Source organism: Pelodiscus sinensis, chromosome 5 (genome assembly GCF_052426305.1).
Source record: "Pelodiscus sinensis isolate ZL-2025 chromosome 5, ASM5242630v1, whole genome shotgun sequence".
In the NCBI taxonomy this organism is placed as follows: domain Eukaryota; kingdom Metazoa; phylum Chordata; order Testudines; family Trionychidae; genus Pelodiscus; species Pelodiscus sinensis.
In genome coordinates, this window is record NC_143056.1 from 76,646,683 (window position 1) to 76,718,771 (window position 72,089).

General features: G+C 39.6%; 1 pseudogene; it reads left to right on the forward strand.

Moving 5' to 3' along the window:
* The first annotated feature begins 24,725 nt into the window (after nt 1–24,725).
* LOC142829314 (uncharacterized) lies at nt 24,726–44,197 on the forward strand (annotated as a pseudogene).
* Nucleotides 44,198–72,089: the final 27,892 nt, after the last annotated feature.

A 72,089-nucleotide genomic window follows, 5' to 3' on the forward strand; every position in this document is an offset into this window, starting at 1 on the left:
GTTTCAGACCTGTTTTCCAAAATGAGCTCTATCAGATGACCATCCAGTATGAAAGCATCAGATTTTTCAGAGTTTCTAATAAACCATTGGGCCAGTGAGCAAGAAACAAAAGTATTACAATGAAACTTACAACTAAATGTAAATTTATAAAATGTTAAAATACTTATAAAGATTAAAAAGGACATATGCCATTAAAATGTATATGATTACTATGTTGTGTCTTCCTTGAGTGCTTTGTTTAGCACCTCAGTCATCTAGCCTTGTAGATTGTTCAGCAGACTTCTTGCTTCTGATGTACATTAAAAAATACTGTTGGCTTTTGTGTTATTTGCTAGTTGCTCGTCAAATACTTTTGTAGCCTATCTAATTACATTTTTATACTTTACTTGTCAGAACTATGCCATTTTCTATTCTCCTGAGTATCATTTGACTTCCAATTTTTAACAAAGTCCTTTTTGTCTCCTATCTGGAACAGAATCTGGGGAATTATATGGAAAGATCTTCTTAAGAAATGTCCCATGGATTATTCCATCCCCATATTTATGTATCATATAGAATTTGAGCTCATATTTTGCTTTTTCCTAAAAAGACTAGTGCAATTAAGTGGCAGCCATGAATCTAGGTAAAATATAACAGAACTTGCTTTGAATTAGATGTTTCTCAATTGTTACTTGAATATGCTTATCCCACATAAAATTCTGGAGGAATCAAATTCTTAGGGAGTGGGAAAGAGCTAACTTGTTAAATATATTGATCATTTATCCTTCATTTATTCAACATTTGACTAACTACAATTACTCTAATTCTTTAATAATTTATCAAAATGCCCTCTCATGAACAGTATCAACAAAACACATGTAATACTTTTTTTTCAATCCCAATGGTGTTTGTGCTAATAGAATAAAGTCATCTGCAATTACCAAGACAGACAAAGGGTGATTTATGATTTTAGGGGGAAAATACTGATCCCTTATTAATATTAAAAGTTAAAAAGAAAAGGGGCTAAAAGACAGCTCTGGTGGATCCCTTTTGTAATTGGGATGGAATCAGTTAATTCCCCATCCAGGCTTATCCAGACTTTAGCTATTGTTTGTCTGTGAAGAGTTCTTAAAAAATATCTTAAGATCTATTACAGCAATCTCCAATTTGCCCCATGGACAGACCTTATCAATAGAATCAAAGAATGATTTTAGGTCAACAAAAGCTGCATAAAGTTGTCCCCCCTTTGGAGGCATATATTTTTGGATCAGATAAGAGAGACTAAAACAATTACCTAAAGTGGAACAGCCATTTCAGAAACCATCCTGCTTATCTGCAAATAAATTACCTTTTTTTCTGCTCAACCTTCTAATCTTCCAAGAAAATATTGAAGGTAAAATTTTAAAGCAACATCCAACAACTTGGGTGGTAATTCTCTGTGTCTTTGCTATTCCCATTTTTATAAAGATCTAAAATCTCATTTTTTAAACTCTTTCAAAGGATGATTCTCTTTAATTTTAGATTTAACCAATTCCCCTTAATTTCCTGACATAGAAAGCTTCATAATTAACAGTTAAATATGGTTCAACAGTGATCAACTGCTATAATGGCACCTGGAGGAAAACATCAACCTGGAAGGGTTGATGGTCACTATCAGATTTAACAGTCACAGAAAATTTAGAAAAACAACTTAACATAATTACTACAATACAGTCAATCATTCTCCCCCTTCTAGGATGGGTATAGATGTCATGACTGCCCCTACCATTTAGATGTCCGAGCCTAAATTTGTCCACAATCACCAAAAAAATCTAACACCTGGACTTTATTACTTCATCTTTAGAATTTCATGGGGCAAGAGAAAACAACCCTCATTAAATGCACTATTTGATAAAGTTAGCAATTCCAGGTTTATTATTAAATGCCTAGGACTACCTGACAGATAACAGTATAAAGTGCAGGTAACCCCCTGTTTATTCTGTAGTTACCTAGGGGGCTTTACCAGCAACCCCTCATTTTCTATCCAGCACATTTATTGTAAGTACCTTTACATACCAGGGGGCTTTTACCAATTCTTCTCTCTTTCCATCCAGGCCCCTTCAGAAAATCCAATGGCAGGACCTTACCATCAACTACCCCCTTGAAGGAATGGGTAAGGTGGGCTATAAGAAAGAGGGGAGGGTTGGCTTCCAGATGTTATAATCATAGGAACCCCAAAGCTCACACCATTCTGATCCTTTAACCAAACACCTCCTTTTTACATCTTTTACCAGGCCATTTATCTGGACACCAGATATCTTTCCTCTGGAGTACCTGCACTGGACACCTACCACAGAAACCACAAGCTTGGCTTCCTCCTCCCAAAACCCAGTCAGGTTCCCAGACATCTTCTAATGACCTTTCGTATAGCAGCCCAAAACCACATCATAGCCCAAGTTTGACAGGGGAACCACCATTCTCCCAAATGAAGTTGATCACTCCCTGCACCATGCTGGATTGCCAATGCCTACAACACCTGCCCTTCCTGTTGGGCCCCTTGCTTTCAATTTAGGGTTGGGCATTAAAATCACATATAACAACTAAATTGTTGCGGGATAATTTCCAGTCAGTGGTCTCAAGATGAGATCCTAACTCTGCCCATATATAGATTCCGTATAATATGGAGATCCAGATGGAAGCAAACAATCATCCAAAACAAGTGAAATATTCTTGTCCAGCAAGGTGATACTGTAAGCTTGAATGCAGGGAGCTAGTAAATTAACTATTGCACTTCATTTAACTGAAATAAAAAGGGCTAGACTACTAAATGGTCTGCTGTTGATTTAGGAATAGACTTGAGTATTATGCCTATTATGTTAGAGCTGAGTGACCTATGTCACTCACAGTCAGCAAATAATTCATTCAAAATCTCACCCTTTTTGCAGTCTACAAATTGTTAGTGAAATTACCTGATTAATATTTCATGTGACTGTTTCAGCCTTTAGACTAATAATGAGCTGAATTTGTATGTATTCTCTGCTTGTGCTTACTTCTCTGTGTACAGTAATTTTAATAAAAAAGGGGAGAGCATGATCAATATAATGAGCCTTTGATTTTGTCTCTCCATGAGCTCCATAAAAAAGAAATTTACACAACACTCCCACAAAAGTGATATTATTAAACCTCTTTTTCAGACAGGTAAAAGTGATTCCATCATCTAAACTGATTTGGTTTTATATGATTCCCTTTAACAAATATGGGGATATATAAGGCCCATGAACAGGTCCTCATAATGGCCCTGATTCAGGAACAGATCTTATTCAGGAAAGTACTTAAGCATATGTCTAAATCCATTTAAAAATCAACCGAGCCCCAAAGAACGAAATGTAATAGCCTAGCACAAATGAACTTGGAAAAATGCATTCAAAGCCCAATCCTGAATGTCTTACTTATGTAAAACTCCCTTGGATGTTATTTTTTTCCAAAAGATTTTTGGACAGGAAAATAAAACGTAGTATCAAGCTCTTGGATGGAGGAAGGGTATTTTGTTTTTTTATGGAATTACCCTTATTAGCCAAGATGTGAGTATCAACAGAAAAAAACATGAAAGACGCAAGAAATTAAGGAAAATATACTGGAAATTAAATATTTTTCTACAATGCATTTAAATATGAAATCTCTTTTTTCCTTTTGTATGCAACAAGAAACAGCTCTTATATCTTTGAAAATAAAAGCATGTACCACATACATTTGCTCTTTTTTATTTGCTTGTTTGTATTATTTTTAATCTTGTCTTCTGAAAAAACCTCTCATAACTCTAATTAGTCACAGCTGTATGGTGGTGTTATTGGTTAAGTAGATAATACTCTTCCGAATGAGACAGTAGGAACCAATACTCCAGCAAAGCATTAGGATGTATTGTACAACTGGAAATATGGACTTCTGTTTATATAATTATATATAATGCAGAAATACTGATGATTTGTGACCAGTAAAGATTCCTTGGAGCTTTTCATAAAAGCAATGGCATTTATGACGCAATAATATTCTGCCACCCTAAATTCCCTGTGCAATTTCTGTTGGAGACAGTGTTTTTCTTTACTTCATGTACAGAAGTCTTGTAGCTATGCACTGGTAAACAACTGTGTTTAATCCCCAAAGTAAGAAAACATCCCTATATTTTGTTCTGTATATGTAGAGTGCCTAGCATAATTGATAACTTGTTGTAGCCAGACAGGAACCCTCCCTTGTAACATCCATTTTTGCTTGCCTGGAGCATACAGGGCACACAGAGCAGAAGGCCCAGGCTGTGTGACCGTGAATGGCTGTAAACAGAGATACGCTAATTGCTGACCAAGAGGCTGCCAAGGAGTGCCCTTGACTCAAACCCATATTGATACGAACACACATCCATCCGTGGGGGGAGGAATCTCTCGCCCAGTAAAAAATGTCTAGTGCTCACAATTTAGTTCTCTCTCTTGCAAGTGTAAATTAACTTGAAACTTGCATGTAAGAACTGGCGCCACAAAACGGACCAGTACAATTCGGCATCTTAGATAAGAAAGAGAATACGGGCCCCCAGGGGTATAAAGATAGGTCCAGCAGCGCATTTTCTCTGAGTGTCAATCTACCATCTATCTGCTGGTCGGGTTAGGTGTTTGATCTCCCGAGGTTCCAGAGGGGACGCCCACCTCGTATTCGTCTTTCCTAGGAATTGAGAGACCGGCCCTGGCCTGACACGCTGGAGTCGAGAGGCACAGAAAGGGGTAAAAATTGTACCTGGATGTGGTCCCCTGCTTAAGTATATATATACATAGACTTAGAGCTCTTTAAAGATTAAGCTGTCACTTGGTACCATTATTTCTATTTTCTATCTTTACCTTTTTCCTGTGATCATTTTTAAGACATATATATATATATATATGTGTGTATATATATATATATATATATATATATATTTGCTAGCATTTAAGAAATAGAGCAATAGCCATCGTAACCATATGCTTTTATAAGTCTTTTAATAAACCTGTAACTGTTTAAGCTTTAACCTGACTCCTCCAGTTGCTGTAACAGAACCAAGCACAATTTAAAAGAACTTCAGCCGGTCATAAAGGGACAGACATAGGGAGAGCTTGGGCGTTTGGATCTGTGTCACTCCCAGGTGACAAGATCCGTTGGGGCACCTTTCCAGCCTTTCCCAGGCTGCCCTCTGCGAAAGAACTTTGTGTTCTAGCAGTTAAAATCTAAGGTGTAATAAGCTCTTCCTATATAACGGGGCGTCTGTTGGCCTTCTGGCCACCCTCTGCGATGGGACCCCAGTCCTAGCAGTAAAGACATGGACGTTAAACCTTTTCTCAGAAGCATACACACACACACTGCCTTGACCGTCGGCTGTCACTTGTCTAGTTATAGGACTCCTAGCTGCTACATATATAATATAATATAATATAATATAATATAATATAATATAATATAATATAATATAATATAATATAATATGAGAAGGACTTGAACCAAAACCTTAGATCTGGCTTCAGATTTATGTTTGGATCCAAGTTCACTATTCTAATCTGTGGCTAGACTGGACCAAATCTTAACAAAGAATCCTGATGTCTGGAAAAGTTTAAGTTTGGATCCAGTGTTTAATACCTTTTGTTTCATAGTGTTCAGAATTGAAGCATTGTCTCAGTCCATTATGAAGATAGAAAATCTGGATTCAGAATTTCTGCTTCAGATGATACATAGTGGGTTTTTATTCATTTATGAAGTGCGGTTTTAAGGTAACAGCATTATGTTTACAACAGAAAACTGCTATGGAATACTGAAATCATGCTGATGTGATACTTGTATCTGCCTCTGGAACTCAGTCTCATTTCTGTGTACAATGCTGATTTCTGCATGGTAACTCAGACATTGGGATTTGTGACCCCAACACGATTGAAAAAGAAACATTTTCAGTACATATGCAGATAAACCCACTTGGATGTTTGTTTAGATGTATGTTCTTTAGTGGATAATGCAGGATGATCACATTAGCCACATAAATTGTGCTGTGGATACAATTTCATGTGCACAATTTATATGCTGTTTTTTTATAAATATCCCAATGCTAGTCTGTCTTGGGGAAGCTGCCAGAAGAGCTATGGATTACCCAGGCAAGTGGTGAGAGAATAACTAATTATGTCTAATGTCAATCATACACATTGGGCCCACTTGAAATATATATTCTCTGGAGGTTTGGCAGCTATTCACATTGCCCCCTGCAACAGAATGTAGTCAGAGTAATCCATCTGCCTTTTAGAAACACTAGTGCCATTAAATGCATGCAGTGCCAAAGAGTGGTATAGTATACAATAAACAAAACTATGCGTTCTTACAAAATATGGAGGAATGTGCCCTCTAGTGAGTCAAAGTCACGTGCAGTCTAGGAGTCCTGCTCTATTTATTGCTACTGTGAAACATCCATAGAGGAACATTTGGAGGTGAGCATTTCTGACATTTTCAGCAAGTCAGCAGACTCAGCTCATTTCCTCCAGGTGCAGACCTATCCATGTCAATTCATGCTTTTATCATCCTCAGGCTGCACTCCTGCAATCGGCTGCACTTGGAGGTAGATCTCAAAGGAAGCTGTATTTGGTTCATCATGGAAGCAATACAGAGTAGCTTAGGAAAGCAATTAAGAAATAGAGCACATATTAACAGAGAAATAGAGATAGATACTTAACTGATGAGATACTTAACCATTGAACTAGGATCATTGCTGTGGCCTCTCCCATTGGGTTCAGTGCATTTCTGAAACACTGAAAACTAGAGAACCTGTGCTGCCAGTAGCCCAGTCACAGGAGTTATAAGGTGTGGATTGGTGTGCTGTGGCATTAACTATGCAATGTAAACCCCTCTGTTCACTGGCTGTTTCCCTACCCCTCTTGTGGGCTCTCAATGAATTGATCTTATGGTATACATGTAGGCTGTGTCTACACTGGCACCCTTTTCCGTAGAAAGGATGCTAATGAGACACTTCAGAATTGCAAATGCCGCGGGGGATTTAATATCCCCCGTGGTATTTGCATGAACATGGCTGCCGCTTTTTTCCGGCTCGGGGCTTTGCCGGAGAAAAGCACCAGTCTAGATGGGATCTTGCAGAAAATAAGCCCTTTTCCGGAAGATCCCTTATTTCTACTTGAAATATTCCTTGAAAGTAGTAATAAGGGATCTTCCGGAAAAGGGCTTATTTTCTGCAAGATCCTGTCTAGACTGGCGCTTTTCTCCGGCAAAGCCCCGAGCCGGAAAAAAGCGGCAGCCATGTTCATGCAAATGCCGCGGAGGATATTTAAATCCCCTGCGGAATTTGCAATTCCGAAGTGTCTCATTAGCATCCCTTTTACGGAAAAGGGTGCCAGTGTAGACACAGTCGTAAGGTTTAAGACTGGATTGAGACTTTAGATTCAGCCCAATGTACTAGGTAGCATGTAGCTTCCAAGAAGAGCTCAGAAAAGAATTCTAACTTAGAGACATCATTCCAGGCACAATTTCTTTGAAGCGCCTGTTTTCTAGAGAGAGAAGGATGGGCCACCTCACTCCATTACCTGATATAGATAACTCCTTCCCATCATGCTACCATCTTTACTACTGAACATGAGGTGGATGCTAAACATAACGCCATCGCTGCATACTCTTGTCTCCTACTTGTCTGTGCACTTGAGGAGGGTAAAAAGCATATGAAATATCCCTGATTTCTCACATGCATCTGGACCCAGCTCAGCAAATCCGTATGGCCACTTAGCAACAGGTGAGAGTGTTTACTTTTTTATGAAACTGTGTAGGACCAGGACACAAAGTTTCTCTTAATAATTTTTTTGAGGCTGCGTATTAAAAACAGTTAAAGGAATTAAAAATCTGCCAGCACAACATATTCTTAATTTGCTATGAGGCTCTGATAATCAAGATGATGGCTTAATTGGCACACTTCTTTTTCTGATAGAGTACATGCCACATTAGAGAGTAAGTATGCTGTGGATAACTGTGCATCCAATGTTACAGAGCAATAGGACAAAGGTTCACTTAGAAATCAGATCATCAAGAAAAAGGAAATGAGTAATTTCAATAATTTTTAAATAGTGATTATCAGAAGAGCTGAGATGTTTGAAATGCAGAATGCACAGGGCCAAGACAATCAAAATCCAGGAAGAAAAATGTTTCATAACAGACTTGGGGGGAAAGAAAATACAACAGAGTACAGATTGTTTATGAGGCAAGTGATTTATTGACTGATATAATGTTATGCAATCTATTCCAAATCACTGATGTGCCTAGGTTTGGAAGGGTGTGATTTCTGTCCAAGGCTATATCTATACTGCAATCCTCTTGCGGAAAAGCAAATGCAAATTTAGTGCTCATTTGCATATGCAGCACTCTCATTTGCATTTCCTCTTCCTTTCCCCTTTGCACAAGAGGTTTTTGCACAAGAGGTTTTTGCACAAAAAAGTGCTGTGTAGATGGCGCCATTTTGCATTAAAAAAACCTTTTGCACAAGAGCCGTTTTTCCTCTAGAACCACCATAATCGGAGTTTGAGAAAGACCCCCCAACTAAGTGGCATTTCAGCCTGGTGCACAGGGTCACAGCACCACTCAGGGCACCACACCCAGGGTGTCTCGATTACATCCCTCTTTCGACAGAGGGATGTAAATTAGACACTTCAAAATTGCAAATGAAGCTGGGATTTGAATTTCCCATGCTTCATTTGCATAATCGCATTATGGTGCTCTTTCGAAAAAGCACTTTTTCAAAAGTGAAACACAGTCTAGACGTGGTTCTTTTGAAAATAGAAGCCTTTTTCAAAAGATGCCGTAAACCTCATTTTTTGAGGAGTACAGGATCTTTCAAAAAAGGGTTTTATTTTTGAATGATCCCCATCTAAACTGCCGTTTTTCTATCGAAAAGCCCCGTTTCAAAAAAAAAGTGGCTGCCATTATGCAAATGAAGAATGGGAAATTCAAATCCCCATTTCATTTGCAATTTCAAAGTGTCTGATTTACATCCCTCTGTTGAAAGAGGGATGTAGTCTAGACACACCCCCAGAGTGGGGAGCCAGTCCCAAGACAAAAACCACAGCTGAGACATGAGTGTGTAATCCACACACCTAGTGGGTGTGGTTCACTGTTATATGTACTGGCACTTAGCTTAGTGGCACTTAGGTTGTAGAGCTCACTCTTTCTTATCCCTTGCCGTAAGTGGTCTAAGAGCCAGCTTGCTTTACAGCTCAAGTGGAAGCAGCTCCTACCCAAGCTCCTGAAGTCTCAGGTTTGAATCTGCCTGCAGGCAGTTATAAGTGCAGGGTGACCTCACATTCCAATTACACACACACTTACACCTGCTGACCCTCCTCTTAGAGCTTTTGCACCATAAGTCATTTTTGGAAGGGTGGAGGTGGGGGAGAGGTTCAGTTTTGAGATTGTCCAGGGCCCCTATTTTTCCATAGTCTCTTTGCAGTTCCAAGTGGCAGAGAGCCAAAAGTCTGTAGAGGCAGCAGTTCTCATTTTGCTTTGCTGTTTAAAATGTATTGTATAGATAGCTTAAATGGAAACTAATGGAAGTCTCTCAGAGATATTGGTCAGCCTAGCTTTCTAACAGGGTAAAAGGAATTTCTAATTATGGATGTGAACTTTTCTACTGCACTAACTCTCAAATTAAAGAAAGTGTTTAATTAATTATATTCTATAATCTCTGTCATTCCAAAAGATTTCAGAGCACTTTACAAATTGTGTAGATTGAAGTAGGAGAAGCCATCATGGCTATATATGCTCTAAGGGCAACATAGCTATATCTTTGACAGTGCTTTAGATTATGCTTCCCTCAGCACAACCCTCCAACCACAAGCTAGTTTATAGGAGTGTCGGGAATTGGCTACTTTCTTACTCCACCCAATTATGTTCTCACTGAGTACTGAGATCTTCAGGCAATTCTAATACATTTAACTCGTAACCTATGACCTTTCCATTGCTTCCTCTGCATTCGCTGTTTGCAGTAATTACAATGATGCTATAAGCAGTGTGTGACTAACATTAATATTCTGCTTATTACTGTGAAATGTGCATGAGGGACAAGTAGGGGAGCATAAATAATTGGGTTATCCAACTTGCTATGTTAAGGATTTATTGTAATAGAATGAGGTTTATTTGAATAGGGTTATGCTGTTTAATAATTAAATGTGGTGCAATTATATGGTTTCTTTGGAAGGCTATAGTTGAGTCTGTTCTACTGTATTGACAGTCACTTAAATCCCAGAGAGAAAATTAGTTTCTAAGGGAAATAATCTGTTCTTGATTATTCATAATGCAAATTGTATGTGTAGTAAATCAGTTGTGTCATTTTTTGTAAGGGCTAATAACCAATCAATTGATGGGCATTGATATCTACAGGTTTGAGTCATTCACTAATCAGAGAGGCCTCAAATAAGTCCATTGGAATGGCCATATTAGACAATCAGTAAAAGCACCTAACAGAAAGGAATAGTTACCAAAACCTGTGGAACTGGGCCCTGCAGTCATGGCAGTGATTTCAGTCCTGTCTGGCTCTGATTGTCCACTCCAGCCTGGTACAATTATACTTCAGGTTACTTGCAGTTTCAGATTTTGTTAGTTCCTGTTTTTCTTATGTGGTCATATAATTATTTTAGTATATTTCCAACTATTTTCACACATTTGTTTATTATTTTTACTGTTAATGCATAATATGTATATATTTCTCTGCCTATTATGCTTTGTACGTTGCTTATTAAATCAAAAGAGCACTGTATCTTTCTCCTGATACTGTCTTCAAGCTGGTATTGTTTTCCATTCCTTAGCGTAATTGCAAAACATTGTGATATTTTGTTTCTTAGGTTAGCTAAAAAGCCTAGCAATATAACACCACCCCTCAGGACAACATATCAACAACACACATTCCACCATTATGCTCAAGGAGCAAAAAGCAGTTACATGACAGCTTCTAGAGGAAAAAGGGGTTTCTTGTAGCCTTCACACTAACTTGCACCCATTCAGAGATAGCCCTAATTTAGCTACAGATTTCTTCACTAAGCCCTGAAATGCATCCAGTAGCCAGTGGAACATGACAGCTGTTTAAGATCACCAATTAAGTATAGGTCTGTGAAAACTCAGAAATTTGCCTCTCTCACCACAGAAGTGGATCCAGGAAAACATATATCACACACCTTGTATCAACTATAATCAAGACTGTTGGAGAGAAAATGAAGGCAGATATTGCTTTCAGTTGAAACTTCAGTGAGAATTTACACTGAAATTTTGTCACACTCTCTAATGTCTCTTTCTTTCTTGTGAAGGGTGCCATTTTTCTCATGTTTTGTCATGACTTTTTAAGAGGGAGTTGGTGCTTTGGGATTGAAGGTTCTGTGCTTTGATTTATTACATGTGCAATGAAGATGAGCGAATGAAGCAAATAACCATATCATCCCATAACAAAAATAAATTAACTACCCCCTCACTTTTTCACCTACATCACAACCCCCAACCCCAAAACAATTAGGCTATGTCTACACTGCAGCACTATTTCGGGATACCAGAGGCATCCTGAAATAGCTATTCCATGTCTTTTGAGCACGACTATTATTTTAGAATATAACGGGTTCACTATTCCGATGTCCCTGTAAACCTCATTCCAGGAGGAGTAAGGGTGGTTTCCGAATAGTGATTTATTTCAAAATAAGTTCTGGGTAGACAGCGCCAAATTTCAAATTTCAAAATAAGATTGAAATAAGTTATGCAATTTGTGTAGCTCAAATTGCACAACTTATTTTGACCTATGGTGCAGTGTAGATGCACCCCTGCAAAAAAGCTCTGAAGTTTTACTAATTTTCATAAATTTCTTGATATACAACTGTTGAATCATCTTGAGACAATGCACAAATGTTATCTTCTTTCTGTGTTAATATTAAAATACATACTATATATAAAATATAAAATAATTTGAAGTTATTGGAGGTTTGATTAGGATACTTTCTGCAAAAAAGTATCAAAATACAGTGGTTATCACTAAAATGTAAGCATTTGCCAATAATTGCCACACTGATAGGTCAACATTTTTTTGCTTAGAATAGGAATTATATTTGGAGTTTCTCTGGAACCAGTTGTCAAATGTTGATTTTGAAATGGCTGCTGATTCTCCAGGATCTGCCAAAGTAGACAGGAAATCTCACACAGAGAATTTTTCTGAGGCTATTTCAGCACTGCCGTTTGCAAGAGGGACAAGAAAGATAATAACATAGAAAATAAGAAAAACAACATTTTTTTTCAAAGCTTCTAAAAAGTATTGCTGGGTATTATCTTATATTTTGGGTAGCATTTCAATGTAGAAGGGAAGCAAGCCATGTTGCCAGTTCTAAAAAAATCACTTATTTTTCAGCAGTCTGTTCTGAAGATATTTTTTTCCTTAGAATTTGCCCTTGTGATTTTTTCTGTTTTTCTATTTCTTTCTTTATGAGAGCTTACTATCTCCCTCTTCTTGTTCCTTTATATATTTTGTCTTATTTATAGGTACATATTAGTGCCAAGTTCTGAATAATCCAATATTTTATTTTAATAAGTAACAACAATTGCTCATGTAAATCACTTTGCATATTTGAAGTGCAATATCAACACTAACAAACACTACTTAAAGAAATTAGAAATTGAAGAGACACAGTCAGGTTGATTGCATATTCTTCAGTAAGGTACCATTTTAACTTATTTAGAAAATGTTATCTCTTTCTGACAATCAGTCTCGGTAAGACAATATGGTATATAATGAGAATCCATTGAATGCTTAACCTTGTTTCATGGACACAGAATGTACTCTTTCAGCACATCTATTCCTTTAAGAGACATTTACTGAGGACATTATGAAACATACTTGGATTTGGTAGACAAGAAAATGTGTGTTTATTTAGCAATTCTATTTTTTTCAACGAGTCAACTGTTAATTGAGTTTTATTTTAGCCCAATGAAAACTAATTCTCTGAATGAGGATAATAGCTGGGAAAGTATTAAAAGGACTTTTTGTAAGATTTTGTAAAGAGAAGGATTTATTTGCCTTGGTGAATTAACAGTTTTTATACTACTTTTTGGGTTGTTGAAAGGTGGAAATAAACAAACCTGGAGATAAAGGCTTCGTTTTACCCACAGAACCAATACAACACAATAAATGACAGTGATTGCTCCTACACTCTCCAACCAATGTTCCTTAAACCTATATTCTGGAGTTTTCATCCTCAGGGTGGGAAGATCTATTCAGTCCTTTATTTGTTTTTTTGAAGATCACTAACAAGGATGCCAGTTAGTATCAATTTTAATGTAGAGACTCGTCTACCAAAAATTAGACGTTACTCAGATAACACAGTGAGAGATGTTCTATAAAGTCCTATAAAGTCCTTAGGATGTCTACCTGTCTGTCTTTCACACAAATTTTTTTGATTCTTTTGCTCAGCGGGAAATGTTTTTCAAGAGCAGGACTGAAGCTATAAAAAGGGGGGACAAACACCCCAAGATGCCCTCGCTTTCTCTTTCCTTGCTCATCTCATTCACAGTACCTGCAGCAACAAAATAAGACTATGTTGAAATCTGGGAGAAGGGATTCTGACCAGAGAAGTTTGGTCAGTAAGGGTATGTCTACACAGCAGTGTTATTTCAGAATAACTGACATTATTCCAAAATAATATAGTCTGCATCTACACTACAAGCAGTTATTTCAACATAATGTTAAAAGAATATCAAGCTGGAGCACTTTTTACTCCAATTCTTGTAACCCTCATTTTACAAGGAGTAAGAGAAGTTGGAGGAAGAGTGCTTTTTCTTGGACTACCTGCTTTGTAGACAGTGTCAAAACCTGAAATAAGCTATTTTGACTTAAGCTACACAATTAATGTAGATCAGATTACGTAGCTTATTTTGGATTTAGCTCTGCTGTGCAAATGTGCTCTTTGACTGTTAAAAGTATGTGGTGTGAAAACTTAAACTATGATAAATTCAAAGCTAAGTTAGACACCGGTAACATTTTCGCTTTGCTTTTCTTGTAACTATTTCTGACTTTTTTGCCTCAAAATCTAACTTTATTTTTCATCTAATCTAGGGTGTTTAAGTTGAAGTGTCTGGGTAACTCCATTTGGATTGCCAAATTGGGTGGATATTATTTCTTTTAGAGAAATAGCAGACCTAACATATCTCATTGTCCAGTAGAAGTCAGGACAGAACAGGGCATACATTTCTTGGGTGAAATCTAAGTATGGGGGTCTGTCAGGGTCACCTTTCAGTGAAACAAAGATTGGTGAGAGCCAAAGTGTAATACAAGTGTGACTGGCAGGCTGCAGTTGTACACAAACACTCTGGATGTGGCTTGCATACTAAAAAGCTGTTTGTGAGCAGAACAGGGTAGGAGTTCAGCAAGGCATAGTAAAGCACCCAATGCTGTAGGTCACAAGAGGTACTGCTGCTCATTAGTCTGGGTTAAACCATTGTATATTACAGGGGCAATCAGCAGGACTCCTTGAGCAATACTCCAGATAAAATGAACATCAATAAGCATCTGGCTTTATCTTTACTCTGGCATGGATTCCTTATTGTAATGGAATCACACCTGCTCCCATCTTCTGATGCCCCAGGAATTGCTCAATCCCATATTCTTTTAACATCCAGGCTGTACTTCATGCTACACTCTTTCAACCACAATTGTACACTGCATCATCACAGTTTTTAGACATCTACTTCTTTCAGCCTTTCTTTAATAGGGTACTAGAAGGAGAAGAGAGCTTCCTTTCTAAGAAATTTTCAGTTTACATTTTCCTACCCCGTCCGACTCCTCCTATAACACTACCTTTCTGGCTTTTGTTAGATTGGTCAGCTGAGGGCTAATTAATTCCTTGTGTCTCAGCCTTCCTTTCTGATTAGCTAGTTATTCAATCAGACATCACTGGGGGAACTAATTGAGGCTACAATACTGACCCACCTGTCAGCTCTTTCTTTGTCACACTTCCGCCCACTTTAGTGCTGGTCTACCAAATTTCAATTGAGGGGGGAGAGTCTTCTTGCTGACAGATTCTTTAGCTGTTCCAGATGATTTCAGGTTAGATACAAAGCCAGCACACATGCAAGCATGGCTGCCATTTCTAAACCCTAAATTCTCAGCAACACCACTTGTCATTCTAGCAGACATAGCTAAGTATAAAATAAAGGGTTTCATCTAAAAGAGGCAGTACATGGATTAACACTTTCCATTTCCCACTCAGATAAATAGCCAGGTGGGTGAATTTGCTTGCTGATACTTGTTATAAGTCCAGACCATTATTATACTATTTAAATGGTAACATACTTCTTCCAGCCCTGGTAGGCTAGAACAGCAGTCTTTAGCTGTAGCTCAGACCAGATTGTTTGTCAAAGGTGAAGACTTCAAAAAAAGAAAAAATGGTATTTTTAGAAATCAGGTCGGTGGATAAATTTAGAGGGGGCAAAAAAAAAAAAGTCTTATCCCTGTTAGTTCACTTCAGATGTTTTCCTCCAGCTGTCTACAAAAATCTTTAAAACTTTAATAGAAATGCAACACTTCAATAAATAAATAAAATGAGAAAGTGAAATATCAAAGGAAAGGAAGAGTGAGATCTTTTGCTTCAGGGGATTTTACACTTTAGCCCTTTTCATTGTGAAAAGACATTTTCTAATGTTTTGTACCAGAGGCTAAATTGCATTTCTTACATACTCATAGATTTTAATACTACAAGGAAACAATGATAATGAACTTCACTTAATTGAGAGGAGATTTCCAGATATGACTAAGTGCTTCACTGAAAAAAACAATGCTTTATTTTATTCATTGAGGGATAGATTAATATTTTGATCCAGATTCTGAGCTGGTCTCAATTAATATTGCTCCATTTACCATGGCAGCTGAGTTTCTGGCATAGAAATGTACTGCTGAGTATTGTGGGGGTGCATATGTGCACCATGTCATGGTTTCTTGTGAAGAAATTGTGCCTCAGATGCAAGCATTACAATTGTTCCGGGCTACTCCAGCAACATAGAACAGTTTCTCCCTCTCACTGGTAGGCCCACTGGCAGATCCACCAGCTCAGACAAACTTATTGAGAGAAGCTGAAACTGTTTCAATAGCATTAGAACTCATTGTTAGCAGATCGCTGGATCTGTTGCATGGAGAGAAGTAGTAAAGCAGGTGGCTGTGTATCCAAATAGAACTCTTCATAGCACACCGATGTTGTAAGCTTTTCCATGCAGTTGGAGCCCTGTGTTGTGTGTGACTATATTCACTTCATTGGGGTTGTGGAGAGGAGTGTTTTCACAAACCGTCACCTCCCAGGATTTCCAATAAGTCCAGCTATTGGACTAAATAAGTCCACCAATTATTTTATTTATTGAAATAATTATTTATATATCTGTGTAGTAACTTAGCTTAATTAGTGCAAAACCAGAATGGAGGAGGGCTAAACCTGATTCTCTGTCCCCTTTTCTTGATATATGGAGGAGACCATCTATGAAAAACAATCTATAAGTATTTGCAGCTGCCAGACTAATTGCTAAAAAACCTCAAAAGGGCAACCTGCTTTGGCTTTCTTTGTAACCAGCAATTGATTCCATTTGTTCAACTATGAAATACCTTTCATTGACATGCATTTATAATTTTGGGATATAAAAGTGGATCTATGGGTCTACATCAAGCAAATTGAGGAGACATTGAGAAGATCCTCAGCTGCAGATTGAAAGCTGGCCACTGGAAATCTGTGACTAAATCACCAGACCCAGGCAGGTTCCCCTGCTTGCCTGCACGCTGCTCAAATGCAGCTGCCTGGCCCTGTTTCTCTTTCAAAACTGTAATCCTGGAGGGGAGGGAGAAAAGCTTCAGGCCTGCCCCCACCTACAGCACAATCCCATTGGCTGGCTTTGGGCACAATCCCAATGGATCCCCCACCCCTCTGGCTCAGTTATTCACATAAGCACATGGCTGGGGCTGGCAGGCTGAGAAACATTTCAAGCTCTGCAAGCCTTTACCTCCACAGGCGGGTAAGCTGGTTTGGTTGCTGGCTGGTAAGTCTCCTGACCAAAGCTTGCCTCTGGCACCTCAACCCCTCACTTCCCCAACCCTCTGTCCCCCTCCTGCACCCATACTCCCTCGTAGATCTGGCACCCCAATCTCCTGCCCCAGATCACAATCCCCTACTATCCTAAATCACATTTCAAAATCCTGCACCCTAGTCCCCTGTCCTGTCACAACTGCCTCCTTCACCTAGACTCCCTCCAAAACTCCATTCTGCCTTTTGTGCCCCAATCTCTTACCCTAAGTGCTGTTCTGCACCCAACCTCCATGCCAGACCCCGCATCTCCTCCATTCATACCATGAAAGAGTGTGGCCCTCAACCACTTTCCAAAATATTGGAGTCCCCCCTCCCCCCTTCTCAAAAATTATTGACCACTCCTGCTCTATAATCTACTGTATGCATTGTCTGCAGTTTCATATCTCCCAGATAATAGGTGTAAAAACCTGAAGGTAGTTACTGTTATGGATAGGTCCTATATTACATCGTAGCAATAGCTACATTGCAGGATTATGTCTATACTGCTAAGTAAGTTTGTGGATGTACTGTTCATATAGGAATACTTGTGCTAGCCCTCATGGAGCACTCTAAACACAGTAATATAGTCACAGTAACTCATGCAGTGGTGACATGTCTATCTGCTCTGAGTATATACCCAATGAGTTCCTGCAGGTTTCTATTCAAGTTGGCTAAGAGAATCACACCCCTAACTCCACACCCAGGACAATTGTCCAGCCACTCGCAGGGTGGGACTTGAACCCACAACCCTACCTTCCCTAGGCAAATGTCCTATCTTCACAGCCTTGCCCAGGAAAATGCCTAATCCACTAGACTACTCCAGAGGCTCCCAAGGGTCCCTTGTCCAGCTTCATCCCTGTGGCAGCAGGTGTTGGTTTCCCAGCTGCTGCCTGGGTGGGCAGTGGGAGGTCTGGCCCTCAGGTCACACGAGAGCCCACCCCACTGCCACACCTTTAGAGGGTCCCTTATGCTGCCTTCTGAATGTGAGAGTGAGGACCAACCCTGGTGTGGTTCATGTGATTCTGTTGATTCAGGCAAAGTTAATGGCAAGTTACAGAATCCAATGTTGACAGAAGCTTTAAACCTTTATTTTGCCAAAAACCTCTTTCAAGTGGCATACAAAAGACTTTTGAGCTTGATTTGAATTGTTCATTGTGCTCTGATGAAAAATGAATTGATACTGAAAGAATACTGTAATATAAGTGTAAAAATGATCCCCTTTGTTTTTTCACCAGAGCATCTCAATGCACTCTGTATCACAAAACATACAGGCTATGTCTAGACTGTAGGCTTCTTTCAGAAGAAGCTTTTCTGGAAAAGATCTTCTGAAAAAGAGTGTCCACACTGCCAAAGAACATTGAAAAAGCGATCTGATTTTTTGAAAGATAGTGTCCACATTGAATGGATGCTATCTCATATTTAAGCTGTGATTACTATGGGCGGAGTGGCCACCAGGGCACCTGTGCTTTTTTCCTCTTTCCTTTTCTTTCTTCTCTCTTCCCTGTCCACACACGTCCAAAAGAGCTCTTTCAGAAAAAGGCCTCTTCCTCATAGAAAGAGTTTTATCAATGTCAGAAAAAAAACCTCTGTTCTTTCGATTTACTTTCGAAAGAAGACGATTGTAGTTTGGACGTAATTGAAGTTTTTTTGGAAAAATAGCTGTTTTTCTGAAAAAATCTCTATAGAGTAGACATACCTAAAGAATCACCTTAGCAATGTTAATGCAAAGCTACTTCCCAAATGCATGTACTGTGTGATGATCACATATGCTGTCCTATTGATATTAAAGCATGAGAGTTCTCTGTTAATGTTCTCCCTCAGATGCAAATGGAATGAAACTGCGGTACATAGTATGCTGTTTGATTGCTGGAGATAGAAATGAAAGACATAGGGGGCATTCAAGTATGTTATTGACTGAGTTGTAGACAATGTAAAGGTGAAAAGGAAAGCAGAAGTCTTCACTTTAACTTATTTACACCATTTTAAAGTATATATGATGTAATCTGTGCCACAACCTTAATTGTCATTAAATGCCATTTTCTTTGCTAATACCCAGGGGACGGAGGAGCAACTAAAACTATTTAGCCTCTTGCCTTCAGTTTACCCCTAACCTTACCTCAATGTTTTATGTCATCAATATCCTTATAACGTCTGAGGAAATTAATTAACAATTTGGGCCCAGGAGAACTGGGAGTACAAGTTACTTTTAAAAATAATATATTCAGAGAGTCTATTTTGACATGGCCTAAAATTAACAATTGTGAAATGGGTGGATATGGGTAGATTGGGATTTAGTTGTTCATTTGCAATTCTACATAAAAATAAAATGTGTGGGCAGGCAAATATTTGCTTAGACAAAATTAGAAGAATTAAATAGTTGAATAATTATTTACAATAGATAAGGGAAGTGCTATAGGGCCAACATTATCTTGTCATCTTTTTTCCCCCTTACAAAGGGTTTATGGTACATGATTAAAAAAAGAGAGTGGGAAGGAGAGAATATACAAAAATAAAAAACAAAAACAAAACAAAATAAAACAAAAACAAAAAAACCTTTCCAATACACACAATGTAGGGAGTAAGACTCCTTTTCTTGATTTTGCAAATGAACTTACTTGCTAAAGATCTAGATTTGATATATATTTAATAAACAATTTTAAATCTCTTCAAGAGGTTAAAGAGATTTACAGACTCTAACCAAAAGGATCTGTGGTTTTCTTGCATTGATTAAAAAAACCAATCACTTTAGGCTCTCTCAGTACAGGCATATTTGAAATAACTTTCAAATGACTGTAATCATAAGGCTGTTTGCCTAGTCAGTACACTGATATATTTATAGACATTCTGCTAAAGACAACTAATCAATAGGGACCAAATCCTGGGTTTCTTACTTGGACAAAGCTTTCATTGGCCATTTGCTCTAAATTGGTTTTCTGACAGATAGCTGGCCTCAGGACCAAACAATAACGTGAGTTATATGGCATCAACAGTTGCCTATCATTCCTGGAGATATAAAGAAAAGACATATTGCTGTTCATGTTCCATCAGATAATGAAGTAATCTAGAAATAGAAAACAATAGCCAGTAGGATTAAGATATATGCTGCTGAATAAAAGTTCAAGGTTTGAAATTTGTATTTAAGTTCTCTCTTTCAAAGCTTGCAGATACTGGAAATGCTGCCAAGTAGGTGATCAAAATAGTGTATTGTTTTCAATTTGCAAAACTGTTTATGGTGACTTCTTTCCAAAATGTGGTGCCATTATGTGTCTACACCTTCCCCACACAGAAGCAGAGTGAGTCATCATGGTCTCAGAAAATCAAGTCTGAAGGTTAGTTTTTAAAAGTTTTCCCTGGAGGGTATATGAGGAGATGGCTTTCACTGTTACTATGCCAAATACTGTCTTGTGTGTTGTTTAGGTCTCACTGCCTGCTGTTTGTTATTCAGTAGATTTTTAGAAATTAAAAGCACTTGTACTCAATAGTGATGTATAAACCCATGAACCTGTTTAATTATATGAGCACTGACTAAGCCTCTGAAGTCCCTTTCTTTCCTTTATAGTCCATTCCATGGGATCTTCACAGCTTAGAGGGATCGGTTCCTCCCACTGATTGGAAAGGGTTATTTATGTCTGAGTGGGGAAAAAAAACACAGTGGGGGTTACTCCATTTGTGAAAACTCCTTTTCACTCCCAGCTGGATTTGTTAAAGAGCAATAAGGAAAAAAAGTGTCAGTTTTGGTCTGAAGAAATTCTCATCACACTTGACAGGGGCATCAGCCTCCAAGGAGTTAGACTTGCATCTTCTCACAGCACTGGCTGATACAGTGACTTTAACCCAACTTCAATGGAAGCTCAGCTCTCTCTGCAAACAGAGAGCCACAGTGATATGGTATATATGAATAGTACAACAATGGAGAGATTTCATAAAGGGAAACACTAGACCTTGAATGAGGCCTCAGGTCACAATACAGAGATAGTTTGCAATGCTGTGGTTAATATGCTGTCAACGTGCCTGAACTTACTCCCTGTAATGTCAACATTCTAACAGAATGATTTTGATATTTTTGTATCAGAATGACTTTTCCCTTAAAAATCATTCTGTAAAAAATAATTTTAAATGAAAATAATTTTATTTATTTTTATTTCAATTGCCCACAGATGTCTGTTGCTTTTTTAAAATAACGTATCACAGAACATTCAGAATTCTTTGCTTTTCATCTGATTTGAACTTAAAAAAAATTGCAGAAAATTCCCCACAAAAAGGAAATTCTAATTCCCAGAACTATGTAGGTCTCAGCAGAACCACCAGAGCAAGAGAAATGTCTGAACAGAGATGAGAACTGATATACATATTCGAATGTATGGATTTTTTTAAAAAATGAAGAGAAATGGTGCTGAAAAAGAGAAAATAATTCATAAAATAAGAAATGTCTGCAAATCTGGAATGTTGAAACAAAGTTTAGAGTGGCAAGGTAGTGGGCAGTGGGTTGATGAGTTGCCCAGAGGTGAGTCAAAACTTCATTTATTACATGATTCTGTAATTCATTGCTTTAGCTTTTCAATTTATTTTGTAGGACTCAATATGTGATATAGATAGATCTAGGTATATTCACTCTTTGTATCCTAATTATTTAATTCACTTTATCCTTTTATTTTCTTTTGTTGTTTAATTTAGTATTTTTCCTATGGTGTCATTTCATCTGGCAAATTGTCTTTATATTGAATCCTTTGGCAAGGGCAACAGGTTGCAATGCATGGAATAAGCGGCAGATAAAGAACCTCTTGCTTGATCTTTAATGAGATAAAGTTTCCGTTTCATTACATTAAAGATGAGTGGTAGCACAGATAATGAACTGACTCTGTTAATGCTCTTAACTCATGAATAACATTTGTTTCAGCTTTTACTAATTCCTCTTTTAATCCTCTCTCTTCATTACACAACTTTGAATAAACTTTGCATGTCTCTTTACCAAGTCTATTAATAATGTCTTTATATATTTCCTTCTTGTCAGAGAATTCTCCCTCTTTCATTTCTAGAAGTAATTACAGACTCATTACAGCCATTGCCCTCTCTCTGCTTTCCTTCACCAGCCATTTGCTGAATTTCATTAGTATTAATAAACACCGGACCCAGCTTAAGAGTTTCTGTTACCCTGAGTGAGACTAACATATTACACTCCAGAGGGGGTTAGGGAGGGTGCCTATCTATAGCAAGATTTTTATTAACAAAATGAATGGTATAATTCACTTTTTAACAAGATGCTGTTAAAAGCCTATTCTGCAAATGTTGCATTAGCAACAGATATAAGATCATGGAAATGTGCAGAAGTATTGCTCTTCCTCTTTGTGCTTAGCATCTCTAAAAATGAGACTTTGACCAAACAACTCCCATGGAATTTCAGTGAGCATTGTGGATAATCATCACTCTTAAAATCAAATCAAAATATTGTTGCTATCAGTATTAGAGGGTTGTGATTATTTTACATTTAACAAACAAGAAGTGAGACACCAGTGAGTTTATAGAATCACAGAATAATGGAATACTAGAACTGGAAGGGACCTCCTTCGCAGCAGGACCAAGCACCATCTAGATCATCCCTGATAGATGTCAATCTAACCTGCTCAAGTTCCTTTGAGTCACTGTTCACCAATGTGTTCAAGGTTGACTTTTGTACCAGTCATAAGAGGTACTTACTCTCATGCTCTGAGACTGTTTCATTAAGTAACAAAGCTTGAGAAGCTAAATCTCTTTTGGTCTGGAAATGTGAAAAGAGTATTTATCATATGCTTGGAATAAAAGCAAGAATAGCTTCTATTGATTAATTTCTGGCCAAAACTAAGAAGTCTTGGGGGAAGCAAAAATATATATCTTCTTTCCATTTTTTTCCTTTCCCAAATCTCTCACAAGTCTGGACTTTAATTTGAGGTTTGGGAGAAGCTTTGAGTAAGTTCATATTGCATCTTAAATGCATCAACCATTCCTAGGGAACTTTTAATTTGGTTTATTTTCCTCCAGCTATCCATTAATTCTTGTTTACTTCCTTTACCACTAGTAATAATGTACACAGAAAAAATACATAATTTAACTACATTTGTGTAGGGATTATTTCTCAAAGAATATTCCCAAAATACATAACTGCACTTTTCATACTGTAGTGTTTTATTAATCAAAATGTCAATTTCTACAGTATGAAGATGGCTATAGAGGGATTGTTAATTTTAAATTGGGCATAATAAATGATGATACAAATATACCTGTTCTTGTGGTGAGGGCTTTCTTTCTTACATACTAATTTAGCATTATAGGATGAATTCCCATAAAATTAATAAAAAATGAACACAAAAATATGAGCTCTGCACATGCCTGTCTAAATTGAGTGATGAGTGAACTGAGGCAAAACACAGTTGCATTCTAGACCAGCTGATCAGTGAAGAATCTTTGAAGGTATGTGAGGAGGACCTACTGAAATCAATGGGAAAATTGCCCTATATATCAGTAGGAAGAGGATTGCACCCTGAATGAGACAGACTTCTTTATGATGTAGAAAAGCATTCACTGGCCTCTTAGTTAGGTGAAATTTGTCGCTCTCTCTCCCTTTCTAACCATGATTTTACTTCAGAAAATTTGTACAGTGAGATGCTACTTTGTGTGTGTGTGGGAGGCAGATGACACTTTCTTGGCATTGAGAAATAAATGAAGAATGAATTTAGAATGAAGTAGAATGAATGCAGAAACAAATTTGACAGGTTAAAAACAAGACATGTTTTATAGTTATGCTTTCATCCGGCCCATATGCTGCAGCTTTCAGTCAATTTGACACTGACAAAAATCCACAAAAGACTCCTATCTGAAACAGATTAGCAGGATTGGCAATAAAATGAAAAGATTTCACCTGTATCTGCATTCAGATTAGCAGTGATCTATCTACCAATTTAGCAAACATATGTGGTGCCGATCCCCACTGCATACAGGCAAAGATTACGGATCTCAAATAGGCAAATATTGAAATAATGGCTTTTCTCTTGAAACCTTTCTGTTAATCTCTTTAAGATTGAAGGGTTTTGAAGGGTTTTCTCCCTTTCTCTTTTCTTCTCCTGACCCTATACCCATCCTTCTCATTTTACATCAGGATTTGAAATTGTATGAGGGCTCACTGTAGTTTCTACTGGTAGGCTGACCAGGCATTAAGGATGAAATAACAAGAATCCTGTAGGTCCGTGATTCCCACAAATTTAAACCTGGGTCCTTCTAATATTCTGTGTCATTGGTGAGCACAATTGCTTAGTGGGCCATGATGGATGAAAAGAATCTCTAAAGTAGCCTGATCCCAAGACATTAAAAGATAAAGCCCAGGCCTTGAACTGGAGCCATAGTCAAATAGGGAGCCAGTGGTGGTTGTGAGCACTGTGTGATGCACCCTCAGTGACAAGACTGTTCAAAAGGCAGGCTGCTGAGTTGAGTAATAGTTAAAGTTGTGCATTGGCCTTTACTGAAAGTCCTAGTTAGAAAAAGTTACAATAGTTCAGACTTGAGGTGTTGCTAGGTCCTACCTAAAAGGAATACATGGCCTACTTGTTCTCCAAAGGTGGAAAAGGGAGTTCTTACTGCTGCTGCACCTTCATTTGCAATGAACCAATGGAAATCTAGAAATACCCAGAGGCCATGCACTACTCTGATTATCAAACAGAAGATATCTTCCCTTTGTACCAGGTACAATCAAAGTGTTAGCCAGTTCCTATAAATGTTTTCCTCTTCTAGTTGGCAACATTTTGCCTTCTGTTATAGGATAGAGCCAGATGATTTTCACATGTGGAAGACACTCCATCTGTGAAACGCATTGGTTAAGTACATCTTGTCTCCTCATATGTTGGAAGGGAGATGGAAAAAGACTGATATTTGTGGCACTCCACAAGAGCTCATGTTAGGAGGAAGAACAGCTTCCCACCAATACTTTTTGGAATCTGTGTGTCAGGAACAAAAAGGAATCATTGAGAACTTATAGACACCTGATGGCTGTTTGGTGATCTGAGTGAAATGAATTGGTGATCTCATTAGTGAACTTCCACACCACAAAATCCCTGACAACTGTCACTGATTTGAGATCTCTGCAGAGAAACCAAGGAATGAATGAACACATACTAAAAGCTATTGTCTCAGCCTTCATGATGCCCCTTCAGGTCCAATCTGAACTACAGTGATGGGGATTGATGTAAATGGATGTGGGGAACAGTGTCCTCTGCTCCTACATGCATTGCAGCTACTCTGTGAATAAATCAAGAACTTCAGACGTCAAACCCACACCTGTCACCAGTATAAAAACTCATGCAAAGAGGGAATGAATACATTAAAGAAGTTAAAATATGTATATTCTTGACCTAAATTGATGCCAAGAAAAACTTCTTTATTCAAATATTCATGGACTTGGCTGCTACAGGTGAACTTTCCTTTCAGGCTTTAACCTTAATTCAAATTAGAGTATCAAGCTGCAAACATCACCTCTGGAATTCCTGCATCCCTAATGCTAGGGATATTATTATTATTATCAACTATATATTTGAGAGAGAGAGCGTGTGTGTGTGTGTGTGTGTGTGTGTGTGTCTGTTTCTTCAAGAACGCTTCCTAAATGGTAAAATTGGTATATAGTTTCCGCTTATAACTTAAAGCAAGGTCAGGGTTTGGTTGTGCCAGGAAAATGGGATGTGCCTGGAAAGGCATTACTTCTCATAAAACCAGGCAGCTGAAAGCAGCTGGCTAGGGGCAGGCCCCCTTTCCACTCAGGACTGCCCTCAGCCCCAAATCTTAGGGAGGGTGGAGAGTCTGAAACTCCTTGCCCCGACTTGTACAGCAATGTATAAAATCATACGGAAAAGAGACAGAATCACCGGGCAGGTGAAAGATGATAGCTATGGGTGCACTCCCCGTCACCATCCAGGAGTGCCGCAGCCCTGACCCTCCCACCCACCCAGGCATCTTTAGGGGCAGGGGGAATCTGAAACTCCCTCCCCCCCATTAGTACAGGAATATTGCTGGCTGTTCCCCTTCATGGAGTGAGGAGAAACTACACTCTTTGCTACATTCCTCACTCTGGCTGGGGGGGGGGGGGGGGGGGACCCAAGGAGCAGGTGAACCTGGATCCGCCCCAGCCAGGGGACATGCACCTCTCCCCAGGCTGTGACTGCTGGAGCTGCAGTAACCCTGGAGAGGCACTTCTTACCAGACCCCAAGCTGCTGCTGTGAGAGAGGGCTGGGGTAGTCCTCTCTCTCTGGGGCAGCCACTGTTCTGAACTCCTCGTCCTCAGCCTCACCCCAGAGCAATGATTTCAATGAAGAAAAACAAAATTGAATTGAGTTAAGGATCCAAGCAACGCTGGGTAAATCTTCTAGTTATTATTATAAGCAGAAGGCCATTTGTAAAACTGATCCAAAATCCGTCTTTGAAAAAACTCAGCATTTAGGGAGCCCACATCTGCCATTTTGGTGTGGGCCCATCTGTGTTTCACACCTAAAATTATAAGCAAAGCTCAAGTGTTGTTAAGACATGTACATAAACAAGAATTCTTTATGACGGATCCCTATAACCATACAATCTGTGCCATACTGTGTGGAGAAATTAATCTTCTTATATTCTGGAAATCATATAGCAATGTTTGTAAAGATTAGAAGCATTTCTCAGTGTAAACTTGAACATTTCTGCCAAAACAGTGACTTTTATTTTATTTTATTTTATTTTCCATTTAATTTATTTTAGTAATTTTTTTAATGAGAATTCCATCAAGTGTATTTTTTCTTCATTCCTATAAACTCTTGCCATTTACTATTTTTTAACAAAAAGGGGCAATAGTCAATTTGGTTTCCAATAACATTGTCTTGTAGTTTTCAAACTTTAAGCATTGATTTAGCTATGCCAAAACAGAGTACAGTACTACTCCAAATTTCTGTTTTATCTCTTTTCTTCATGGGTTATTGAGAAACAATCCTAATCTAGGTTCATCCTTTGCTTCTGACTCATGTTGGTTTAATCTCTTTCAACATTCTCTCAGTCATGTCAGTTCTGAGGCCTGTACTTGATTTGGTGATTCTGTCTCTTCTCAGATTGGTTTTATGAGACACAATCCTATTCAGGGCACATCCCGTTTCCCTGGCACAAACAAACCTCTGTGGTACTTTCAGGTATGATAAGAGGAATTTCATGGTCCCAGCTCTTACCCTTTAGGAGGAGTTCTTGATCAAACAGACAAACTCTCTAAAATATATAGTTGATTAGATTTGTCTCAAACCAAGAAAAATCCATTTGCCTAACCGACATGATTTACAAATGAGAGATATCAGAGAGAGAGAGAGAGAAAGAGGCAATAGTCTTGACTCAATATGGCCAGAATATTTGAGTGCCCCCACATGAGCTGGAATCACATGCTAAGCTTCAGGTTTTTAGGTGGCCTAAGATAGCAACCAATTTGTGGTGCCACAGGCTTTACATCACTACTGACTGTCATAGAAGTCTGGAATTGTTTTTTTCCTCCTGGCATGGGCCTATCCATGCCCTTGAATCTGGAACACTTTCAATGTTTCCTTCCATTTTTTGATTGATAAATATAGTTTTAAAAACAAATATTATACGTATGTGCTAATTATGGAAATACAATTACCCTCAGAGAGTGATAATTGGGGTGGGGATCAAGCAATAAAGATAAGATGACAGGACGGGAGGCCCCAAATAACAAAGGATTGAATAAAATGTGAATGAACAAAAAAATCCACCTTCAGGGACATAACAAAAGGGAAATGAAGGAAAGATGATATACAGAGTTATTTGAATATTATCCAGTGTTTCTTATGAGTTACAGAATACTCTTTGATTTATCTTAGCTATGGTGTATATCATAACTATTAAAAAAATTACAGGAAATGTACTTTGACAGATGCCATTTTATTCCTGTTATAAATGAATTATCATTTGGAATGTTTTTGTTTATAAATATTTTAAGGAGTTTGATGGGGTCTTGGAAAGAACAACAGCACAAATCCTTAGAATCAAAATCAATTTCAGGGCATTCCCCTGTATCAGTGAACGTTGCTTCAACCCAGGGAGTGATCTTCTCTCTGGGAGAATACTCACCATAACTACTAGCTGGTGGAGGAGGCAGCTTTAAATTGGGCTGTCTGTAGGAGCATCACTGACAGACCCCTCTGGTATTTCTGTTGCCATATTTACCACCTATTAGTGTCCAATACCTCCACTTTGTTAATTTTTTATTTTTTTCGATACTACTACCCATTCTATAAACCCTCTGCTGGTAGGGAGGATATCACAGGCAATGTGTGTTTCCCACTGTTACAATTCAGTGTACTTTGTACCCTATCGTTATCATGGCATACAATGACTTTTTGACTACATAGAACCTTGGGTGAATGAAGCCCTTGCTCGTATTTAAGGGAATCATTGATCCTGCTTGAATGAAAATAATCCCCAGTTCGCCTGTCTGAATAAATCTTTTGTATTGGAAGAACTATGTGATGGTTTTCTAACCTCTCCTTTCAGTGTGCCAGCTGAAATCTCTCTACCACACAAATAGATCACTTGCTTCTATTCCATAAACTGAGAAGTATTTTTAGATAACCTATGATATTCACTAATTCTAGGTTCCATAATGATGTTTTGATTTTTCTTCTTGTAACCTTTAGTTAAAGCTTGACTGGCGAATTCTGCGGGTATGTCTACACTACCACCCTAGTTTGAACTAGAGTGGTAATGTAGGCAACCGGAGTTGCAAATGAAGCCCGGGATTTGAATTTCCCGGGCTTCATTTGCATATTGCCGGGCGCCGCCATTTTTAAATGTCTGCAACTGCGGACTCCGTGCCCTGTGGCTACACGCGGCACGGACTAGGTGGTTCGGATTAGGCTTCCTATTCCAAACTACCGTTACTCCTCGTGGAACAAGGAGTAACGGTAGTTCGGAATAGGAAGCCTAATCCGAACTACCTAGTCCGTGCCGCGTGTAGCTGCGGGGCACGGAGTCCGCACTAGCGGACATTTAAAAATGGCGGCGCCCGGCAATATGCAAATGAAGCCCGGGAAATTCAAATCCCGGGCTTCATTTGCAACTCCGGTTGCCTACATTACCACCCTAGTTCGTACTAGGGTGGTAGTGTAGACATACCCTGCTTCTTTTTTCATCTTGCCAGCATACACAGAAATTCTAATTTGTAATCAAAGCAGAAAAGTGGCTGACCTATCCCAGACATCCTTTCTGGCCTTTTCAGTCTCATTTTTCTATGATCAGTGATAAGCAATTACCAACAAGGGAGGGAAGGAAGGAAGGAAAAAAAAAAAACATAAAGAGCCCCCTCCCAAAATCTTACCTTATTTAAACACAAACTCAGTGGAACACTACTTTATTGGTGCATCAACCCTATCATCCTCAATTAGTTTCAAAGTCCTGAATTCTCATTTTGTAAGAACATCCTTCAAATGTGAAAAAAGAGAAGTGGCCTTACCTGACTCCCTTCAGTGCAGAACATTTAATAAATTAACCAATTATTGCAGATACATTTTTTCGGTATTAGCAGCAAAACACATTTTCTACATATTTAATAGATAATGGGCCAGGATATGTAAAGCTGATGCAAGGTGATTTAATTTACTTCAGGTCATGTCTACACATAGGGGTTTTGTACCAATTTAACTATTTTTAAGTGGTATGATTTTTTTCTATCACTAACCAAAATAGATACATTGCTGTAAAAAACAATGTTTACCTTTTGAACTGTGGATGCAATTATACTGGCAGAAGGATACAACTCCCCTTATTCTCATAGGGTATGTCTACACTAGCCACCCTAGTTCGGACTAGGGTGGCTAATGTAGTCATTCAAACTTGCAAATGAAGCCCGGGATTTCACTATCCTGGGCTTCATTTGCATGCTCCCGGGCGCCGCCATTTTTAAATGCCCCATAGTTCAAACTACCTGCCCGCGACTACGTAGTTTGAACTAAAGCTCCTAATTTGAACTACTGTTACTCCTCCTACAATGAGGAGTAACGGTAGTTTGAATTAGGAGCTTTAGTTCGAATTACCTAGCCCGTGCCGCGTGTAGCTGTGGGCAGATAGTTTGAACTACGGGGCATTTAAAAAAGGTGGCGCCCGAGAACATGCAAATGAAGCCCGGGATATTGAAATCCTGGGCTTCATTTGCAAGTTTGAATGACTACATTAGCCACCCTAGTCCGAGACATACCCATAGGGAACAACGTCATCATAGTTAAATGTGTACAATTTTTGTGTGTTGACAAAGCCAGAATTTTAGGATTGAAGTGTTGAAGTTGAGGGTGTTTTTAATTCAGAACTACAGCTTCATTGCAACTCCAACAGAGAAGGCTTTTGAAGGGAATATACTCAGTCAGAAATATATCCCTTTGCTACATTGGTTACTCTACTTCCCAGTAAGCACCAAACATATTGAAATTTACCTTGGCCCAGTAGAGAAATAAAGCCAATCATTTCCATCACCGGGACCTTCTGAAAGAGTGCTGACAGAGGCCTCTCGCTGAATAACCAGGAATGGACTCTGAACTGAATTTAGGCTGATGATTACTGTGACATCATGTTCTTTATAGTACTTCCTGTCCCAAGTGATTGCTATAAGCATCTAAGAAACAAAAGACTGGACAAAGGAGAAGTTTGTCTGGTTTGTGGACAGATTATCTAAAGGGAAGTGCAGCTGGCTTTGAAGAATTTCTGCAATCTGCCTAAATTAACATTTAGGGTAAGAATTTCTGCCTGTAACCAGTTTCTTTATTATACAAAGCTTAGATTTCAAGCTTGTTTTATTTGCTAGGTAATCTTCTTTGATCTGTTTGCTATCCCTTATAATCCCTTAAAACCTACCTTTTGCAGTTAATAAACTTGTTTTGTTTGGTCCCAAACCAGTGTGTAAGTGTGGAAATCATAATGTGGGGTGGAAAGCTGTGTATATCTCTTTCCACATTGAGAGAGGGAGGGAATTTCATGATCTTATGCAGTATAGATATCTGTGAAGTGCAAGATGGTATAATTCTGAGTTTACCCTATAGAGGTGGCATGTTCATTTGAATACCAGGCAGTTGCTTAGCAAAGCCTTCCCATGCAGAGCTGATTTCAGCTTCTGTGTGCATTTCTACAGCTGGGTATGTCCCTACCTGTACATGTACTGGTAAAGTGCAGTCTGATGCCTGGGGGGAAGCTTGGCAGGCTATATATCAGTACATGGTGGAAGGAATCCATGCTGGTAGGTCAGGTGGGATCAATCCTAAGTGATACCTTTAGGGGACGATATCACAATTACATTTTTCAATTATAAGCGTAGGCAGTAGTAATAGTACTTAGCAGTAATGAGGGAACTGACTGTTACATTTATGTCCTATCACTCCAAACTCAAATTTGTGAGATTGGAATTGTTTACTGCAGTTGAAACGAGGAGCCATTTTGATTTCAAAGAAATGGTGGTGAGCACTGTTTTTGCATTCCTCAGCTGAATCTAGTGTAATTGAAATCCTCTGCTGTAACAAGCTGACCAGAGCACAAGCCATGAAATATCACTTTAGATAATCAATAGTCACAAGTAAAATATTAGCCATTTCCCCTACCTTGAGTCACGACAGACCTGATCTTGCAAATGTATTTAATGTAAATCCACTAGGTTCTGGTATCTATCCATGCATAGTCACTTGCTGAACCAACAGCTAAGTCCATTCTGAAGCTTTATCATCTCCAGCTAAGATGTGGAAGAAAAAAAAATATTTTGTATAAACTGATATAGATCTCATAGAAAACATAGTGAGATTTAACAGATTCAGAACCCACTCACTTTCATTGCAGAAAGTTACTAAGTAATGGCTATCATTGGATTCTACAAGAGGTGACAACTCTTTTCTTTATAACAGTTAAACTCTAGTCACATGATCCTTTATAGCCACTATACTTAGGTTTTGATGAACAGCTCACACTAAATATAGTATGAAAAGAAATCAAATGAGAAATCCTACTCTTCCTGTTCCCATGTCTAGCTGTGATATGTCATCATATCCTACAATGCATTTATGAGTAAACATTACATTAAATGCTAGGAAATGGAATGCTGCTGCTTTATTAATTATTCAAAATATTTATCCACTAGAAAGGAGCTCCTGAAATGTAATGTTTTATTTACAAGAGTCTCCTGACAAGCACAGTAAATTGGAAACTACTGTACCAAGCAGCGCAAGAACAATTCGTCTCACACTCTCTCTCTTGTCATTTTTAAAACATCAGCGCAATAAATAAACTACATACAAGGGTTGGCTTAATGGATAACATTTTTACATGTTTCAAATGGAATAAAATCAGTTAATAATGCCAGCACGCTCTGTGATTCCATCAAAATCTCACAAGCTCTGCTAAGCCAACAGTTGCATTGAGTTTCTCCAAAGGAAAACAAATGGTGCTCCTGGAAGTGGAATTGATGATGGGTCAATAGCTGGTATTGTTCTCAATTAGTCAGTACTGCAGGAAGATGGCTGAGAAAGAACTGATTCCATCTATGATCTTTCCCTACATGTAGCCCTCTGATCTGTGTCCCACGTTCCTTTTTATTTCTGTTACCTTCTGCAGTTCAGAGTGTGGACATAATGCCTGCTATCTGAGCTCATTCATCACCCACTGAACTTACAGTATATTTCCTTCGTGAAACAAATCAGGAAGGAACTGAATTTTCATGGAACTTTTGGAAATGGGTCTATTTTCTTAAGTTTAGTTCTGGATGTATTTAGCTCCTTTTTTTTAAGGGTAGCAATTGGGCCCTTACCAAGCCCAAATGATAAAATATATTGATAAGATCTCACCATATAGTATGAAGGTGTATGAAGGAACAATTTTCAGCCTATGGATTGTACGTGAATGGTTTTCGCTGACTGAGCATTGTTCATTATTAACATTTTCTGATATCACACAAGTCACATATATGGTCTCTGTTTTCTGTCTGGGTGAATCAAGGCTTACAAACAGGATGCATGAATAAAATACACTAATTTCCAGTCTGAATTTTTACATCAATTTTAAAATTTGTGACATTTTCAAGATTCACAAACATTTTTGGCAAATGCCAGGTGGTTGCCTGAATACTAGTTGAGAATAACACACAATGAAACCCATGAATCAGAGGGAATAAAATTTGGTCCTTATAGATTAACACATTTTAAAATATTTTAAAACAAAGTCACATTACATGATAGTTTTTTAGATATTATGCAAGTATATTTGATATTGATTTGTAAATGAAAACTAACATGTTATCTTTCACTTCTTCACAATATGAGTTGTTCTACAGAAAACAGATAAAAAAAGCTTAGAAGGGCTTTCTGTAAGATAATTCTCATGTCAATAACAAGCTATAGCTTTAACTTAAGAGGAGAGACAAATAATGAAGGAATTAATAGGGAAACTTATCTACATGAACAGTGATTACAGGAAGTGCTTAATTAGATATGACAATGATTTAGAATTCAGGAGCTCAGTTCTACCCTGGATATGTGATTGATTTACTCTGTGGCTTGGGGCAAGGCACTTTGTCTCTTTGTGCCTCAGTTTTCCCCATCAGTTTTTAGTCAGTGAGGGAGTTCTCTGTTTTCAGTCAAAGTTTAAACTCTTTATTTTTTAATGCCAAAGGAAATTGAACACCGGATTTAGAATCAGAGAATCCCTGAGTTCTAATCCTCATTCTGGCATGGAAATACTATGTGATCTTAGACAAATCACTGTATCTTTTGTCTCAGTATTCACACCTGTAAAACAAGGATAATAATACCTACTTACTTACAGCACTAGGGATACTATAAGGTTTACTTATTGTCTGAACAATGCTTTGAGCATATAAGTACTGAGTGTTGTTAATATTAATATGCTCACTTTAAAGATATCCTCAAAGAAAGATTGAGGCTTAATGATCAACTTTTTAGCATCCATTCACATCGTTGGTTTAGACAACATGATGAAGGAAATAAATACATTCAACTCTGTTCTCAATCAATATTTTCCTGATAATTTCTGCTAGCATAGAAAGGGCATAATTATAGATTATGAAAAGAAACTATATTTCTGTGTTTGTGACCACTACTAACTTGTAAAAGCAGATAAACATTGCTGGACTTCATCACCTAGATTTCATCAAATAATGTGCTGATGCCTTAAACTCCTGGAGGCTTTTCTCCATTTGGTACTCAAATCCTGGCCACCCTGATTTTTAAAATTGAATTGCATGACTGTGGTACAACAACAACAGACAGCAGCAGAGAAACTGTCTTTCTTAAAGGATTTATAGATTTCACAAAATGCTGCCTGGAATGCCACCTCTGCCCACATCACTGATTCATGAGTTCATCTCCAGTAAGACAGCAGCAGAATTACTTTGCTATAGAGAAGTGATAACATCTTGGGGGAGAAAAGGGTCACGCTGTCACTTGGTGAATATCATACAACATAAAACTCAAATACTATAACACTGTAAAAACTCATCAAGTATCTCACAAAATGAGGGCCTTGTTGCTGGGATTCTGTCAGGCAGCAATTTTTACTTTGATTACCTAAAGTCACTTCATCTGTCTCTTGGCATTAACTTCTCTCCCCCCTGTCCCCCCCAAAAAGGTTATTGTCAATCTTTCTTCAGCATTTGTCGGTATGTGCTGTATGTGTTTTTTTTTATAATAAAAATACATGTTGTCTCTTTATTTTACATGCCAAATATTCCAGGGTTGTTCTCTTTCTCTCTCTCTCACCGCACACACACACAGAGCGAGAGAGAGAGAGAGAGGGAGAGAGAGTTAGCCAGTCTCTAAAATAATTGTAGTGACCTTTGGATGCATTTCAAATGCACCTCTATGCTTGAAGCTCATGTTTTCTGCCACTACGTGTTTCATTTTACATTTGCCTCCTCTAATTTTGTTACAGCCAGGGTCAACAGCAGTGACGAGGCATACGACTTGCAACATTAAAATGCTGTGATCTTGCCTCAGTATTCAGCTTTCTATAGATGAAGTATAGCTAGTTTATTCCAGGAAAAGAGTGAACTGAAGATAGCAATGAAAAAGCTGCTTAAAAAAAACAGGACTTAATTGTGACCGTGTCACTGAAGTTACAGGTATATGCACAAAATCTTATAAGCCTACTTTCATCATACTACCATTGATCAGCATTGTCTCTATAACTTAAGGGGAAAATGAGACACAGTTAGATTGTACATACTTACAAGCTGGGGTGCTGGAACAATGTGCATAGTGTGGGATGCTGAGAGCCATTGAATCAAACTGTAAGCCCTGTATGTGATGGATACCACGTCAAGCCAAGGTATGTGGCAGTACCTCCAGCACCTATTCTTAAAAGTATGCACAACTATTTCTGTAATGAGATATCTACTCTTTATTGCATATATGTAGCCATACACTGTATGTACAGTGTCTAATAGCACATATGTATCTTTTCTGTATTTAAAATACTATGCAGATGTTAATCTGGTTAAGTAGTTCTTGACATATTTCACAATATTATTATTCCTGTTTTACAGGTGGGGAAACTGAGTCAAAATGAGCTTTGTCACCCTTTTTTTTCCTTATACAGAGACACCATTCCATGTCCCAACAGACCACCGAGTCTTTGAAAATGGGAGAAATCCACTTGCAATGATGACCAGGCATGCTTTATTTTTACTTTGCCATGCCAGACATCAGAGTATGGAACTGAATGGGAGCTTGACCCATGGTTTATTTATTATTCTAGAAGACTCCCTAGACTCACTTAACTCAGATCTTGCTGCTCCTATTGGCAACCCAGCAGAAGGGACACACCCTGTAGCACCTCATTCTATATGTTGAGGGATTTTTGTCTAATACTGGTCCATCTGTGTGAAACACTTATGCAACAGGAGTTTGCTTAAAAATAGAGTGAAAATCCTATTAAAATGAAAGAAATGATTGCATAACATACCTCATCTGAACAGCTTGCAAATGTCCAGTGAGGCAAACTCCCCTGAATGTAGTTACAGAGAAGAAAGAAAAAATTATACATGACTAGAAATCAAATCTCTTTTTTGAGTTTCTATGGTCGGAATGAAAGCCATTATCTGCTACACCTACATATCTCACCCATTCCTTCTCCCTACCTCCCAGTTTATAAATCTATTCACTAGGGTAATACCCCTACCCATTTTCTGTAACAGCTCTCTGTTGATAAGATACATGACAGGGGTTGCCTCCTCCATTACACTAAGCATATTATGCAGTGTTGTTGTAACTAGGTCAGTCCCAGGACCTCATCAACTAAAAGTACAGCTTTTCACAGATAGTAAGGTGTGATTGGCTCTTGTTTATTTTTCATTTTAAACCCATTTTTAATATTTTTCCTTGCCACCAATAATACAATTAATGACAGATTACATTCCTTGTAGCATAGTAGAACTCCCAAACCAGTCATGGTAGCTGTCATTTTGGGTTTCAGTTCAAGATCACTAGTATTATTTATACTCTAACATGGAGAAATAATTTTAGTTCCTCATTTCTTTCCCTTTAGCTAAGATATATGTCATTCAGGCTGAAAAGGATATGGATTCTATTATTTTTAGGTTGCTATTTGCTCTTAAATGAACAACATTTTGCACTTAAAGAAAATTAAGAGCTTCAGGGGGTAGCCAAGTTAGTCTATAAAGTGCTACCAGACCATTTGTTGTTTTTTTCTGTAACAGACTAACAAAACATGTAGATGGTATCATGAGCTTTGTGGGCACAACACACTTCTTCAGATGACCCTCCGGTCATCTGAAGAAGTGGGCTGTGCCCACAAAAGCTCATGTTACCATCTACATGTTTTGTTAGTCTATAAAGAAAATTTAAGTTCTTTAGAATTATGTGATGATCTTGCTTGCAACAATTAACTAACAGGAAACGTGTTTTCCATTAGCTAAACAAATGGGCTGTGTCTACATTGGCACCCGTTTCCGGAAAAGGGATACTAATGAGACGCTTCGGAATTGCAAATCCGCGGGGGATTTAACTATCCCCCGCGGCATTTGCATGAACATGGCTGCCGCTTTTTTCCGGCTCGCGGTTTTGCCGGAGAAAAGCGCCAGTGTAGATGCGATTTTCCGGAAAATAAGCCCTTCTCCAGAAGATCCCTTATTCCTACTTTCAAGGAAGGGCTTATTTTCCGGAAAATCGCGTCTACACTGACGCTTTTCTCCGGCAAAAACCCTGAGCCGGAAAAAAGCGGCAGCCATATAAATGCAAATGCCGCGGGGGATATTTAAATCCCCCGCAGATTTGCAATTCCGAAGTGTCTCATTAGCATCCCTTTTTCAGAAAGGGTGCCAATGTAGACACAGCCATGGAGAAGAAGGGGTGGCTATCAACCAAAACAAATGACTTGATTTTTATAAAAGTTTTTTTTTAAAAAAAAATACAATCCAGCTCTCCACCAGAGATATGTTCTATTAAAGGAAGCACATAATTCATACTGTAGTAACTGCCAACCTAAAGATTAGCATAATTCCCTTTAAAATAAATAAATAAATACATAAATAAATAGTTTGCTTCACGGTGTGCTGGATAGATGGGAAAAGGGAAACATTTGCGCTGATTGTAAAACATTTTATTTCTACTAAGATATTCAAATTGCTTTTTCTGCACGATAACTACCTTTCAATTTTTGTAAGGTTGCATATTTGGTGGCGGGGGGGGGGAGTGATGATATTTTGGAAGAATTTTAAATTAAAAGGATTTTTTGTCATTTCTTTTCACACTCTTTAAAGCAAAAGAAAGCCATTCAAGCTGTTGAAAGATTACTTTCATTTTTAAATTGCCATACAGTGCATCCAAAAAGTGGTGTCAAACTCCTCTGTATGCAAAGAATTAAGAAAGATGTCCCAGCTTCAAAGTGCCATTGTCTGATAGGAACACATTTTCCTATCCATTTTTGTCAGTAAATTTAGCAGAAAAGTGTGTGTGGAGAAAATAATTAACACTTGAAATATTTTCAGGAAAAGATCTTCTCTGGCTTTTGTTTCAAATGAACCACAGCGATTTAGTCATTGAATCTCATGACAGCAGAAAATCACCCCAGACTGTACTGTTAAATCACAGAGAATGGTTTTATAGGCTTGACTGCTACTAGATAAGACTTAGTCAAAGCTGTCATATTTATTAGGACTGGGCTCAAGGCAAACATCATCCTGGGTTTTCTTTGAAGGAACTTAACTCTCTGTATGGAAATACCTAGAAGGTAGCTTAGTCCAGAGCACAGGATATGGGACTAGGAGATCTAGGTTACATTACTGGGTTTGCCTCTATAGACCAAATTTTCAGAGCCTAATGTACTTCTACAGTGCAATTGGACACTCACAAATGACTCTTGACACCTGACTTAGGCTCATGGGGCTTCGTCTTAACAGGGACTGTGTCTAGAATGGCAAGTTTTTCCGGAAAATCAGCAGCTTTTCCGGAAAAACTTGCCAGCTGTCTACACTGGCCGCTTGAATTTCCGGAAAAGCACTGACGATCTCATGTAAGATTGTCAGTGCTTTTCCAGAAATACTATGCTGCTCCCGTTCAGGCAAAAGTCTTTTTCTGAAAGACTTTTGTGCAAAAGGGCCAGTGTAGACAGCACAGTACTGTTTTCCTCAAAAAAGCCCCGATCGCGAAAATGGCGATCGGGGCTTTTTTGCGGAAAACCGCGTCTAGATTGGCCATGGACGCTTTTCCGCAAAAAGTGCTTTTGCGGAAAAGCATCCTGCCAATCTAGACGCGCTTTTCTGAAAGTGCTTTTAACGGAAAACTCCACAGCTCCCTAGGAGCAGTCTGCAAGCTCCCAGGAGCCTACCAGGGGACGGAAAAGGCAGGCGCTTTCCTGGTCCAGTGTGGAGATCATGGACCTGATTGAGGTTTGGGGGGAATCCTCCAATGCCCATGATCTCCACACTAGACAGAGGAACGCAGCTGTCTACAGGCAGATGGCTGCCAGCCTGGCCACCAAAGGCCACATGCAAACCCAGGAACAGGTTCGCATGAAAATAAAGGAGCTGTGGCAGACCTATGCCAGGGCCACAGGGGGCAGCTCCCAACCAAGGGCAGACCCAGACATCTGCTCCTATTTTGATGCCCTGGATTGCATCCTGGGGAGCTGGATGGTTCATGCCCCTCAGGTGGTCATCAACCCTGGGACAGAGGGCCCTGACCATAAGACCGAGAAGGAGGAGGAGGAGGATGGCCAGGAGTTGCAGGAGCCTGGAGGGAGTGTGCTGCGTACTCAGGACATCTGAGCTGTCCCAGTGAGCCTGTCACCAATGTTGTCTGAGGCTAGGGACGCAATGACACGTGAGTGCCATCACCGTCCCCTTATGTGGCTACGGGGGGAGAGAGGGAGACCACGGATCATGCAGCAACCTGTGCATGTGCCAGGCCACCCCAGGGCACGTGGCCCCAGCTGGCTGCCACACAGGGGCCTTGGCCTGTTACCCACATGCAGGTATGTATGAAAGCACATGATGTCCTCCTGACCCCGGGGTGGGACACTGCATGATGCCCTCCCTCCAAAAGCCCCCTCTATAGAGAGGCAGGGGACATCTCTCCTCCCCCTCCCCTGCACTATTTACAGCACAGGATCATGGATGCAGTCCTGGGGCAGCTTCCACTCCTGGGGATAGCAGGACATGCCAAACATGGCCTGTGTGTAAGCACATTGGATCTGATGGTGCGGAGACCTCTCATCCTCGCCATGCAGAGTGGGGCTGGGCTTCACCCACTGTGTCCCCAGGGTAACTGACCACTTCTCTTGCTTCTCCACAGCTGCAGCAGCTGCGAGTGCAGGGTGCATCACCCTGCCCAGGACATCCTCCCGCACTCGGGCCAGCAGGGTGACCCGGAACCAAGAGGAGTACCAGTGGCAGCGCCTGAGGATCCTGCGAGGTCAGCACCACACCCTGGACTAGTGGGTGCATGAAGACCTGCAGCTTCAGCAGGAGAGTGGGTGGGAGCTGCTTGTCTAGGGCCATGCCATCTGTGACCACCTGAAGACCTGGTACAGAGATTGCTGCCTCCTGCCACTCCAGCCTCTGCTGCCTCCCCACCTACTGCTCCTCCTCCCACTCTTGATTCCCCTTCCACTTCTTCCTCTCCCCGACCCATCCCACCCTCCATACCCTTCCCACCCCCCCCCCCCGGGGACACTGAGGCCCCCACACCCATAGTGCTGGGAGACAGGTGGGCCAGCAAGACCCCCAACTCTGAACTTATCCTCCTCCTTCTTCCCCTTGCCTTCCACTTCCAGCTTTCTCCTCCCAGGTTTACCCCTCCCTTCTCCCACCCTTTCGCCTCCGCTCTCACGCCCTCATCCTCCCCCACCTGAGTTTTGTTCAATAAAGAGAGTTGGTTTTCGATAACACATGTGTCTTTATTTACATGAGGAAGGGGGGCTAGGGAGGGGTCAGTGAAAGGATGTGAGGGTGGAATGAGGCACAAGGCCCCAGTGGGGCACACCAAGGAGACTTTAGTCCTCCTCTGCGTGGAAGCTCTCCTGCAGGGCCTCCCGGATACAGACAGCCCCCCGATGGGCTGACAGCCATGCAGAGCTGTGTGTATAGGCTGACCAAGAGGTTGGCCTCTGCTATCCAGACTAGCAGGAAAGCCTTCCCCTTTCGCTCACACAAATTGTGCAGTACACAGCACGCTGCCACCATATGTGGAATATTCCACACAGAGAGGTCCAGGTGAGTGAGGAGGCATCTAAAATGGGCCTTCAACTGGCCAAATGCACCCCCCCACACACACACCTCATGATGCAGGCCCTGCTGAGCTTGGCATTAAAGGCCTGTTGGGAGGGGTTAAGGTGTCCTGTGTAGGGCTTCATGAGCCATGGTTGTAAGGGATAGGCTGCATCCCCCACCAGGCACATAGTCATGTCCACGTCCCCGACCCTGATGTGGCAGTCAGGGAAGAAAGTCCTGGAGTGCAGCCTTTGGCACACACAGGAGTTGAGGTAAACCTGTGCATTGTGTGCTTTGCCAGCCCAGCCCATGTTAATGTCCATGAAGTCATCAGACATAGCCTGCAGAATGATGGAGAATTATCCCTTCTGGTTTATGTACAGGGAGGCCTGGTGGTCCAGGGCATGGATGGGGATGTGTGTCCCGTTGATTGCCCCCCAGCAGTTGAGGAAGCCCAGGGCACCAAACCCCTCAATCACCGTGTCTGCATCAGTGAGGCAGATGACTCTGTGGAGCAGCACTCTGTTGATGTCCTTGACTACCTGAAGAGGGGGACACAAAACCAGAATGCTCCTTCCCTGCTACTGCCCCACATCCCCCAGTCCCCAGGAGCAACACCCCAGCAAACCTGGCCACTGCGGGCTGTCCATAGTGTGGGTGGGACAGAACAAACCCGCCTGGGGAGGAGGACTTGCATCAACTCCCCTCCTTTTCCCTAGGGCAGCCCATCCCCTCCTTGCACCCCCACTCCTGGCACAGTGGCCAGAGGTTGCCATACCTGCATGAGCACTGCTCCAACGGTGGATCTCCCCACGCTGAACTGGTTCCCCACAGATTAGTAGCTATCCGGCATGGAGAGCTTTCAGAGGGAGATGGCCACCCGCTTCTGGAGGGGAATGGCAGGCCTCATGTGCGTGTCCCATCACCACAGAGCAGGGACAATCCACTCACAGAACTCCAGGAAGGTGTCCTCCTTCATCCTGAAGTTCTGGGTTCATTGTTGGTCTCCCTAGTGCTCCCTAGGACGTTGTGGTCCCACCAGTTACTGCACGTGTCCAGATGTGGTGGGGCATGCTGGTGTCCAGGAGCTGCAGCTGCTCCTCCACGTACCCCCAGGAGGGTCCGGATGATGGCGTGGGGGTTGGGCTGCAGCAGATGCTGTGAGGCAGCCTGCAGAAAGCGCAGCCAGGCTTGCAGCAACACATCCAAAAGAAGCACCAAAGAGCCCAGGGGCAGCTCTGGCTCCAGGGTGCAGAGTGCTGTGGTGTCCCGAGTAAAGGCAATCGGAGCACGGAGAGAAAAAAATGCTTTGCTGTCCCTCAGTAAGGTAGGCAAGCAAGCAGGGGAACCTGAGAACCAGCTGTCCAGGGGGGGTCCCTCATATTGTGTAGCTGCTGTATGAGGCTAAGTAACTCCTGACCTGATGCCTTGCTGGAACTGGTTTCAGCTGGCCTTAAATGTGATTCAGCATCCAATCAATGTGGACGTGCTATTTCAAAATAGCAAAATGCTATTTCGAAATGCATTTTGTGTGCAGACGAGTTATTTCAAAATAACGCTATAGTGTAGACGTACCCTAAGTCTCTAAGACCATGTCTACACTAGGAAACTATTTCAAAATAATTAAATTTGATTTAGTAACTCCTGATTTTACAAAACCGAAATAATGTGTCCCACTATGGGGAAGACTTGAAATTAGTCCATGTCAGGCTCTGTTAATGTAGACATGGTACCTCAACTTAGCTGCCCAGGAAGCAGTGAAGAGTCATTAGATCAAATTACTCTGGGGAGAAGTTATTTCAAAATCGCAGCACTGGAGCATCCACACTAACACTATTTCATAATTACTATTCTAAATTAGGATGATTTCCCTAGAAAAGCAGTAGTACAGACTTAAAAATAAGTGACCCATTATTTTTTCAAAATAATAGGCTTGATAATGTGGACACTCAACTTATAAATTCAACCTAAGAGGGGTTATTTTGAAATAGAGCCCTAGTGTAGACCAGAGGTAAGGTGCCACAGTACTCCTCATTGTTTTTGCAGATACAGACTAACTCAGTTTCCCTTCTGATATTTATTTAGGCATACTCTTTCATGGGTGCTTTTCACCCATTAAAGCTTATGCTCAAATAAATCTGTTAGCCTTTATGGTACCTTCGCATTGTTTTATCAGAAAAGATGTTATTCAAATTTCATCTTCCAATCATTAATACACCTTCCTTTTTTGAGGAATACATGAATACATGAATACATGAGCTTTATCACAACTAGAGGACTAGAGGGTGGAGCATCTGAAAAATATACTAGCTCTTGCTTTGACTAATAATCACTGGACATCTGTGAGTAATCATCTATCTTTGAGTGTGGCACACCTTACTGATGCTGCATGGGCACTGTAGGCAATTGTTTTAACAGCAACACATATTGAAGAGAGACATTATGTTGAAATGTGTGGAGAGTTTTTGGGATGTTGCAAAGAATGCTGTATTCAAGAAAAGATAACAACAATTAGTACCAACAGTGCACATAATATGATACCCGTAGCCAGTCATTTGCCTTTTGAGCACGTGAGATGCACTGCTCACAGTCTGCAGCTATCCATTACAGTAGTGCTTAGTGACAAAGGCTTTGAAAACATGCTCGAAACATGTAAAAGAACTCATGGGCAATTTCAAAGACACTCCAGCTAACAGCACAGAGCTAGAAATACAAGCTGCAGATGGACAGAAGCGTTAACGCTTTGTATAGGATATTTAAACCAGATACAACTCCACATTATGTATGCCCTGCTGCATTTCATTTGCGTTTCGAAACCACAATCTGTAAGTGCCGACAGGTAAAAATTTTGAAAAAAAAAAGCTAGAAACATTACTTGAACCCTGCAGGTTTGTGACTGAACTCATTGTGGGGGAATTGTAAGTCTCCTGTCCCATTTTTTTACCTGTGTTCTGTAATGTATTTTGTGTGAAGGCAGTCTTGGATGATGACCCAGCATATGTTGTTCAATTTAAGGACAACTGCAGGGCAGATCTGATAAAATGCAAAGAACGTACCAATGTCAAAGTTCAAAATACAGCTACAGCACTCAACCCAAGTCTAAAAATCCAAAGTGTCTTCAAAATGCAGAGAGACAAGGTGTGGAGCATATTTTCAGACATCTTAAAAGAGTAACATTTCAATGGGAAAACTACTGACTTCGAGCCACCAAAAGAGAAAATTATTATTCTATTGGTGACATCTGACTCAGTTGATGGAAATGAAGGTGTGCTGGTCCACAATGGTTCCTGTACTTTTCTGTCCTCTCTCTTTAAAATGTATAGTAAATCATCTATGAATGGGAGCAAGCAATTGCCTTATGTTAATCCATATAAATAATTACTGGTGATGCCTGGGAAATAAGTCTATTTGAAAATCACCAGGATTTCCTATTATTCACCTAAAGCCTCTGAAACATGAAGAGAAGCCTGGATTTGTACAGAAGATCCCTGAGTCCTGATCCATTTATATCTCAAATCTGCTTGATGCTTTATCAGAGAAAGCTTCAAGTCATAAGATTTGGGATCTCCAGTCCCATCCGGGTCCTTCCCATTATGGACATTGGACTATAATCTATGGACTAGTTCTGTAAGAACACTTCACAACTACAAAGCTCACTGTCTCTACTGTGATAGAAATGTAGCCGTGTTAGTGTGGTGTAGCTGAAACAAAAAACAGGACTATGTAGCACTTTAAAGTCTAACAAGATGGTTTATTAGGTGATGAGCTTTCGTGGGCCAGACCCACTTCCTCAGATCAAATAGTGGAAGAAAATTGTCACAACCATATATACCAAAGGATACAATTAAAAAAAAGAACACATATGAAAAGGACAAATCAAATTTAAGAACAGAAGGGGTATGGAGGGGGCGAAGGTAAATGTCTGTGAGCTAATGATATTAGAGGTGATAATTGGGGAAGCTATCTTTGTAATGGGTAAGATAATTGATGTCTTTGCAAAGACCTTTGATTTGTCCTTTTCATATGTGTTCATTTTTTAAATTGTATCCTTTGGTATATATGGTTGAGACAATTTTCTTCCACTATTTGATCTGAGGAAGTGGGTCTGGCCCACGAAAGCTCATCATCTAATAAACCATCTTGTTAGTCTTTAAAGTGCTACATAGTCCTGTTTTTTGTCTCTACTGTGAATCTGATCGCAGCTCTGTATCCACATCTGTACATATACTGATCTTTTAATCAATGCTCTCAATAAATTTGAGTTTAGTTAATAAGGATTGGTTATATTTGGGGTAAGAGCTGAAATATTAATTGACCTGGGAGGTAGTGTGTCTAGTCCTATAGGACTGGTAGAACTTTATTTGACTTGGGTGGAGACCCTAGTGCTGGGATGCTTTAAGGGAACTCTGTTGTTGGGTTCTGGGTAACCAGTAAGCTATCATAGAAACTGTTTTGTGCTGGCTTGATAAATCTAAGTATTTTAAATAACCACCAGTTTTGGGGAGCGGCTCCATCATTTTTGCAGTTTCGTCCTAAGTGAGTAATTTCAGGTGGCTCACTTGAGACCCTAGTCATACACCCAAACACAGGTGGTCAAGCAGAATGGTGCAATCAGGTCCTCAAACAGTAACTGCCCTGCTTCCTTAACTATCTCCAAGCCCATTAGCTGCCCCTGAGTCTCCATCCTGAATTTGCTTACAACAATGCCACACGTTGCTCCACCCATCAGCCTCCTATTTTTTGCTTCTTTTTTGTTTCCAAATTTTGGATTCCAGACTCATTTTCACCATGAAATTCCCACCATACCAGGGGTATCTGCCACTGCTGAGCTCATCACTTGCATCCACCAATAGCATCAAGAGCTGAGAAGGCAGCTAGAGGAAACTAAAGCAGCAAACAAATGAGGTGCTGACTAGAACCATCAACTGGTCCCCAACATCATGGTAGGAAAAACAGTCTGGTTATCCGCCTTAAATCTTAAATCTACTCATCTGTCTGCAAAGCTGGACCATCAGTACTTAGGGCCCTTCATATTACAGAATAGATACATTCTGTTTCATACAATTTGCAGATGCCAGAATCTTTTCAGATCTACTCCATGTTTCACATCTCCCATTAAAAAAATGTAAGCAGAGAATACTGTCCCACAATATACCACTCATCCCCTCTCCCCTACTAATAATTGTTTGGGATCAAGAGACATATATGATTTGGCAAACTCAGACTCCTGCCAAATCCAGGGAAAACCCCTATATTTAGCCAATTAGGAAGGATATGGCCTAGAAAATTGACAATAGAAACCTGCAGAACGTGTCCACACCCCTGAAACTCCTATTCACCTTTCACCAAATACCCTGAGAAACCCAGCCCTATGGCTTCTGGAAGGGAGTGGGGGAGGCTGTCAGCAGTTATGCCAGCTAAACCGTGCTAACATTGCTGCTAGGAAAATAATAGACCAAGATTTACTGCTCTGGAATGGCCTAACTGGCTGCAGGGACAGCAGTCTGATTTATAAGTTCAGCAGCAATAGCACGGCACTTGCTGCTAAACATACTCTGGACCCTAACTCCTGTCTCCAAGATATGTCCTTGTTTTGGACTTGCAGCTCTGAGCCTCAGCTATGCCTTGTGGCAGTGACTCCAGTTAGCCTTTGAGTTCAGCTTTGGTTTCTGACTTCTGGCTCTGACTCTTAGCTATACCTCCTGGTTGGGGCTCTTTGGCTTACCCTGGGGTTTAGTCTTTGGTGTCTGACTCCAGTTTTGACCCTTGGCTCCACTTGAGGACCACATCTTCGGAGTCCAGCTAGATCAGTGGTTGGCAACTTTCAGCACACAGCCCATCACGGTAATCAAGTGGCAGAGCCACAAGATATTTTATGTTGACCATCCTCTGAGAGGGCTCCCCACAGCTCCCAGTGCCCATGGTTTTCTGTTCCTGACCAATAGGAGCTGCAAGGATGGTCAATGTAAATAAAAAGCCTTCCAGCCTGCCAGCGGATTTCTCTGATGTTTGCCAATGTTTGCTGAACCCTGGTCCAGACTATAGCTCCAACCATTAGGTCTGCCCACATAACCTGGGCATTGACACAGATATGACTCAGTAACTCCAGCTGGGTAATACGGGGGTAGAGAGTATCAGAGGGGTAGTTGTGTTAGTCTGAATCTACAAAAGCGGCGAAGCATCCTGTGGCACCTTATATAGACTAACCAAAGTGTTGGAGCATAAGCTTTCGTGGGCAAAGATCCACTTCGTCAGATGCATGCATCTGACGAAGTGGATCTTTGCCCACGAAAGCTTATGCTCCAACACTTCAGTTAGTCTAAAGGTGCCACAGGACTCCTCACTGCTTTTATGGGAGTAGAGACGTGCTCTTGAAGGAGAGAGAAATAAAGAACTAGGATAAAGCAGGATCCCAGAAGGGAAGAAACTTAGAACTTAAATTTATATTTTGATTTACCATCAAAGCCAATTCCTAGGTAAGGAATGAGTTTTGACCTTACCTAAGAATCTCTGCTCTCAGAATGTGGTAGGAATTCATGTTTTAAAAGTCATGACTGTGGCTTCAGTATTACCCTTTTCTGTTTCAGCCATTCAGCCTTTCTTTTCTCCTCAGACTGCTCTATTCTTTCTGGCATATTATTTTACCCTCTAAGTCTCCTCTGCATCCAGTCTAGGTTCACTTCAGCCAAAACAAACAGCTATAACCTGGAGCTGTGTGTGAATAGATTGCTAGGAGAGACATGATTATTAGAATTAAAGACTGGCTTCCCAGTGAATTTTCACATATACCTTGTTCCTCAACTGTTTTGAAGTGAGAACTGAGATCAGGAACAGCAAGTGCAAGATTCAGCAAAGAACATGTTTCAAAATAAAGCTCTTATGGTATTGAAAGGGAGGAGGTGAAATTTTGTGAACAGTGTCTATTTCAATTAGTGCAAGCTAAACAAGGAGACGCACAGAAAAAAGCAAAGCTCAGCTGCTGTGTGCTCCTGAATATGGGTTCAGAATCAGTTCAGAAAGATTTTTTTTTCTGAAACAGCTATGGGGAAGTCACAATAAAATCATCACAATAAAATATTTGCTAACATTACCAACAAAGCAAGGGAATTTTTGAGTTAATCCTGCCTTCTGCCTCCTATCTCACCCCCATTGAGTAAAAGGATAGTGAAGTTTCATAATGTTACCTATGTATAGTATGCCACATACCTCATACAGCTGAGTTAAAGATGGAATAAAAGCCTTCATCACTCCACCCCTCTTTGCATTGGGTAGGCTGACCTCCTCAAGAGTTATTTTAATAAAGTTTTAAAAATTAAATACTTTCTAAACCTTATTTAAAATAATAAGGGGGACTGATGAGATAAGCCTCAACTGTAGACTAATAATTGGTTTAAAATATAGTTTAGCAAACTTATAACCCAATGGACAAGGTGATGCAAAACTAAATCATCTGGCAGTGTCCATCTCTAGGTATCAAGCAGTTGAGCAGTCAGAGAACAGAGAGATGCATGATAATGCTAAGATCATCTCCTCTGCTTCTGCTAGTGGGGATGATGGAAATCAAGCTGATTTTAATTTGAGAAAGGGAACGGGAACTGCAGACCTATGGCATCATATTCTCTCTCTCCAATCTCTCTCTTTCCCTCTCAGCCCTACCTATCTCCTGGTAAACAAGGGAGCATTTCTACTGAAGAATTAATTCTACAGAGTTTTTATATGGGCAGATGGAGCAAGAAACCATTTTATACACCATAATATCACATCCTGTTACCTATATTGTGCTCCATTTAAAAATCCTGGAATGATCTGTTGAAAATTATAAGAAACATGCTCAAAAACTTCTATTCAGATGCCCTGTTGAAATTAATCGTGTACCAGCAAATGCAGGAACAGCTAACTACAATTGCCATGGGCATCCATTCTGTGGTCTCCAAAAGGCATAAGAGTATGAATTTTTACTTCCATCAACCAATTATGAATGATCAAATAGCCATATATTTAAGGACAGGGACAGGGACAAGAGATAAAATGTATTTGATCATTTGCACTGCTGTGGGGAAGGAATGTCATGCTAGCCAGAGTTCCGCTAGCATGCCCAAAATAGCAGTGTGAATGCTGCCACCTGTGTATGGACCTCAAGCCTAAGTGACCCCTTTTGAGATTCTGATCTCCAGCCCTAGCTTTAACATCTGCACTTCAGGTTTTGGCATGTTATCCTGAGTTCCACTAGCATAAATCTGTCTGCTCAAGCTCGGAAGCTCATTCCTAGTCCCAGCTTCAGTATAGATATGCCCTCAGAGGCAGGGGCAATCAGGAATAACAAACGGAAGAGTTACTGACCTAATCTATGTATTGAGCATGATGTGCCATTTACATCATTAACTGTAGCTAGTTTTGACTTACATATTCAATCTGCCATGCAATATTGTAACCTGTCCATATTCAGAACAGTTTGTTTAGATCTAGATTCTATCTATTCTGTAGTTTGGGAACATTTGTAAAATTTCATTCTAAATTAATTTCTTATTTCCAACATCTTCCAAGTTCAGGGGAGATTAAATGAAGCCTATCTGTAATAGGGATACCTTTCTCATTCTCTTTTCATAATGTATATGTAAGAAACATGGACATATTAGCTGTCAATAACTGGACATTTTAAGATTTGGGGGGTAATATATATAGATATATATATGCGATAAGAGATACTAAATTCTCCCATGATATACTGGTTTTTTTTTTAAATTAGAGCTAGTTCAAAAATGCAGAAGCTTTTTAATTAAATGGTCAATATTTCAACAATTTTCAGCCACTCCAGTTTTTGCATCTGTTTTCTTGTTGTTTTCAGAATTTTATCAGCCATATTTCTAATATATCTTTGTATATTTCATCCACTTTACTCCACCCATATTCTTTTGTGAAACCCCATTTTCTTGTGATTATTTTCCAACCTGAAAGTGGTGTATATTTATTTGACTGTAAACTGTGGGGCAAGGACAATGTCTGCTTCACAATATAAATGAATAATGAATTTCTTGCATTTCCAGAATGGGAAGTAGCTCTATTTGTTTTCCAGCTGTGAAAATAATGCTTTTGTAGAATTGTAAATGTAAGAAGCACTGTTAACAGTTACATCAAAAGAAATAATAGTCAGAAATTCTGGATTCTCTGTTCAAATTCTGTCTCTGCCAAACTGTAAGAGCCTAGTCACACCCTGGCCTCGTGTTGACCATCGATAAAAAGTATATTATAATATTTAGCTAACTTAATGGAATGCTGTTAATCTTAATTAATATGCTGTGATCAGAGATAAAAGGTGTCATATACAAGGTCACAATTGTTTACTGTAGACACACAGCAGGAAGGCTGGTGTTTAATGCTTTTGTGAAATTGGAAACTTCAGAATTTTATATGATGTGTGCTAAGCTGCATCTTTTCAAACTGCTTTTTCTTTAAACTTACATGCAATATAGAGGTACAGTGTTTTGAAATATAGTAGAGATAGCTTTAGAGATTTTAAGAACTAATTAGGAAGAGATTTAAGGACTGGAAAGTAATGGTTCTAATGTATAAATATAAATATAAAATATAAAATAAAAAATCATTCAACATTTTACTATTAGATTTAGGGCCATATAATAATAATGTAAAATACATACAGTAAATATAATGAAGAACCTGATACAACCACAGTGGAAACATGTATGAGTAGCAGAGTGGAAAACTGACATGAGAAAGTAGTCACCGAGGGTATGTCTACACTACCCCGCTAGTTCGAACTAGCGGGGTAATGTAGGCATACTGCACTTGCAAATGATGCCCGGGATTTGAATTTCCCGGGCTTCATTTGCATAAGCGGGGAGCCGCCATTTTTAAAACACCGCTGGTTCGAACCCCGTGCAGCGTGGAACGAGGTGTACCGGTAGTTCGGAATAGGAAGCCTAATTCGAACTACCTAGTTCGAGCCCCGTGTAGCCGCGCTGCACGGGGTTCGAACCAGCGGGGGTTTAAAAATGGCGGCTCCCCGCTTATGCAAATGAAGCCCGGGAAATTCAAATCCCGGGCTTCATTTGCAAGTGCAGTATGCCTACATTACCCTCCTAGTTCGAACTAGGAGGGTAGTGTAGACATACCCCAAGCTATTTTATTTCAATGTTTTCTTCTTATGGTACATTAGTTTTCTACTGTACATTATTAATTTTTTCCAGTACCAAATATTCTTTTGACTGATCTGAAGGCTGGATGTATTATGTGCTGCCTGGTGGGGCTGGCACCATACTCATCATGTCATATTGATGGAGTTTTGAGCACAAGTTCTGTCATCCCAAGGGTGCGTCTACATTGCAGGACTTAACAAAAACAAAGGGTGTGAGGAGCATGGAGCTCTGAGTGGGGGTGTGAAAACCTTGACACAAAACCTTGACACTGTTGTCTTGGATTTTGTTACCCCAGACGGGGTGGAAACAAAACTTAGCTGAAAGGCCAAGCCATGCAAAGACAGAATGCCACACAACCACAGTGATAGTTGGCAGTACCACTAGTGACTCAACATATTTTGACACCTTAAACAATTACTTAGCCACAGCCAGAGCATGTGTCAAGATGAATAAAAGCAAGGCTTTGTGTGTGGGGATTTTGGGGTGCTTCTTTGCTCAGCCAGAGGCTTTACAGATCATAAAGATCCTTACAGGGGTTATAATGTTTTAGGATTAACCTTCAGCTGAGTTGAATTAGGAGTGATTTGCCTCCTGCCAGGTTAAGGTGATGAGGTGGAAGAGATAAAACCTGACATTGGCAGGAAGGGTGATGTTAATGAAACCATTGCAGTTAGCTTTCTATATTGAGGTGGCATATGGGATCCTCCTTCTGGCAAATTGTGGATAAAATTGACAGGGTTATTTTTTTCAGATGCTAGAGGGTAATAAATGTAACATAGTAAAGAGAACTATAATTTAATCTACCAGTTAAAGAAGGGACCTTAAGGTTGGTGTGCTCAGAAACTTTCCTGTTGGTGTGACAAATTGGAAAAATGTCTGTACTATTTCTTATTAATATTATATATGATCCTGTTCAATTTGATATTGTTATATCCCTGAATGTGAATAATCAAATCAAAGGAGACTGTAAAGAGGGGCTGTTAAGGAATCCAGCAAAGGTAAAAGAATGACACAGATAAGAAAGCGGATGGGGTATACCAGCTGAAAAAGGGTTAAGATAGCAATAGATATGTCAGAAGTTGGGGGAAGAAGCTACTTCACGAGCACAACCAAATAAACATGGGTTTTTTCTTCTTCCCAAGGTTAAGGTTGTGACTGAGAGACTATGAGGGGTTATTCCCTAGCAGAAAGGTATGACACTTGGAAACTGAAAGACAATCACAGGGTAAGCATGACGCTAAGCTAGGGGGAGAGGAAGATCAGTTGGAGAGAAGAGGTCCAGAATGACCTACAGATTAAAGGATTGGGCCAAAATAAATCTGATGAGGTTCAACAAGGACAAGTGCAGAGTTCTGCACTTGGAACGGAAGAACCCAAAGCATTGTTACAAGCTGGGGACTGACTGGCTAGGTAGCAGTTCAGCAGAAAAGGATCTGAGGATTCCAGTGGATGAGAACCTGGATATAAGTCAACAGTGTGCCCTTGTAACTAAGGAGGCTAATGGCATATCAGGGTGCATTATGAAGAGCATTGCCAGCAGATCTAAAGAAGTGATTATTCCCCTTTATTTGGCACATTGGATGTGGACACATTGGAGAGGGTCCAGCAGTGGGCAACCAAAATGATTAGGAGCACTTGACCTACGAGGAAAGGCTGAGAGATTTGGGATTATTTAGTCTACAGAAGAGAAGAGTGAGGGGAGGATTTGATAGCAGCCTTCAACTTCCTGAAGGGAGGTTCTAAAGAGGATGGAGAGAAGCTGTTGTCAGTAGTGATGGATGGCAGAACAAGGAGCAATGGTCTCAAGTGGGAGAGGCCTAGTTGGATATTAGGAAAAACTATTTCACTAGGAGGGCGGTGAAGCACTGGAATGGGTTACCTATGGAGGTGGTGGAATCTTCATCCCTAGAGATTTTTAAGTCTTGGCCTGACAAAGCCTGGCTGGGATGATTTAATTGGGGTTGGTTCTGTTTTGGGCAGGGGGCTGGACTCAATGACCTTCTGAGGTTTCCTCCAGTCCTTGGATTCTATGATGTAGACTGGCATAGCAACTGACTTGAAAGCCACCCTCTATGTTAAGCAGGCTGTAATTTGGTGCCCAGACAAAATTGGGGGAGAGTGTGATAAGGCTAAGTCATGTCTACTTAGATGCTTGAGGGAAATGATAACCATGGAAAATACAATATGCATATACATCTCTATTATTTTTAAATCTGCTTCTGTAATTTCTGTGTATTACTTGGGCAAAAAAAAATCATACTTTGTTTTTAAGAAACTGATTCCACTATCTATAGGTCCCCAGCAGAGAACTCGCACAGGGATCATGACTAGCAGAGCCTGCTAAACCTAACCTTAACTTAATTTCCTAGATTTACCAGGCTTCTTTATGTGATAATTATAGCATCTTTGCACTGTATTTTCCCTTATAACACCTGCAATTTGTATGCACAAACATTTGAGGGGCACAGGCAGAGATACAGCTGCTTGAATTTACCCACTACCTAAAGTGACCATTTCTATTACCAATGACTGTGCCTGGATGCACGTTAACCATACTTGCTATATCAAATTTCAGACTCAAATTTGGAAACTTGGTTATGGCCTCTTTAAAAATCTGATGCATAAAGTATGCACTCTGATACCAAGGTGATGGATGAGATAAAAACAACTAGTATGAATAAATTAAACTGATAATTCCCAAATCTTAACATTAATTTTTTACCTAGTAGGCAGTATGGGATCTTTCCCAGAAGATGATGATAAATAGAACATTTGAATCAGCATTAGTGATCTATATCTTAGCCATAATTTCAGTCATTTAGGATGAATGATTCAAATACCTGCCCTAAATTATATTAATGCATGTTATGTGATGACAGGCCAAAAACAAGGTTTATTAGTTATCTTCAAGACTGAATTTATGATTGGATAGATGTCACTCACAACCAGCAACTGAGGTAATTTAAGTGAAGAAGTGACTCAAAAAATCAATCTTGTCTCCAAAGAACTAAAGAATAGGTAAAATTCTAAGATTTGCTATCAGAAAGCTATCTTTAGAATTCAGAACCTTTGGTGTGGGTTTTCTGGAATAAGGCAGCTTACCTATGTCAAAACATTATTTATATTCTGCTACATATCAGGTCTATGAAGGGTGTTACCAAAGGAATATTACAAAGCCAACAGAACAATTTAAGTAGAAACAGCTCCCTTGCTTTGTCCTGCAATAGATTCAAGAAGTGACAGGGATACAGATGCAAAAGAAAAGATTGTTCTTGGCAAGAGAGATATGTTCAAATAGAAACAGCACTTAGCATGCAGTGCTTTTGCATAGCCAAAATGAGATTCAAAGGTATTATTTGATGTCAGTTAATTTAAATAGTTTAAAACTAACCAATAAGGAATGTAATAGAAATAAAATAAAATAATCAGGACATATTTCTGAAATCAATGGGACTTGAGTGCTCAAATAAATAAATAAAATACCACTCAACACCTGTCTGTATCTTTAGGTGCCTACTTTAACAATCTGCCCATGAGTGCCTTCCAGTAGTGCAGTGTGACATGACTAACTTCACAAGTGCTTAGTTTTTTCACACATCCTTTCCCCAAAGGCAAAGTGGTATTATGCACTCTAGTGATTTCCTGCAGTTCACTCTAATGTGTATACACATCTGTGTGTTTATATTAGATAATGCAAGATCAAGAAAATGTGTCTTGTACTTGAAGTGAGGAGTTTGTATAGAAGTTTTATTTTCAGTCTGAATTCAGGCCTCATGTTGGGGAGACAAACTGTACTGTTCTATGTTATTCATTATTTGCAATTCTCTAGCACCTATGTCCTAGGAGCTCTAGTTAAGAGCCAGGACTTCATTATGCGAGATGCTATACAACCAAAATAAAAAGTCCCCAGAGTTTCTAACCGTGGAGTGCTTCATGCCCTGGTATTTTGCATTGCTGGAGTGTACATGACAGGTGACAGAATCAGATATAACTGAGGTCAGGATGCTCTCCTAGATCACCAGAGATGGGTGAAAGCTTACCAACAGAGGCTTCTATACAAGCACTTAGCATCACTGAGGAACCCAAGAGCACTGCTCAAGCACAGACTGAATTGGCCAGTTGCAGGTGTGTACCTTTAACCTTCACATGCTGCAAATTCCTCAAAGTGCTTTTTCATGTCAACCAGAATAATCTCAGACTTGCTTGGGCTACGCCTCAATCTGCTGTTCTTTATATATGAACTAATCTCCTTCAAATATACATGACCATCTTTGTGTAAGTGGTATGTGGTGAAAGATAGATCAAGTCTAATTACTTAGTGAAAAAAGAGTTATACTGTCTGCAGTAATCCACAATGTTGACTCAAGCACTATATGGTTGATGGAATAGAACAGTTATGAATTCAGTGGACCAGTGCCTCGCCTATAGTAAACTAGCCAGCCTCCAGTAAAGTCAATGCAGCTACCCTCAGGCTATCAGAGATCTTCTGGAAAAACTTTTTTTGAAAGAGAGCATCCACTCAGCAAAAGCACAAGGAAAAAGCGATGTGCTTTTTCAAAAGATAGTGTCCACATTGATTAGATGCTATCTCACATTTAAGTTGTGATTAGTATGGATGAAGTGGCCATCAAGGCACCTGTGTCATTTCCTGGTGTCCTCTTCTTTCGAAAGAACTCCCTCTTCTGTGTCCACACACGCCTTTTTCCAAAAATGCTTTTTCAGAAAAAGGCTACTTCCTCGTAGAAAAAGATTTACTGCTGTCAGAAAAACCCCTCCATTCTTTTGACTTTTTGTTGAAAGAACGCAATAGCAGTGTGGATGTAAGTATAGTATTTCTGAAAAAACGGCCATTTTTCTGGAAAAGCGCTGCAGTGTAGACATATCTTCATTTACCTCAGCTGAAGATCTGACCCAGTATGGATTGAATTTTGATTTTTTTATTTTACCTGTGGTGTTTGCTGAAAAACTGTAAATCTAGTCAAATAATATATTTGTAATCTGATCAAAGTTTACTGAAGTCTATGTGAGTTCTTCCATTAGTTTCAATGGGCTTTGGATCAGATCTCTGATAAATAATACTTGACAAGTTCTAACTGGAAGGTAACTTTCCTAGTTCTAACAAGAGTATGGGCTGCCAACCCTACACACCAGACATTTTGCTTTCCTATACAAATCAGTATTGTATGGTTTCACTTAGTACCTCAGTTGCTTGTTCCATTTTGAATTCATCCTAGCTATCAGTACTTTCATTAAGGAGACAGAGACAATGCTTATGACATGAGATTAGAAATCTGAGTTTATTTCTTGGCTCTTCCATTGTTTTGTTGTGTAACTTTGGGTAAATAACCTCTTTCTGTCTCACTTTCCTCATCTGCAAATAGTGATTTGAATACATCTGAATGACCTTTGTGAAGCAATGTCTGATCTATGGCCAAGAAATGTCATACTTGCTAGTTAGCATCAGTATTATGATCACTACTAAATAAGAATTGGAGAAGATGCATTGCTTATCACTTTGGAGCATTCCAGACAAATTTCCTTTCTTCTGCATTTGGGGAAGATGGAAAAACAACAAAAATAAATAAATAACCATAAATAGCTCTTTTCTCCACTGAAGAAACAGCTGCTTTGAAAGTTCTAAAATTCAAACTCTGGTAAAATCAGCAGCAAAGTGTAGATAGTATGATGAGTGATTTTTAACCACTTCTGGGGGGAGAGGGGGAGAGGGATAAAGCCTGTGCCTGTATTTTATTTCTGTTCCATACATCATTAGTTGAAAAGGTATAGCACTTTTAGTATTTGATCTCAAGTTTCTGGAACTAAATTATTTTTCTAACTAAAAGAAAATTAGTGTTTATATCTTTTTTCTTATACTGAATTTATTTATGAACACTAGCAGATTTAGATAGGTAAGAAAGATTTTTTTTCACTCCAAAATATCTGATGTAGGTGCAATGCATCATGAGGTATGTATTGATTTTAATTAAAAAGCCATTCCTGCCCAGCTTTAATTTTTATTCTTTATGTATATTGCAGTAGCATTCAGCAGTAACCGTCAGGCTCAGGGCACTATTGTGCTAGGTGCTGTACAGTCTCAGAAAACACAGCCTCTTTCCCAGAATGGCTTATAGTATGAGACATGGTCTAGCAAAGAATCCACAACTGTAGCTTCTTACATTCACCTTCTGTGAGCCTCCACATTACCAAATGAGTCCATGTTTGCAGACTTCCTTGAAGTACTCACATTGGTTTGATAGCAACAATTTCTGGCACCCAACAAATAGGGGGAGAGTGAATTACTCAGTTGCATAAGAAGCAGCTCAACACTGCAATTAGACACACTAAAATACTTACAGATTTTTCTTTTATCTTCCTTCCTGATCGGCTACTCACTCCAGAGCTGTCTCTCTCCCCTTTTGCTCTGTAGCCCATATTTCATTTCTATAGAGTTGATTTTCATCATTTAACATTTATTTTTAGTTTTCAAACTTCCTTCTCTTTCCTCCATCTTATTTTCCCTACTCTCAGCAATCCTCAGCCTCTAATACAAAGCCATTTACTTACTGCCTTCCAAAAGGCAATGTTTCCTCTGGCAATAATGTGCAGTTCATTGCTAATGGAGAGCGTTATCAGGATATGTACCAGAGCCTGCAAGGGTACAAGTGTATTCTTGACTTGCTGCTTCTTCCAGTGATCCACAGAGATGAGGGATATGCAGGGATGAGTAGTTAAAGGAACCAGGCTAGTCTGAATCTCATTTGTGGGCTACTGAACAGCTCTGATTCCACCTTCAATGGGACTTCCGTGTAAAGGAAATCCATTTCACCAGAAAGTCAAGAGTTAAAAAAAAACTCAATCCTGAATTATTGTAAGGAATGTACTTGCACTTGAGGTGGTTTTATAAACTACTCCCTCTACATGATGGGCTGTAAAGGTCAGTCAACTGATTTGACAAGCACTTAGCAACCAGAAGTAACAGCACATTGAGGGACCAGACCATACGGATAGTAATGTCAAACAATGCCTGCTCCCTCATTCTCAAATAGGTTCATGCACATAGAAATGAAGCCTGATCCAGCATTTACTCTCAGAAAGTCTCGTTGAGATCAAATGGATGATTACCAATATTAAGAATATCCATACCATCTCCTAAAGATCAACTCTTTATTCAGATGAGAAATCTTCAAATGAATGGGAGTTCTTACCTGAGTGAGAACGGTAGGAATGGACACCAAATATCGTCAAAAATTTAAAAGACTTCTTAGATAATGTTGAGCCCGTCATCTCATATTGATCTTGCACACAACTAGTAATACAGTATAATATATGAATTTATCTGATGTATATGAATGAGTAAGCCCGTAAAATAGATTTGACAGAACTGAAAGGTTGCAAAGTCTTCTGCTGCATGAAGACAACATTGTACAGTGCATGGCATACAATGTTATCAGCTTGCATGTTAATTTGATTACGTTGGAATCAATCATTTGCCCACCACTCATGTGATAAACACAGCCTTAGTTCTCTAAGTAGTTAATTAGGTGACAATCTCACTCCAGTCTAAGAGTAGCTTCATTATCTCAAGTCAATTACTGGTTGATTTATCAATTAGTTTTGCCACTGATGGTTCCAGAAGTATCATGCATTGCAATGTGGCACAATTTAATTACACCAGAGTTTATTAGCACAGGCTTAAAGGCACTTAGAGAAATCTCAGGAGGTTAATAATAATAAATTATATTCAGGTCAAAATTTGAAAGTATAAATTAGATCATTCAAATGTTAAAACTCACCACACAAGAGTATAATAAAACATGCTTAGATTCTCACGCTGATATATTTATGATTCAAGACTTACTTTTTGCTCTTTAGTAAGCATTTCCCTCATTAAATGTTTTACAGCAGTGTTATGCAGAGCACTAAAGATGTGAGGAAACTACCTAACAAGATCAAGTTATGAAAATGAAAGGTTGTTGTGTCATGAACCATAACTAGACTAAACACTATTGAAAATATTCAATTATAAAGACAAAATTAATTAGGATTTTTTTAATCCTTCGAACAACAACAACAAAAAAATCTGCCCTTTGAGGGATTCCAGATGGCCTAAATTGTTCCACAGCAGCGCTGATAGGCAAGTACCTGGTTTTTGCTAGAACGCTTACAATGCTTTAATGGGCCGCTAAGGATGGCATATTTAACCTCGTGCAATGTATGTGATGTTAATTTGTAAAAGCGTGCAAGGCCAGAATAGAATATCCCTGATCCTGTGAGGTAATGAATACTCCTGTGAGAAATGGTCTGCCTTCAATTTCCTCTAACTTCATTGCAGTGCTGAACATGCTCACTAGCTTGCAGCAGTGTTCAACAACTTGTAGAATTCAGTGTGTAGTATTGCCTAATACTGGACTCTCACATATAAATTCTGTGATCTGTGAGCTTATTGTCCTACTAAATACAATTCAAATAAGAGATATACACTGGGCCACATATTAGGAGAAAATTGTAATTACCACTCTCTGACATTGAGGGTAATGGGAAGAAGAGTAAGCAGCATCCCTCTACATGTGACTCTAGGCTTCCTCCCTTCCCCCATCCTCCCAAAATGGTGCTGTTGTGTATACATTAATCTGGGTACCCAATCCTGGTTTTACAGAACTCAGTGTCTAAACTCCCCTTTCATCTAATTGATGGTACCCTAACAGTGAGGGTTTCAAAAGCCCTCTAGATAGTCAATCCAATGCGGAGTGTTTTGAAAATCTCACTTAAGACTTTACATGTGCAACTACCTGTCTCTCAATTAAAAATTATGTTTCTAATTGATCATTTTCAACGTAAAGTTTTACTTATAGGGCTTCAAATGAGTCTTCTTGTTAACTGAATCTGGTCCATTCTTGAGTGAAAATGTTTTTTTTTTCTGGTGGCAAGGTGGTTTGTGTGTGAACTTCCACATTTTGTGGGAAGTCTAAAAACACTCAGGTTTCAGGAGTTCTGAATACTATTGCAAAAATTTCACATCGTGTTAATGAAGCTCTTAGCTATGCACCTGAGTCATTCTGCTCAGTGGGATAACACAGTAGCAGCTCAGCAAAACCCATTAATGCGGGATCAGGTGATTCTGCACTTCCTCTTCCTGTCCAGCTATTTTTACCTTCTACATGCTGCACCATACATTTGCACTGCACAGTGTGAACGTATATTTGATACTCAAGTGAGCGAAGTCAGAATGTGAGGAAAAGCAATGGGGGAAACTGAAACAACAGATCCATCTTTCTCTCTCTAAATCTTTCTTCTGTTAGCACTTTCCATAAACTGATTAATCATAAATTATTAATGCCAGCCTCACCGATACACACTCTATCTCCTCTCATTGAAATCTGTCTCCTAGGCATTCTGGCAGTGTTTTTGACAGATAAGCCAATAGTGCCTCTATTTGCATAATTGTGCTGGCACCTTGCTGCATAGCTAACATGCTGTAGTGTTGACACAATGGCATATGATGTATTTGTGGTTGGTATAATCTTGATGGCCCAAAATCACTATTTTTGGATGAGAAGATTATAAATGTCACAATTTTAAGTTGTAATTCATTTGATTTATGTTAGTTTTTAACTATACACAATTTTTGAGGAAAGAAGTTCCCTTCCTCGTATGAAACAGTCAAATGTACAAAATATTATGTTGGGAAAGTAGCAATGTGATGGACTAGAAACAAAACAAACAAACAAAAAAAACCAGACTTCTGTGTTTTAAAGCAGCTCAGAATATGAATTACTAGCTGAGAATATTACTGCAGCAACATTTTGGTTTTCCTGTGATTCTAGATCCATTTTCTATGTATTATCCATGTTGAAAAGGTACTTACAAAGTCCTTACCTGAAGAAAAATTCATTTCACATTAGTTGCCATTTCTATTAGACAGGTATGTATGTCACATTAGCCACAACGTTAACAGCTGGCTTGTTGGTAGCCACAGAAGACACACCAACTATGATGCTGTATGGAATCTGGGAGACACTGTTATTGTCAATATCAAATATTATTATTACAAGAAATCTCATGCTCACCTTAGAGGGAACTTTGCTCTGGAGTAACTTTTCTACAAACTGAAGCTCTGGACAAGGAACTGAATGAGTCATTCAAACTCTGGATGTGTGTTCAGAGGGACTTTCAAGCCAGCAAACTGTAATGCTAAGAACCTGGTATATGGATCTTGAAGTCTTTGTATGTATCTGAGTTCTTTATCATTTAACAACTCTCTTCTTATTCTTTTTCTTTATAATAGCCCTTGGCTGTGTCTACACTGGCACCCTTTTCCGTAAAAGAGATGCTAATGAGACACTTCGGAATTGAAAGTAGGAATAAGGGATCTTGCGGAAAAGGGCTTATTTTCCGCAAGATCCCGTAAAGACTGGCGCTTTTCTCCGGCAAAACCCCGAGCCGGAAAAAAGCGGCAGCCATGTTCATGCAAATGCCACGGGGGATATTTAAATCCCCCGCGGAATTTGCAATTCTGAAGTGTCTCATTAGCATCCCTTTTACGGAAAAGGGTGCCAGTGTAGACACAGCCCTTTAGTTTGAGACACTAAAAGATTGACTGCAAGCATGGTAGTTTTTCGGGGCTGGGTTCCAACCTACTATTGACTTGATAATGTGGCTGGCCCTTGGGGGTTCAGAAGAATATTTTGTATACTGAGCAGATTTTAAAAAAAAATTTCTCACTGTACGGGACCTAGTTGTTGATTGGGAGCCAGAAAACTGGAATGCAATAAGGGGACTGCATGATTTTTTTTGTAGCTTCTTGATAACCAGTGCGGGAGATCCAATGTACACTTTTGTGACTCGCTGGTGAGTTTAACTTCAGAAATAACCATCCATTTTGGGAGTATCTGTTCTTTGGAGTCTGCCTTGATCTTGGCATTTTTGGGGAGGGCTACACCAGATCACACCATGGGTTGAATGGATCATAGAGACAGAACTGCTCTCTAATGTATGCAAGTTATTTATCCAGAAAAGGGGGCTTTTAAGGTAACAGCCATCGGTGACATCGTCATATTTTATAGGCTAGTTTTAAAGTAATGCTGAATATACTATAGCCACTCCAACTGTCAGCAATGGTGGCCTGAGAAAACAGAACGCCCACACCTTAAAAATCTTTACATTTAAGTGATACTGAGGCTCTTAAATCCCTTAAAATCACTATTCAAAATGCTCCTGTGAGCAACTAAGAAACTTACTTCCCTATAACGTACGAGTTCTTTTGTTAATTGGTCAAAGGATCCATTTGAATGAACATAGGTCTTGTACAATGGGCCCTAACATTAATTGGAAACAAGCAATAACTGAATAAGGGGCACTTATGTCTTTCCAAGCTATTGTTTTGTGGTGAAAAGACATAGCATTTGAGAATAGCTCTATAAACTTAGAGCAGTATTATTAATAGTACTGTGTGTCTGTGCTTTTAAAAACAAGTTAAATAACATAAAACAAAGGAGTGTACATAGTTTGTGGATTCTTATGGGTGAATTTAATATAGAAACGTAGAACACAAATGAAGAAATGTGTTGTCATGCTGTAATTTCCATCAATATCTCAACTGAGGGTTGCGTACAGAGGCAATATTGTTCCCTTAGTAACTATTTAAATGCATATTAGTCCTTTCTCTCTTTTGTCTTGGCAATACAGTGACTGAAAACCTAGTAAAGAACACTGGATGATTTTAAATTAATGAGAGTTAGTGGATGCATTGTCATTTGATTTTTTTTAACGTCCTTGCTTTGCAGTTTTAGAACTATGTAAGCATCTCTCTCTTCTGCAGATAAAATTTTGAAATCCTCTTTATTAATAATTTTGAATTTAAGTTGAAACATTTATTTTGATCTTCTCTTACTAGATGGGATAAATGAATTCAAGCTCTTCAGGGAGATCAGACATTTGTGTCTCTGGGTCACAAAGCGTTCCAAAGGTGTTCCCACCAGTTTGAGGTGATCATCATTTCCTTTTATGTCTTTCAATATTTGGTCTATACATATCCTCTTTTCTATGGTATACAAAGCCATCCATTCAATCTTTCAGTGACAATTTGTTTTAATTGAAACTGCTGGTTGGATATGACTTTGGCCTTATCCATGTTCATTTTTAGACCAACCCTTGTGCTTTCTCATGGAATTGCTTTAATCATGATTTCCTCCAATGTATGAGAGATCAAAACACTGTTAGCTACATAGCTCAAATTATATTTTTCTCAGCAGGCTGGAGAACTCTCAAAATATTATTTTATTTTAAATGGGAAGTGAATTTAATGCTTGTGAAGGTGCTTGAAGATGAAAGCCTTTTAATCTGCTTAAGCAGGCACTGGCACAGAGTTCAGGCAGGTGGAGGGGTGGAATTTTTCTCTGGTGGTAAAGAGCCCTGAGAAACAAAGTGTTTTAAAGCATCTGAATCTTATGGTTCATGAGGGTGAATAATTTGTTTTTACATGTATCTCAAGGGATAATGGAGTTTGAGATGGACATCATTTGTCATGGAATTTACTTAAGACCAAAATAGAAATAAGTAAATCAGTAGTTTCCTAAAGGTCTGTCTATGAAGGGGCAGTAATAATGCAAGTAGGAGTCAACATGGACCTTGCAAACCTCCCTTTTTAGGATGAATTAGTGGAGTTTGGTCTCTATCATCACTTCTTCCTTAGTGTATCTACTGAGCTTTCCTGCAAAGGTGAGTAATAATTTCGATGATGTAGACCTTGTCCATTGAGATATGTTCTAAGATTGACTCTTTTTCAAATACACCAGGAAAACACAGACTTTTACATAGTACTGGGTTTCATTCAATATCAAACAGGTCTGCATTTTGATCATTCTCAGTCTGTCTGGAATTTTGAAGCCTGTGTTCATTCCAAATCAGAACAAAACCTCAAAACTTTGCAAAATTGGAATGTGGAATGAAAAGTCCAAAACTTAAATTTGAAATCATTGAGTACTTTAGTTTTGATACTATCAAATATATAATATTTTATATTTTAATATAAAGTATTAATTATAAATAAATAACAATTATAATAAGATTTTAAAAGAACTATATTAACAATATCCCAACAAAGACAAGGAAGTCACAATTATTCATTTTGACATCTCTCTCCTCCCTCATATCAACATATCCCACAAACAGTTGATTTAAATAAAATTGATTTTTCCAATGAAGAACCCTTCTATTAATTTTTCAACCTGTTAAGTCCAGCACTGACCTCTCTCAAACCAGTCCAGCTTTTGAAAAAACTACCTCTTCTCATCCCACCAGCTCGCCATACTCCTGTGTCCTCCAAATTGCCACAAAGAACTTAAATGCAGGAGCGTTATTTATATCGTATATGGATTCATGGAAGGACGTGGACGAGAATCATGCAAAACAGGATGGTGTGGAAAAGTTGTGATCTGTATTGGTGGCGAGACTATCTGCATTGATGAAATCATGAATCTTCCAAGTTTTCATATTAACTGTCCATGACATAACTTGCTTATGAGGTGTATGAAAAGCACTTTGTAAATATTATATGGGTCCAAATTCTGTAACATTTACTGAAGAAAACTATGGGAGTTTTGGGTAGCAAGGATTTCCTAATAACATAGTACAAGTTGGACCTCCCCGGTCAGGCACCCTGGGGACCAGACCTGTCCTGAATAAGGGAATTTGGCCTCCCAGGACACTGACCCTTTCTCTGGTTTGCTCCACTCCAGCCTTTCTGCTATAGGGCTTGGGCTTTGCTCTGTCCTATTCCTGTCAGGTGGCTGCGTCTCTCTGGGGACAGAGCTCCCCAGCTACTGTGGCTCCACTTCTGTCCCACCTGGCTGGGACTTCTCAGGGATGGGGCTCCACAGCTGCCCCGTTGCTGCTGCGCCCAGCTGGGGCTTCCTGGGGATAGGGCTCTGCGGCTGCCTCACTGCTGTTGCGCTCATTCCAAGGATGGAGCTCCATAGCTGCTCTGCAGTGCTGCAGTTGGCGGGGGCTCCTTTCGATGGGGCTCCCCGCTACTGAACTCCCGACCAGCTTGCACTCCTGGGTGCTGGGGCTGGACCAGAGAGTCCCAGAGTTATGAGGTCCATCCTGTATATCTTTGTGCTCATTCTATTTGGATCATTTTGGTTTTGGTGCATAGCTTGGTGGATGGTGGGGTAACCACTACTTTAAGTGTAGATACCCAAAGCAAATATGCATCGCTTTTTAAAACTACTCTTTATGACAGACTTTACCTCATCCTATTTATGAACATGAGACATCATGGCTAGTTTGCAGTCATTTTCTCAATTATTTTTATAACCACCTATGATTATTACTACAGAAAATTAAATGGGGGAATCCAGTGAGTCTTCTCTCAAAAAAAAATCTTTTTATCGATTTACCTTTTCTCCTTTCTCATTGTGATCTTCCAGTAATGGGCATGCTCTCATTCCTCATGGCATTCAGAAGCCAATCATCTCCTCATACTAGTTCCAACAAACTTTGCATTCCTGCAAGGCCAAGACAAGAATATTAACTTTTCATGGTTAGGAATTGTTATTTCAAACCTGTTTCAGATTGTCCATGGACCCTTATTTTCTTTCAATTTATCTGCAGGAATACATTAGTTTTTCAGTTATTTAAAAAATAAGCTAAGGCATGTTATTGGGGTGAGACACCACTAGGGTAGGGGACCCTTATGATAAGAACACCTTGGTGGGGTACTTATGGGCCTGTCTCTGTGACATAGATGCAGGTCATAGCTGATGCTATCATTAGAATTGTGGGCAGTCTGTGATGGGAGACACCAGCAGGTGTCAGCATTAAATGTAAGGGTTTTTTTTTCTTTTTCAGGGTGTGAGTCTTAAAATTGAAGGAGAGTGGAAAATTATGCCATTGGGTGTTATAGCATATTTAAATTTCTCTCTGACAGTTCTGTGAGACATGGTAAGGATGCAGAATCCATAGATGTGGATACTTATATCAGCATTACACACTATTTGGGGAAAAGACACAGTGAGCACAATAATTAGAAGGATTTTAGTGGGATAGCACGGTAAGGCTTGAAAAGTGAGAGGTAAGAAGTGAATGGGTGGAGGAGAAGGAGTCTATTTGTGTCTATTTTTTTTCAGCCAACCACTATGCTTACTAGTACACAGACTGCAGCAACTTCTTCCCTTCAATGGCCACTATCTAGGATAGAACAATACTACCATATGCTGGGAATATAGATGCCCAGGGAATAGGTATAGTTAAGGGGCTCAGATTCCTCTATCCCTGTGGTAGTTGACAGGGGGAGACCAGATAATGCATTTATGAGAAGAGCATGGAAATCAAGGGGAACAAGAGGTTTAATTTCTATTCTTTTTAATTCTACCGCCTCACGAGGTTGTGTTGTCAGGAGACAAGAATTTTGGCCTTCAACACATGATAATTAATATTCTGTTTGTTTTTTCCACTAATCAAGAATTAATCATTTATAATTTAATAGAACTAGTGACCTCTCCACCCTCCAAAAATTAATGTGTTTTACCGAGACCTGTTTGGTGAGATTCTTCCATCTTCCAACCCACTGAATGGCACCTTATGCCAGCGGAGGAATGAGGCTACTCAGCATGCTAGAAGTTAACATTCTTTTTCTTTAGTATTGAGGCTTTTCCATTATGCATATTTTGTATGTAAACTAAAAAAAAAAACCCCAAATCATTTGCATGTAGAGTACTGTGTTATGCACACCTAACTACACAGCTTCTGTAGGGAAACCTGCTGGTTTCTCTAGGCAGTCTGCTTAAGTGGGCAAGAGTTAAAGGTGGAGAACATGGCCATAAAAAAGATTTTTGTAAAATATCTGAAACATTTACTGTCACTACAGTCAACAAAATGACTATATTTGGAAACGATTCGACATTTTTCCATACAAGATTTTGGAGGATGACTAGAAATAAAATGTCATTCATCCTCGATCGCAAGTGGAAGGTTAGGGTAACCTGTATAGCAGTGTTATCAGAGCAGGTATCACAAAATTGCATGCCTGGAGATCCATGCCATGAAAAATGGATTTAGTTTGTACTCCTTGCCACTCTTGTTGTGACTATATCTCAACAATGGCTTTTCCGTTCTTGTTACACTTTCTCATCAAGAGACTGCAGTATCAACTATGTAGTAACAAAAGACACTTTAGGAATAATAAGGATACGTGTACATTGCAACATTATTTCAAAATAACTAGCACTATTTCGAAATAACTTAGTCCACGTCTTCACAGCAGGCAGTTATTCACAGCAGGCAGTCGAAATACAGTACTGTCAAGCTGGAGGACTTCTTACTCCAACTCCTGTTACCCTCATTGTATGAGGAATAAGGGAAGTAGGAAGAAGAGTGCTCTATTTCAAAATAAATGCTGTGTGGACACACCCTATTTTGAAATAAGCGACACAATTGACATAGCTCAATTTTTGTAGCTTATTTCGAGTTAAGCTCTGCAGTGTGGAAATACTCTAACAGGCCATGTAGCTTGACATGCCGGCCCTTTAAATGTAATGCTCAGTAAAGTACGTGCCACATAGACAGTAATACCCACTACTTTCTTTCCTATATTGCAGTTGGCTGGTACTTGGCACTGTGGGCCCTGTGGTTAGCAGAATATTGGGATTCAGGATTCCTGTGCTCTCCCCCAGCCCTCTCTGTTTATGACCTTGAATACATTATAACTTCTCATGTGTTTTTATAATTTCACCATCTGTAAAACCAGTATAATAATCACTGCATCATAGAAACTGGAATTGAAAAAAAAAAGATTTGTTCATCAGTACAGGCAGTCCCCGGGTTACATATAAGATAGGGACTGTAGGTTTGTTCTTAAGTTGAATCTGTATGTAAGTTGGAACTGGCGTCCAGATTCAGCCGCTGCTGAAACTGACCGCCAGTTCTGACTTACATACAGAATCAACTTAAGAACCCCAAGCGTCCCCAAGTCAGCTGCTGCTGAAACTGATCAGCAGCTGATTCCAGGAAGCCCGGGGCAGAGCAACTCTGCCTCGGGCTTCCTGTAGTCAGCGCTGGTCAGTTTCAGCAACGGCTAAATCAGGACGCCTGGGGCAAAGCAGCTGGGGTGCTGCTGGGTTGCTCCAGTAGCGCCACTCCTCGGCACTACTGGACCAACCCAGCAGCACCCCATCTGCTCTGCCCCAGGCGTCCTGATTCAGCCGCTGCTGAAACTGACCAGCAGTGGCTGAATCAGGACCAGAGCAGCTGGGGTGCTGCTGGGTTGGACCAGTAGCGCCCAGAGCGGCGCTGCGGGACCAACCGGCAGCACCCCAGCTGCTCTGCCACAGGCGTCCGGAGAAAAGCCTAGTCTGCTGGGGGGGCGGGCGTACTAGCTGCGCCCCTCCTCCCCAGCAGACCAGGAAGACACAGGCGGCGGACCGAGACGCACCGCGGTCCTGCCGCCTGGGTCCTCCGCGGCTTTGCTCCCCGTCTCCCTGGTCTGCTGGAGACCAGCAGACCAGGGAGACGGGGAGCAAAGCCTCTGAGGACGCTGGCAGCGGGACAGCCGCGGGGCGTCTGGGCTGTCCCGCTGCCGGCTTCCCCCGCGGGGCGTCTGGGCTGTCCCGCTACCGGCTTCCCCCGCGGCTTTGCAACATAAGTAGGATCCGCGAAAGTCGGGGACTGCCTGTACATATCGTACACTTTGGTATTACCTTTTAGAAAAGGGGTTTAAAGTTTAAAAAAAGGAGGAAGCAAGGTAAATAACTAAACTGAAGAGCAATTACATTAAAATCTTTAGATGCTCCATGGAGGCCACTTAAGTAATGATAACAGGGGCATAGGATAACAAGATAACATTGCATATAAAGGAATTATGAAGGAGAGAAACAAATGATAATGTTACCCCTTTTGTTCTGTGCAGTTAGCTAAGATCTTCTGGGCTGTTCTACTTAGGAAGAGAAATTGAGGATGCAATTCTCTGATGCAATGCAGTCTTGATTATTTATAAAGAATGTGCAATGTCTTGTTTCCCTGAATACAACAGGAATCAAGCAAGATAGTACTTAGAGATTCCCCCCCCCCCACACACACACACTGGTCTGTACATATACCACAAACTGTTTTACTTTCTCTGAGCCACATTCCTGACACTCGTTATGACTGCATCCTTACCCATTCCCGGCTCTTACTTCTCTAGCACTTTATCCTGTTTCTCTGTTTTTCTGCCACTCCCTTTCACATGGTGGGGCTGATGAAAGGGTAGGGGTGGGGCCTTGGGCAAGCCAGTTCTTAGTGCTGCCCAGGACATGGCACTGCCCCTCTCTCCAGCTCTCAGAGCCATGGGGAGCACTTGGCACAGCATTCCATTGACAATTTAAAAGGCTCCATGGTTCCAGGTTACCATTGCTGCTGCTCCCTTTGAATTGCCTGGCCCTGGGCCAATTGTGCCCTTTGCCCCCACTTGTCAGTTGGCCTGCTTTCACACACACAAACCTCCACTAAACAACAGTCAGTGAATCCCTCTGTACAGCTCTGTCTTGCATGTGTCTTTGATTTTCTGCAGTGCTATGTGCCTATATTTGTGTTGGAGGTCTCTATGGTTTCACTTGCCGTGTGTCATAAAAAAGTTTAACTGTTTCTTCCAACTATCCCAAATGAAGGGTGTAGGTTATTCACCAGTAAAATGGTCAACACAATGCTTATTTGGACCAAAGAGATACCCTTCAGAAACTGGAAAACAAGCTTCATTTGGAACACAGATTTAAGCTCTGGCCATCCTGTTTCAAAAACAGATGTAGCAGAAACAGGTGGCATAAATGACCAGAGGAAACAAAAACTTCTATATACCAAGAAACTGAAAGTTTGGGATATTTTATTTTAGAGTGGAGAAAGAAATCCTGATAAACAAATACATATGTAATGTATAAATAACCTGTGGAACTCATTTCCATAGTATAAGGTTGAGCTCAAAATATAGTAGGATTAAAATGTATATGGATAATAGATATAATGCATTTGATAATACATAATGAATGTAAATCCTTATTCTTTAGAGCACAATTGTGCTTTTGACAAGGGGTAGACAAAGGCTTCCTCTAACAGCAACTTAGCCCATAAGTTTTCACTGCTGAGTTCCTTGTACCTTTCTCTTATTTAATTCTATTAGATTTTATTTTACTTTACTGCCCACGCATCTGTTTGGGCAGCATTTTGTCGTAATGAGACTAATTCAGCTCTTACATAGTTTTACAGGTAAGGGAACATAGACACAGAGAGCATAAGTCAGAACAAGATACAGTAACATAGCCCTAAAATACTCCTCCCATTCCTATGCACTGATTATTAACCAAAGCCAGACTGATATATAGGCATTACAATTCCATCCCCAGGCCTTACAGCTCTTGGAGTCACATGATGAACTAAGGATCTTAGCTTTCATTTTCTTAATTAACACACACACAAACACACACACACACACACACACACACACGTTCACTACTAGCTGTGATGGTTGCAAATAAGTGTTTGAAAATGTGAGCTGAGTATAACTGAATTCTGCAACCTGCTGTCATACTCAAAATGTACTGGACAATAGAAGGGATAAGGCCATAATGAGGGAGTGAAGGGATTATATGTTGATTGTGATGAGAACACAAGATATCCCAAAACCTAACAAGATCACAGTCCAAAATGGTACAGCTGCAGAGTTTAATGCAAAATTATAAGATTTGCATCAATCCGTGTATCTTTTCAGGAAGCAGCTTAAATATTGTAAGCATCTGGTTCTGGTGAATCTAAATTCATGAACTAAAAATCTGTTACAAAATGTAACAATTTAAAAAAAATCAATTCAGTGGGTCAGTCTGGCTGCCAGACTGGCTTAGGACACATTTTAATTTAGTAATAAATGAATTTACTAAATCATTTTACTGGCTAAACACAAATTATGCAGTAAGATCAATACATTAAAATAAATGCCGTCTTTGTAATAATACCCAAATTAGCATTTGAAATTCACCATACATGCACCTCTGTTTTCAATGAGAAAATGTAAATGCCAGAATTCAGTTCTGCTCTGTGACAGTGAAATTATTCTGCTTCCAGAAAAGTTTCCATGTGAGATGATTAGTCCTGCAAAAGTTGGAGGGGTATCTGTTTTTAATTGGCTATGGAGATTTTCCCTCAGAAGTCACAAAACAGCATTTCAGCAGTGCACACTAAAGTACTTAGAGGAGATGTGAAGCCAGCCTAACTTTCAATCCATGTATCAAAAATACTGGCTCTTCTGATTTCCCAGTACGTGAGACAATAATGTAAATTGAGTCAAGAAAGTTAATCTTTATCCTGAGTATTTTAATACATAAAAGATTCCTATAAAATAAGTTCTGATCCATTGGCTTTTGCCAATTATTGCCGAATTATGGGGCACATGCAGAGTAAAAATATATTACTGCTCATTATAAACCTTCTGAAAATGGATATTTATAACAGAATTATTGGCACAGCCTTAACACAAGGCCTGTGAATAGTAATACTAGCATAAAGTCAAATGCTGCAAGTCAAACTCTGGTGCAGCAAGCTACTTTATTTTCTAAGCTCTATTTCTAGAGATTTATTTTATAAGCATCACTTAATAAGCTAATTATCTACAGGCAAATGTTAGTAGTCAAAGCATGATAACTTTCAGGTTATATTAAAAATAAAACACATACGCACTCTAATCTTTCGCTATCAGGCCACCTTTCCTTTAAATATGTACATTATCTTCTATGAAAAGTGTAAGTAATTATTAATTAAATAATAACTTTGGCTGGTGTTGTGTTGATTTTTCTTTTTATTATTTAGTGTGGCATCCCTGCAGATAAACTACAGGGAGAAAGACTACTGTGAGAATTTCATTTAGTCTGTGGCTTTAAACTATGTCAAGCCCTTTTATATACCTTGATACCCATGCATCACATGGCAGGTGTGTTGTCAGAAGATAACATATGGGAGAAAGAAAATCCATCCATGGAGAAAATGTTTCCTGTCTCCTACACTTAGTGATGAATATTAGTAATTTCTTCCCGCACCACAAAGTTAATTTAAAATTATCAGATAATATAGATGAAGCATTCTAAAACATTTTCTCC